At 47.9% G+C, this 70008-nt stretch overlaps 1 protein-coding gene, 20 non-coding genes and 1 pseudogene across 21 annotated transcripts in view; all 22 read right to left on the reverse strand.

The window, feature by feature from the left end:
- Positions 1-11449: 11449 nt before the first annotated feature.
- Positions 11450-12526, reverse strand: LOC119452824 (uncharacterized; annotated as a pseudogene).
- Positions 12527-17751: 5225 nt separating this feature from the next.
- On the reverse strand, positions 17752-17825 carry Trnan-guu (transfer RNA asparagine (anticodon GUU)). Its single transcript has one exon. It is a non-coding gene; the product is annotated as a tRNA-Asn (tRNA).
- Positions 17826-17914: 89 nt separating this feature from the next.
- Trnan-guu (transfer RNA asparagine (anticodon GUU)) lies at positions 17915-17988 on the reverse strand. Its single transcript has one exon. It is a non-coding gene; the product is annotated as a tRNA-Asn (tRNA).
- An 88-nt stretch (positions 17989-18076) lies between these two features.
- On the reverse strand, positions 18077-18150 carry Trnan-guu (transfer RNA asparagine (anticodon GUU)). Its single transcript has one exon. It is a non-coding gene; the product is annotated as a tRNA-Asn (tRNA).
- An 89-nt stretch (positions 18151-18239) lies between these two features.
- On the reverse strand, positions 18240-18313 carry Trnan-guu (transfer RNA asparagine (anticodon GUU)). The gene has a single exon. It is a non-coding gene; the product is annotated as a tRNA-Asn (tRNA).
- An 89-nt stretch (positions 18314-18402) lies between these two features.
- Trnan-guu (transfer RNA asparagine (anticodon GUU)) lies at positions 18403-18476 on the reverse strand. The gene has a single exon. It is a non-coding gene; the product is annotated as a tRNA-Asn (tRNA).
- An 89-nt stretch (positions 18477-18565) lies between these two features.
- Positions 18566-18639, reverse strand: Trnan-guu (transfer RNA asparagine (anticodon GUU)). The gene has a single exon. It is a non-coding gene; the product is annotated as a tRNA-Asn (tRNA).
- Positions 18640-18728: 89 nt separating this feature from the next.
- On the reverse strand, positions 18729-18802 carry Trnan-guu (transfer RNA asparagine (anticodon GUU)). The gene has a single exon. It is a non-coding gene; the product is annotated as a tRNA-Asn (tRNA).
- Positions 18803-18891: 89 nt separating this feature from the next.
- Trnan-guu (transfer RNA asparagine (anticodon GUU)) lies at positions 18892-18965 on the reverse strand. Its single transcript has one exon. It is a non-coding gene; the product is annotated as a tRNA-Asn (tRNA).
- An 88-nt stretch (positions 18966-19053) lies between these two features.
- Positions 19054-19127, reverse strand: Trnan-guu (transfer RNA asparagine (anticodon GUU)). Its single transcript has one exon. It is a non-coding gene; the product is annotated as a tRNA-Asn (tRNA).
- An 89-nt stretch (positions 19128-19216) lies between these two features.
- On the reverse strand, positions 19217-19290 carry Trnan-guu (transfer RNA asparagine (anticodon GUU)). The gene has a single exon. It is a non-coding gene; the product is annotated as a tRNA-Asn (tRNA).
- Positions 19291-19378: 88 nt separating this feature from the next.
- Trnan-guu (transfer RNA asparagine (anticodon GUU)) lies at positions 19379-19452 on the reverse strand. The gene has a single exon. It is a non-coding gene; the product is annotated as a tRNA-Asn (tRNA).
- A 4364-nt stretch (positions 19453-23816) lies between these two features.
- On the reverse strand, positions 23817-23889 carry Trnav-cac (transfer RNA valine (anticodon CAC)). Its single transcript has one exon. It is a non-coding gene; the product is annotated as a tRNA-Val (tRNA).
- Positions 23890-23968: 79 nt separating this feature from the next.
- On the reverse strand, positions 23969-24041 carry Trnav-cac (transfer RNA valine (anticodon CAC)). Its single transcript has one exon. It is a non-coding gene; the product is annotated as a tRNA-Val (tRNA).
- A 4943-nt stretch (positions 24042-28984) lies between these two features.
- Trnav-cac (transfer RNA valine (anticodon CAC)) lies at positions 28985-29057 on the reverse strand. Its single transcript has one exon. It is a non-coding gene; the product is annotated as a tRNA-Val (tRNA).
- Positions 29058-29135: 78 nt separating this feature from the next.
- Trnav-cac (transfer RNA valine (anticodon CAC)) lies at positions 29136-29208 on the reverse strand. The gene has a single exon. It is a non-coding gene; the product is annotated as a tRNA-Val (tRNA).
- Positions 29209-29287: 79 nt separating this feature from the next.
- Trnav-cac (transfer RNA valine (anticodon CAC)) lies at positions 29288-29360 on the reverse strand. The gene has a single exon. It is a non-coding gene; the product is annotated as a tRNA-Val (tRNA).
- A 4944-nt stretch (positions 29361-34304) lies between these two features.
- Positions 34305-34377, reverse strand: Trnav-cac (transfer RNA valine (anticodon CAC)). Its single transcript has one exon. It is a non-coding gene; the product is annotated as a tRNA-Val (tRNA).
- A 79-nt stretch (positions 34378-34456) lies between these two features.
- Trnav-cac (transfer RNA valine (anticodon CAC)) lies at positions 34457-34529 on the reverse strand. Its single transcript has one exon. It is a non-coding gene; the product is annotated as a tRNA-Val (tRNA).
- Positions 34530-34608: 79 nt separating this feature from the next.
- Positions 34609-34681, reverse strand: Trnav-cac (transfer RNA valine (anticodon CAC)). The gene has a single exon. It is a non-coding gene; the product is annotated as a tRNA-Val (tRNA).
- Positions 34682-34760: 79 nt separating this feature from the next.
- On the reverse strand, positions 34761-34833 carry Trnav-cac (transfer RNA valine (anticodon CAC)). The gene has a single exon. It is a non-coding gene; the product is annotated as a tRNA-Val (tRNA).
- Positions 34834-65637: 30804 nt separating this feature from the next.
- Positions 65638-70008, reverse strand: part of LOC125942742 (uncharacterized) — a 4780-nt gene continuing 409 nt past the window's right edge. The window contains exons 1-2 of the mRNA XM_049661007.1: positions 69866-70008; positions 65638-67465 (exon numbers count right to left, since the gene is read on the reverse strand). The exon at positions 69866-70008 is cut by the window's right edge and continues 409 nt beyond it. Of these exons, the coding sequence (XP_049516964.1) occupies positions 66325-67465; positions 69866-70008 (1284 nt within the window). The 3' untranslated portion in view covers positions 65638-66324. The remainder of the gene's footprint in view (positions 67466-69865) is intronic.

Below are 70008 nucleotides of genomic sequence, written 5' to 3' on the forward strand. Positions count from 1 at the left end.
CCATCTGGTCCAGGTGTGTTGCCATCACTAAGGTCATCAATCGCTTGCTGAACTTCCTTTATTGCGATGGGTCTTTCAAGATCGTTTTTAACGTCCTCATCCAGTTTGGGCATAAGTGCCAGAAACTCTTTTACAAACGGATCTTGCACTTCAACTTCGCTGCCCAACAAGCTTCGATACCGTTCAAGAAAAGCCATTTCAATAACCTTCTGGTCTGATGAAACCATGCCCTGATATCGTATTTCTTTAATCTCGTTTCTTGTGGCATACTTCTTTTCTTCAGTGAGCGCGCGTTTGGTGGGTGCTTCGCCCACCAAGAACCTTTCTGCACGTGGCCTTACCACGGCGCCTTTATATCTTTCCTCCGCAATGCATTCCATCTGTCTGTTCACTTCTTTAATTTCATTTCTAAACAATCCGGGTATCGTGCTATCTGCATTTAAAAGATAATCAAGTGTGACTTGCAGCTCGTTTTCTTTTTGTCTTTCTTTGTATCGTATGACGCTTGACTTCTCAATTGCACACCATTTTAACTTCACTTTTAAAATTCTCCCAAACCGCGCTAAAACTTTTTGTATCAATAATCATGGCCTCCTTTACACTTTTGACCCACCAGTTTAACAAACGTTTCGTCTTTCAAAAGGTTTTCATTTAATTTCCATAGATCCCAATTAAATGCACTTGTTTTTCTTTTATTTCCTATTTGGAACATTACAAGACTATGGTCACTGAAGCTAACATGTTTAACTATGTAGTTGCTGCACAATACCATAGTACTACCGGAAATATACGCACGGTCTAATCTAGCATGGCTTTGAAGCTGAAAGTGTGTAAACTGCACATGATTCCCACGAAGAACATCCCCAACGTCTACAAGGTCACAGTTTTCTGTTAAAGCGCGAAGCTGTAGGGCACTTTTATCACGAACGGGATTGTTATTAACCGTGTCTTCGGGCATGCATACGCAGGTAAAGTCACCTAGTAACACTACAATTCTATCACACTTTAAGAAAGTACCTACGTAATCAAAAAAGCATTTTCTGGCGGAGCAGGTATTAGGTGCGTATACACAAATAATTCGCCATTTTTTACCATGCAAAGAAAAATCACAAAGTGCTAATCTGCCGTCTTGTGAAGTTATGACACTTTCTTCAATAATACCAACGGACCTTTTTAAAAAGATGGCACATCACCCAGACTTCCCAACGGCATGACATACACAGACATTAATGTTTGCTTTATAAATTTCAACCATGCGGTCAGCCTGCTCCTCGCTCTCAATTTTTTATTCTTGTAACGCTAAGATGTCAACGTCATTTTCAATTAACAGCCGTTATAACTGGACTTGTCGCTTTCTTGCCGTCAACCCTCTTACGTTAAGCGTACCTATCCGAAACGCTGATGCCGATCTAGAAAACACTGAAAGCGATGATTCAAGCCGACCGCACTGCGATTGCTTCATAATTCCCGGTCTAAGACTTACAGTCTCTCGCCGCCCTACTCGCTTTTTGAGGCGAGGTCGAAGCGTCTTCCTTAGCGTCACACATTGGCGACACTTGCTGCTTGTCCGTCCGTTGTTCAGCATCTAAGTCGTATTCCGAACAGCATCCGCGCTAACGCGGAGGCACTGTCGGTGCCGCTGTTTTGTCTGGCGGCACGTTGGGTTTCACTTTAAACGAACTTCTTCTGACGACTGCCGTCTTCGGGAGTGGCTCACCAGCAGAGGCTTCGTCGCTGATGCCTACGTCTTCAGTTCCTTCACTCGGCCTCTTTGAGATCGCAGAAGTGCCGCTTTTCCCTCCGTCTTTGTCGGCTTCTTCCTTGTTAGGCTCCACCGCATAGGTATCCATCGCGGTCGCAGGAGCACTTGTGTTACCAAAGGCTTTGTCGTCTTCTGTTGGTTCTTATAGGTCGTTGACCTTACCATCCTCATTGTCTTTCATTTCTCCAGCGTTTTCAAACGACGGTTCCGTTGATGGCTGGCTGCCAGAACTCGATGGAACCCCGCCCCCACTGGTGGTTTTCTCCGCGTTGGCCTGGTCCATGAGGTGCTCGTTCACGGTGTCACTTCTGCCAGTCCCTGTTACCTTAGCGTAACTACGCACGCACTGGGTCTCGTCGTGGCCGCAACGACGACAGAGCCCGCAGCGTGGAACTCGGCACTCGCGCCGTATGTGACCGGTGCCGTGGCACCGGAGGCAGAGCGGCGGTCTGCCTGGCACGTGTACTAGTGCATGGTCTTCACCGACGCGGAGCTGATGTGGCAGGTCTTCCACAGTATAGCCAGCCTTCAGGCGCAGAGACAGTAGACGCGTGCGCGACCCTTTGTCATTGCAGCCTGCCACACGCCACTTATCCCTCGATATCTCACTAATGGTGCCGTAAGGCGCCAGGGCGGTTCTCACGTCTTCGTCCGGAGTGGTGTGCAGAAGCCAGTACAGCTTCATCCTGATGTCTTGGTTGCAAGGGTCTATCACGAAACACCGATGCTCCTTAACGCTGAAGGGTGGGGTTGACAAAATCTTCTGCTTGCCTTTTCCGTCCTTGAATGTTATCGCCCAGACGTGGTTCATTTGGTAGGCTCCGTGGGCCACAACTTCTGGCATGAGCTGCAGACGGCCTAAAGCATCTCGGAAGTGCTCGACTCGGTAGGGCCTTGCTTTTACATCAGCGTGCAAAAATAAAAACAGTAGTCACCCGCCAGGGTGGCTCAGTCAGCTAAGGCGTTGCGCTGCTGAGCACGAGGTCGCGGGATCGAATCCCGGCCCCGGCGGCCGCATTTCGATGGAGGCGAAACGCAAAAACGCCCGTGTGCTTGCGTTGTAGTGCACACAACAGGTGGTCAAACCCCAGGCGGTCAAAATTAATCCGGAGCCCTCCACTACGGCGTGCCTCATAATCAGAACTGAGTTTGGCACGTAAAACCCGAGAAAGAAGAAGAACAATCGTCGTTACGGTCGTACCTGAAGGCAACTGCGGTAAAATAATCTGATATTCCTGCGTTGTCATATCATTCAACCTACTTCCGCGACCCTTATGGGCCACTGTAACCGCCCCTGAGGAGGAAGACATTCCGCGTCCGCACCGAACGGTAGCCGGAAGTAGAATCTTGCGCCACGGAGGCGGCTGCTCTGCGCTGTCCCCACCACGCACACGCTACAGAAAATCTACCTCAATAAGTACAGCAAAAAAGCATCAAAAAAGGAGTAGCTTCAGCCCCGGGAGGGCTCGAACCTTTCGGTTAACAGCCGAACGCGCTAGCCGATTACGCCACGGGGGCTTTTCTTTTCTTTGTTGCCGTCTTCGACGTACAAAATGAAGGGTTACAAATGATAAAACGCGCCAGCCACACTTTGGCTAGCACAGTACTAAAATCTTTTCAGTAACACCAGTTCATCCAGTACAGACATCCATTGTGGTGGATCAGGTCACTGATCACTTTAACCACTGTTCTCTGGTAAGTTTTCGACAGTGGACAAAGAAGCTAAGAAGTTTTGCTATTCGATTGCCAGTGGGACATTGTGAAATAATGTTGATGGATAGCAGTACGGTTATGGTACACAATATGTATTAAAATATCATAAATAGAACTAGCTACTCTGGAACATGTAGTTACTAGAAGCCAACGCTTCACTTTTATTTTATTGATATGTCTTGTAGCTGTGCATTGAAGCGGAACTAAGGTTTCGTCTGCGCATAACAGAGTTGGAGAAAAAAGTGGTCAGTGCCCTGAAAGTTTTCTCGGAAAGCCAAGGACACGAGTGCACACTTTTGGACCTAATGAACGCTTACAGCGAAAGACCACATATGCTCGGATAAATGAGGTATGTGCATGAGTCAAACATGTTAAAATGTTCTACGGAACAAGTTGCAAAAAAGAATCTAATTTACAATAACTTGATGGGTACAGCAGAAAATTTAAAATGCTATATTTATAACAATGGTAAACTTACTTGGTAAGGTATCCATGTACACCAAACTTTTTCTGCAGGGCTGTTAGTGAAACAGTTCATTGGGTTTGTTCTTTCGCAATTGTCTCATCGTGTAGTGCTTCGCACCGTTGTACTTATAACACTTGCATTGTTTTTTTTCATGTTTTTACACTTGTATAGATGCCGCTGCCTTCAGGAGAGTTTGCTGTAACTGCTCCCCATGTATTCACCAGTATGGCGGAAACCTGTATTTTTGGTGGAAGTCACAAAGAAATTATCCAAGTCACTACTGGCGGTCTGAAGCGTGCCCTCATTCTCTGCCTTTTGGTCTACTACATTAAGAGCCTTCAGTACCCTTATGCTTTTTCCCAAACGTTTTTGCTAACTCAGAAGCTGGTGTTGCCATGTGAAGTTGTGCCTGCGGGAGCTACATGCAAGCGCTTGAACAGTTTTCTTGCATTGTTAAAGAAAAGGAGTATTGCTTAAAATGAGGTAACTTAAAGAAGTTATTTTTAGTCTAGTCCAATATAATCATTGTTGCTTGTCAACAACACTTGTGTCTTATCAGACTAAGTCAAGAAGTTAATATTCTTGTTTATGATTTGCTGAATAAAACATTATTCCATTTCATCCCTATGAACTCTTTTTTAAGCTGATTACATATTTGTATGCATATTCAGAAGACCCACTGTACATCCTTTTGAGCTGCAATATATGGTGAGGGAGAATTCTATAGTGCCATGCAATATTGCACTACTATTACAGCCAGCTTAGTAAAATACGTGAAGGGCTTTTTGAAACTAGAATCCCGACCGCTTAATTTATATACTTCCTTATACTTGTAAAATACATGACTTCTTTTTGCCAATCTTTCTTTAAACCTCGACGCCAACTTAAAAACTGCGAACTATGTATATATGTGCCCTTGGAATAAAAGAGACTACGTTGAAAATATAAGCATTGTTTATTTCCAACACCGTCGACTAAGGACCTCACTTCTTCAGAAAAATGTTGTTAAATGGTGCTATATATGCCTCATTTAACTACATTTTCCAGAAGACTGGTCCGCAGTCGAAGCTGTTAGAAATAAATAACGGTTCTGTTTTCAACACAGTACCTTGTACTATTTTATATATATATATATATATATATATATATATATATATTGTACAGGGTGCTGTGTTGAAAACAGAACCGTTATTTATATCTAACAGCTATATATATATATATATATATATATATATATATATATATATATAGTTAGCAGACGTGTAACCTATAAAGTGGTACATACACACCACGTAATCCTAAAGGTTACGTGCTGTCCTGTATGCTTATACTAAGGGTTTCAAATGTATAAGTTACATTTTAACCCTTAAAACATAAGTATACTAGAATTTAAAAATGTGCACCTATAATAGGGGTTACGGGGCTTAGAGTGTACTTTGTACGCGTCTCTCACGTAAACAACACTCTCAATGAGGTGTTCTCGCACCGGCATCACAACGATGTCTGCATGTTCAAATTGCATGCGAGTTTTCCACATCGCGTTGAGGCCCAGGACCATAATGAGGTCATACGGTACTTCCTCTAAGGTATCTACTGGCAAGAAGCGTATTCCATGCGGGTCCAGAGGTAACTGTTTCTTCAGCGTTTTCTGCAGAACGTCCCAGTGAAAGATCGGGTCCCAACAATCTAGGAAAACATGTTCTATTGTTTCTCGTTTTTTACATAAAAAGCAGTCGGTTGTCCAGGGAATAAAAATACCCTTGCTTTGAAGCCAGGTCTTAACGGGAAGTGTGTTTATGTAATTCGAAAAAGAAAGACTTAGTTAATGGCCGTACTGGCATTTTCTTGACTCTTTTTAGAACGTCCTGTCCGGGGTCTCCACGGTGTGGCGAACGGTACAAAGGTACAGGTAACATCGCGTCCACAAGATCTCTGTACAATTTTTTCTTTGTAACGGTGGACAGATACTGCTGCGAAAAACGCACATTCAACATCATATACGCTAGCACCACTTCACGCAGGTACCCAGTCAAGGTTCCCGGCATGTTCTAAGCTGACGAAAAAACAAATCCCGGAAGAAGTCTACCCAGTCCTACTTGTATTAGTGTCCGAAGAAAGAGATCATTTTGATCCTGCAGAAACACAAAGCATGACACAATTTGTCGCAAAAACAAGTGAACCAGACCAAGCCCACCTTTCTTGACCGGGAGAAACAAATTTGCTCGACTCGTCCTCTCCCAGGTTGAAGCCCAAATGAAAGTAGCGAAAATGCGGTGAATTTTTTTTACGCTTACCCGCGTGGCACACAACACATTCATAACATACCATATCTTAGAAACTAAAAAAAGGTTGCAAACAGTAGAATCCCCCAGCAGTATTACCACCTTGTGACAGTTTACATACGCTTCAAGGCGCTCAAAGAAGGATCGCCGGTCTATTTCACTATTTCACGTAGACACAAATTACACGGAAATCCTTTTCGCAAAAACAAAAATCAGTCACTAAATGGCGCCCAGTTTCACACGAAAACACTGACTGCACACAAATGCCAAAGTTTCTTCGAATAAATATAGCGCAACCACCTGATCCACCAACCGCGTGAGGAACGCACACGTCAAAGTGAGTACAAAAATTGGACACCATTCTGTCGGTAAGCTCTTGGCTCTGTATTTTCGTTTCTTGAATTCCCACAAGATGCAAGTCATTATCTAATAGTAAAAATTATGGGGTTTTACGTGCCAAAATCAGTTCTGATTATGAGACACGCCGTAGTGGGGACTCCGGAAATTTGCACCACCTGGGGTTCTTTAACGTGCACCTAAATCTAAGTACACGAGTGTTTTCGTATTTCGCCCCCATGGAAATGCGGCCGCCGTGGCCAGGATTCGATCCCGCGACCTCGTGCTCCGCAGCTCAACACCATAGCCACTGAGCAACCACGGCGAGTAATTATCTAATAGTAGACGACTTAGCTGACATTGCCGCCTTCTTGCGCTGAGCCATCGTACATTTAACGTGGCTACACGTAGCGCTCCTTCGATATTAGCTGCCATGACTACATGGTAGAATGCTGCCCATCAGTTACCCAAGGGCGCGTGTTCATAATGACGCGCCGATAACCGCGTCCAGTGCCACAAAAGGGAACACAACCCGACCTCTCGAAAGCAACACTCACATGCAACTTGGGCCCGTTCCTGACACGTATCTAAAAAGGATAGTGCTTAGGATGACGGCCATTGCACTCACCAACCCCCCAACCCGCCTAAGCTACAGAAAGTACAAAATTACGGAGGCGGTTTACCCGCCTGCCGTGGATCGTCCGTAATGTTCGGCCGCAGCTTCAGGGTTGGTCTCCTCATACCTGGCGTTTTGGGCGGTGGCTCGTCTCCGCCATTGCTGTCTTGTAGCGTAGCCAGGCTATTGGCCTGGTCGTGCGGTCGTTTCCCCGCCTGTAAGTTAGCGAGCCCGGTATGGGTGTCCATGCCCTCAGGTTCAGGGGGGGTGGAGGTGGCTCCCAGTTCAGGTAGGCTCTTTACTTCAGCGTTCGGCACAGCTGCAGTGTCCTCTGCCTTCTCTTGTTGAGTGGCGACGGCCTCATCGACGTGTTGCCCCTGTTTCTGAAGTCGTGCCTCCGTCTTTGCCGCCTCGCCAGCTGCTTCCTTAGCCGTGGACGATGTGTCTTCCATGTCCGCCTCGTCCATGAGCAGGGCGGAGTTGTCATCATTGCTCACGGGTCCGGTCACGCTAGCTAGCGTACGTCCGCTCACACTGACTCTCTTCGTGACCGAAGCGTCGGCACGCACGACACTGCGGAATGCGGCAGTCGCGACGAATATGGCCCGTTCCGCGGCAGCGCAGGCAGAGAGGGGTCCTGCCCGGCACAACCACGAGAGCCAGCTCGCCGGCGACGCTCACCTGATGTGGCAGGTCGACCAGCGTTACGCCCGGCTTCAACTTCAGCGTAACCAGTCTTGTTGTAGAGTTCTTATCAGCCACGCCATGAACACGCCACCGCTCGCGGGCGACGTCCGTGACCTTTCCGAACGGCGCGAAGGCAAGACGCACGTCCTCGTCGGGAACGGTGTGCAGCAGCCAATGCACTCTCAAGCGTACATCTTGTTTGGCAGGGTCAATGATGAGGCATCGGTTCTTCTTGACCTGCAGCTCACCAACGCTGACGATCTTCTTCATCGCTTCGTTGTCCTTGAAGGTCACGGCCCAAACATGGCTCATACGGTAGGCCCCGAGAGCCACCACTTCCGGCAAGAGCGATAACGGGGCGAGTGCATCGCGGAAATCTTCCACCCGGTATGGGCGGGCCCTGATGTCGCAATGTAAAAAAACGGTTTTCAAAACAAAACGCCCTGTTGGCAAACTCGGCAAAACAACTTGATACTCGTTGTCCGAGGTGGAAATCCTGTTACTGCGGCCACTCTGGGCCGCTGAAGCCGCTCCTACGGAGCCCGTCATCGTACATCCAAGGTATATGTAGACTGGTAGCGAAGCTTCCATAGAAGCCCATACGTTCAAAACATGGCGGTTCTTCAGCAGCTCATGGGGCTTAGTGCCATCTGTATGTGGAGGGAACACTTCCGGCGGAACAAAAAATAAAGCGGATGCGACGCAATGTCTGGTACAATAGTGACGTCATACTGTTGGCTAAAAATTGACCTCAAAATAGTTTTCGTAGGCCTGCCACAACCAAGAAATCGCGCCGATTGCCAACCGGTGCAAGTCCTTGGTGAGTCCGCACCTTGAGTCCGCTTCAAGTCAATGTCAGCTTTCCATCTCTAATGACTAAATTAATATAGACTCATGACTAGACAGTGGTGTTTAGGCATACTGCCATTGAATTCGCCGTGGTATTACTAAGAGATTTCATCCTTAGCCTCTCAGCAGCGTACCTAATATTTATAGCGCTGTTTATGTTTCGCAGATACGCAGGTGTCTTAAGGTGTACATTGCTTTTGTGGCTTGTGGGCTTGAATTCTAACAAGCAAAAATAACGCGTATTCATGCGCAAGATTATGACAACATTACATTTTTATTCACTGAAATTCATAACACAATTTTAATACAGTGTACAGTCAGCACCGACTGTGGCAATAAGTAGGAAAAGTTCGTCGACACTACGTACACCCGTGAGCAAAAGTATACCCACCAGGGGTTGCGCGAAAAAGCCGATCATTTCCTCTGCCTGTGAACGCAACTAGAAATTAAGGACTGCTGCCCAAACTTGGCATTGCGAACTTTTCCTTGTACCCATTAATTCTAGTTCATGCCTGATAATTTCAAAGAAATTCTGTTTTTTCGGCGACCCCGTGGTCCGTATACTTTTGCTCACGGGTGTACATCACGCGCTGATAAATTAGACTTGGCCATAACATATAGCAACATGCACAATGAACGTCTCAATAACAGCTGCTTTAAAACAAGAGAAAATGCCTCGAAAATTAACTTAACCGAAGTATACACACACCAGGGTCCATGTCTAAAAAAAATCGACCTTCCGCTTGTTCATCTGCTAGTAATATACCCTTTTAAAATTTTTGATCGGCAGGTATACAGGTTAGAACGAGTTCAGTTGACATCCAGTATGGACATTATTTCTGTTAGTATGGTGAATTTTACAGGGTTTCAAAACAAAGCAATATGTTTTCAACACCTTAAAAGCATTACTCAATATTCCGCCTTTGTTTCAGGATCGCAGGAAAAGAAGCACCCGAACGCGCTAGCACATATTTGCCTATCCATTGTTATGCATACAGTTTAATCTAAAGTGCATCTAAAGATGTTGTAATAGAAAATGACAAGAAGGCTGGTACACACCGATAATTAAGGCGGAAAAACAAGACTCCCAACGAAATAAGCAGCCGAGTGGTTGCTATTAGCAAGTTACGCCGTTTTTTGTCTTTATAAAAAAGAGGGCGACAGAATTGCCGACACTTCGTCAGTCGCCAATCAGTCAATCAATCATCAAATGAAACAGGTCCTGATGGGAATCTAAAATAAGGAGCGTGTACCAGAAAAAAAGACTATATTCTGCAGCCGGAGGTGTAGTTTCTGCACTCCCGTAGTAGTTTTGATATCCGCCGGATTCCATAGCAAAAATCCAAAAGTGCGTTGCAAGAAAGTTATCAAAACATCAAATGTACAATGACCCGAGTGAACTGGAAATCGTGTTTCACAATGCAGCATCCGGAGGTTTTACTCCTCACTTAGTCTGCCGATGCTAAGTGGCGGTCACGGCACTAGCACTATGACAACATCACGTCACGCCTTGCCACTAATCTATAAACTGAGGCTGAGTTGAAATTCTGCACTCCCGTAGTAGTTTTGATATCCGCCGGATTCCATAGCGAAAATCCAAAAGTGCGTTGCAAGAAAGTTATCAAAACATCAAATGTACAATGACCCGAGTGAACTGGAAATCGTGTTTCACAATGCAGCATCCGGAGGTTTTACTCCTCACTTAGTCTGCCGATGCTAAGTGGCGGTCACGGCACTAGCACTATGACAACATCACGTCACGCCTTGCCACTAATCTATAAACTGAGGCTGAGTTGAAATTCTGCACTCCCGTAGTAGTTTTGATATCCGCCGGATTCCATAGCGAAAATCCAAAAGTGCGTTGCAAGAAAGTTATCAAAACATCAAATGTACAATGACCCGAGTGAACTGGAAATCGTGTTTCACAATGCAGCATCCGGAGGTTTTACTCCTCACTTAGTCTGCCGATGCTAAGTGGCGATCACGGCACTAGCACTATGACAACATCACGTCACGCCTTGCCACTAATCTATAAACTGAGGCTGAGTTGAAATTCTGCACTCCCGTAGTAGTTTTGATATCCGCCGGATTCCATAGCGAAAATCCAAAAGTGCGTTGCAAGAAAGTTATCAAAACATCAAATGTACAATGACCCGAGTGAACTGGAAATCGTGTTTCATAATGTAGCAGCCGGAGGTTTTACTCCTCACTTAGTCTGCCGATGCTAAGTGGCGGTCACGGCACTAGCACTATGACAACATCACGTCACGCCTTGCCACTAATCTATAAACCGAGGCAGAGTTGAAATTTGTAACCTAAATAAAGACCATGGTAAAATGGGAAGGCAGGACAGAAACGAAGAGGAAGGAATTGCCATGTATCCCTCCTTTACCACTGGGGAACTCCACCTACACATTCTTTAAAATTTATTTTTCACAAGAGGAGATTGCTACTGGTGCATCTGCGAATCTTTATTGCAAGCAGTACCGCACGAAACAGTGCAAGCCTTACTGCGCCCAAATGCTACAAAAGAATGCTGCCTGGCGAGCTATAATTGCATGAGGCCACGAAGTCAGCGCTAAGAAGGGAAATCCAGGGTAAGAAAGAAGAAACAAGCTGTGTCGCTCTACTTCACCACCGTGAAGAGCCACCTCCACAAACCATAGGATATGGATGTCGACATTAAAGGAAGTTTTATCTTTTACAAAAAGCAGGGAATGTGTACACAGTTTACTGCTCATAATATAGTGCCAGATATGGCGTTCTCCCATTTTGCGCCTTCGAATTATGTACCAAACTTTTTTTTTCAAATAAGTTTGCCTACTTTGTGAGGAGACTCACCACCTTGCTCACTGCCTGGAATATACCCTGAAAAATCTCAACTGTTTAGCCTTTGCACTTGTTGCTTAGCTTGACGCTTCGTTTGTGCACATTGAAATTCAACATTTCTTTTTCGTGCAAACCAATGCAACCTGATTCGGGCAAAGGGACAAAACAAGGCATTATAAACGTCCTCTTCACAAACGGTGAGTGTCTTTTCAACCTTCTCATGAAGACGCGTACACAACGTATGCCCTACTCTCTCCATGGAGAAAAGGCTACCGATGGCTTCCTGAAAAACATTTTCGCAGCCTTCAACAAAAGACACGAATGGAGGAGAAGGAACTGAGAGACTTCCCAAGTCAGATTCCGCAGTACCTTTTACGCTCAAATATAGTAGCACTTGGTTGGCCTCACTAAATGACGCATATTCTACCTTCAGGCTACATTTCTGGGTTGTTCCGACGCACGAATGGGACAGCAAAAATTTCGCCGCTAACCAGCCGGCAAAATAAACTAGGTTATTTTGCTGTATGTCCGAAAGTTCGTCCGAGAAAGAATCATCTGTCATGCTAAGCGAGACTGTGCTTCCGATACCAAGAGCCGGAGACAGTGCCAAAATGCCAACAGGAAGAGTTGCCAAGACCGTTGTCATGTCCTCGGCGCAGTTAGAGTTTTCAGACAACTTGAATAGGTTATTGATCAAAAGATGCCTCAAAGCGGCCTGAAACTGACGAGCGTGTTGGTGTTCGCACCTGATTTGGACCTTATCGTCGAAAAGCTGTTTTCAAGTGCGTCCTGGTTTAATCGCCTGGCGAGAACTTAAGAAATCCATAATTCATTGCGAGATGATCATAGAGCATCAAAAGAGACCGCATGGTTAAACAAAAATCGCGTATACAAGGCGGCTGCCTCGGACAACCCACTACTCGCATGTTTTCAAATACTGCAATACATTCCGTCAGAAACTCTCTATGGACACAGCCATTGCACATCGCAGATGCATAAGGTGTCTTTGTCACTCTCTGTGAACTGTTAAGGCAGTCAAACAAACTATCTATCCTTTCTACAAATCGGGCCATACGAATCGCTTCAGCGGGCAGCTGCTGAAGACCAAGGTGTACATTGCAGCAGCACAGTGGTTGCTGAAAACTTGTGCAGCCAATTTTACCGACATCTTTGATGCAAAGGTTAGGGTAAAATGTCTGTCGTTCAGCCTTGGTATCCAACGAATCTCATGCGTGCGGTCCTTTTCATACGCCGGCCTAATGTAACTGCTCTTCACAAGGTGATCATCTATTCTGAAATCATACTTAAATAGCATGTTTCGGACACATTTAAGTAAGTGCAGAGCATCGAAAAGAAAAAAAAAGAGTCTCCTTCCGTCTATGGCTGTATGCGGCTCTTCGGTTTGCAAAAAGGGCTTGCAAAAAGGGACACGTTCTGGCTTCCCTGGTCACAGAGTACCGCTATATGGTTGCAAGCCAGCGTCCACAAGGGACTTGCAGCATTGCAAAAGCAGGTCTTTCAAAATGCTTGCGGGTGTTCCTCGATAGGCAAAAAAATAACCAAGAGGTTGTTTCCATGGCGTTCGGATACCTTTTGCCATGAAGACAAGAGCCTTGGTGCAGAGGTTATTGCCTTGAAAACCGTTATATTCTTCCAGACCTTCAAACCTGTCATGCGAGGGGTTGTATGAAAGTTCTTTTTTAATATGCATTTCATCGAAAACAATGCAACAGGCTCTGTCACTCATGGAAAAGGTAGCCACTCGTCTCTCTATAAGGTCGAAGATTTCCGGGAAAGACCCAACCCTTAGGGGCACACGCTGAAGCCATAACTACAAGGATCGCACTGTGGCAGCCCGAGAAGTCGCCTGCAATACCTATAACCCTCCGGACTATGAAAGTAGAGCCCTAAGGCAAAGGATTTGTTCTGGCTTGACCATCGGCGACCGAACCGGCTCACATTCTTCATCCTCAGCTGAGCCTCCAGGAGTGCAGCAACAGGTGGAGACACGTGTAAGCGGACGCTCCGGACGATTTCTTCAATCGTTAAGGCTTGACGCTTCCTCTGCAGTCTTCTTTGCAGCCTCCGGTTAAAATCCCGCTGTTTCCGCAGTTTTTTCTTGAGCTCCTTGGTTCTTCTTCGAGCCTCGGACTGACTGGTACAGGGCGCTGTGGGTGTGGAAAGATGTGGGTTTTTCAAAAAGTTTGCTTCATAGATATTCAATGTATATAAGAAACCGTTAAGGTGAGCATGTGATATTGGCTAATTTTTACATAGTTCTGAGCTTTGAGGCAAATACTTAAATCTATCCTAAAGAGACGATGCAAAACGCAAGGCACATGCTGTTTCTGATATGCTACTATGAACAATTGCTCTGTGCAAAAAGGAACAGCTGGCGGCAATTACAGTGGGCTTGTCTTACACCTCCGTAAAAAAAGAACCTTAGAATGTTATACTTCAGCTTTTCGTGCATACGAACGTCAATGCAGAGCAAACAGATAAGGTGAGTGACATGAAAAAAACACATTTTAATCACTGCATCAGAAGACAAATCGTGATGAATGTCAACGTCCGAGAGGGACGGAAGACGATTGTGAGACCTGCTTTATGTGATAGTTCTCTCTGCCAGATCACGCTTCTCTCCAGTAAGCACGCATGACCAGATTGTATTTAGCTTTTTACGAGGGCTATTTGTGTAACGCTAAGGAATGCAGATTACTGCAACCCGGCTGACTTTTACATCGTTGAATGAACTTGTGCGAATGTTTCTGCGTATTTGAGGAAAGGGGGCCCGCTTGACAAGTCATTCTTGGCGCGTAAGCAGACCTGTCTGCTGCACACTTCATGTTGTATGAATCAGCGCTGAGAGCAGTGAGACCAAATAAAAGGTATTGTTTGAAGATAGAGAAATATTTAACAACGCAGTGAAACATGACCTTATTTTAATGCCCGCCCTCTGTGGCGAGCACAAAAAGCATAACAGAAGTAGCTTTTCTGTTTTTACATCTTTAGCCTTACATAAATCTGCGAAAGAATTGTTTTTCTGGATGACTTTCAATTGCTTTCTTATCGTTAGCTACTCCATGTGCAGTGCTATACATTTTTTTGGCATGTTTGTAAATCTTTACCAGTATAATAATTAAGGGAGCTCAAGACAAACAGGCGACAGCAGGCAACCACAACAATCCTAACTGGGTGCTGTCATTCGTAAGAAAATTTCCACTTCAGTTATGGCTTTTGTTTTTACCTTACACTTTTGTAAAATTTAAAGGGCGCGTTGGCGCCCAATATGACTTTACACGATGTAAATATAATTACATTTGCGAAAAGCCTCAGCAGCTGTATAGTGACAGAGAATTTTCGAGAAGTCTGTGCAACCGACGGAACCTGGGGAGCCGCGTCACCACTGGCCTCTTGTGCAGGAACGGCCCCCTCCAACTGCATGTAATCCTCTTGTTCTGCGGAGGAGGGAGAAAATGTGGGGCATTTTAGCTTCTCCAACCTGGAGAGATAACAAAAGACAAAAGAAGTGACGAGAGTGGCGCAGAGACCACATTCCGCCAGGAGTTACCAGCGACTTCCTGCGGAGGTGCTGCGCCTCTAAGTGAAGAACAGATGTACGTGTGATCACAGTGGTCCCTTACTGTGCTCCACCCTGCAACTTTTTTTTTCGGGAACTTATTGTCGGGGAACAGTGGTGTCTTCGCTCCTTATATGTGTCCTTAACATAAAGAGGCAAGGTTACCCTCTACACGAGAGAACTCCTTCACCGAGGCGCTGCCTTCAGCAAGCCGGTAGGATGTTGGCTCAAGAACCGATGTCACCTGGGGAGCGGCGTTACCACTGCCCTCTTGTGCAGGAACAGCGTCCTCCAATTGCATGTAGCCACGGTGTGCTGCGAATGAGGGACATAATATGGTGCACTTCAGTGTGTCAAACACGCAGCAAAAAATGAAAGAAAAAAAAGGAAGAAAGAAGTGATGAAAGTGGCACAGAGAGCACATTGCGCCAGGAATTACGTGGGACTTCCTGCGGAGAGGCTGTACGTCCAAGTGGAGGACAGGCGTACTTGTGATCACAGTGGTCCCTTACTGTGCTCCACCCTGCAGTTTTTTTCGGGTACTAAGGGAACAGTCGTGTCTTAACTCCTTATATGTGTCCTTAACATAAATAGGCAAGGAATTACCTCCTACACTAGGTGATTTCTTCACGGTGGTTGGTTGGCAGCCTATTAGCGAGACATCATCTGAGATGAACGAGCTCACGTGGCCAGACAAGTTGGACTCTGCAAACGTAATATGGACAATTTATTTATGCCATATGCAACTACGTGTAAAGTTAAAATGAAAGTCACCTTCAATTTTGGAAGGCTGGAGATGATTCTGACCAACGTCACCACACCTGTCGTCATGGGTGTCAGATCCTTTGCCTGAAATAAAGGTCTAGTAAATATACGTTGATTTTATACCAAGGAATGCATTCGATCAATTCTGTCGATGTATTCCCCTTGTTCTATTAAAGATAAGCACTGTTTTACGAACGACTATAGTACAGGCATGCCTATTGTCGCGCGAAAGACGGCTTGGCGATTTGCTTAGCGATAACAGGAGATATTGTAGGCTCTGCGTCGTGACGAAGTAAACCGGGCCGCAGGAATGCTGATTCATGAAAGTGCAGCTAGCACACTACTCTCGACCGTTGTTGTCCCGGCGTCTTATCTAGCAGGCATGGGTTCCTACAAAATTTCACCCACGATTCACGCCTGCAAATTCAAAGTAGCATGTAGCATTATTTAGGCCAATGTCCTGGTGAATAAGGAAGAAAAAAAAGAGAACTAGATCAACGCAAAGCAGGGTGATGACAGCAAATGAAGAACACATGGCAGGAAAGATGTGGCTGTAGCACAAAGTGAAAGCATGAAGTACTACGTGTGAGGGACTAGTGCCGCGATTTTGTAGCGAGGCATTATTACTTATTCTACTCTAGTCTTATCATCCACCGCTCAGTCTGTTCCGGCTGATGCCGTTGATAACGCGGGCGGACCGTCGCTCCGACTATAGGGGCTTTGGCTCCGCCCACTGACAAAGCGCGATAAGCGCAAAAAGGCATTATTACATGAAAGGCATCGCTACAAAATAACGGCCTAGTTGTGCATCTAAGCACAGTAATAACAATTTGGAGCGTTGTATTTATATAGAGCTAAAGCGATACGAATTTTAATTGACTGAAGCACAATACTTACGCTATTTGAATAGGCGGTGAAGAACTGGGGAAGTTGACACCAAAAGTACCGAGCCAAAACGAAGGCCACAACGTAGCGCTAATTGTAAAGCAACAGAAGTTTCACAAAGATTTGTCAAAGCACCACGGCATCCCTCCACACAACCCTACAGGAAGGCATTAATAGTAATATAGTTTTGCCTCACCTTGTCGAATAGAGAGGAAACCGGTGTAGTGAAACGCCAGCCGTACGGTCGTTGCTGTTGCATCCTTGCACGGCACATCGTTTCCGCGGGTACCGAGGAAAACGTTCGGCGTGAACTGTTGGTCGCATCGTCCCGTAGGACGCCGTGCCCGTTGGACACAGTGTTCAGCACTTTCATCCACGATGAAACGCACCTCGCAACACCACGCTCAGCAAAAAGTAAATTCGCGCCACAATAATTCAGAGAACGCCTGCAGGAGCGAAACACCAAAGCATGCGAGGAGGCGTGTCGTAGCAGACGAACTTCACGAGCGCGCCTTTCCGTGCACTACAAGGGCTGCATGGTATGATTACGACATGCGCCCCTTCTTCAGAGGGCGCTGACAAACAGGTATAAAAAAAGCGCTGTCATAATTTCTTTACACATTGCGCCTAATGAGAATTGATTGGGACATAAATGTCGTTTGAATAGTATAAGAAATTGCTTCGCCCTTGACACAAAATTGTTTTTTATCAGTGTTTGTTCCCTCCTCCCCTAGTCGCGCTTCAATTACAACTCCCATAACTCCTTTTGTTGGTGTCGCTGGCAATAGGTTCTGAACCGCTTTTCGCCCGAAGCTTCGCGACCTAGGTGAATTGGCCTTGGTACGTCCGTCACGCTCGGTGGACGGAAGCAGAATCGATTGCGCCACGGAGGCGGCTGCTCTGCGCTCTCCCCACCACGCACACGCGACAGAAAATCTACCAGAATAAATACAGCAAAAAAGCATCAAAAAGGAGAAGCTTCGCCCCAGGGAGGGCTCGAACCTCCAACCTTTCGGTTAACAGCCGAACGCGCTAGCCGATTGCGCCACGGAGGCGGCTGCTCTGCGCTCTCCCCACCACGCACACGCGACAGAAAATCAACCAGAATAAATACAGCAAAAAAGGCATCAAAAAGGAGAAGCTTCGCCCCCGGGAGGGCTCGAACCTCCAACCTTTCGGTTAACAGCCGAACGCGCTAGCCGATTGCGCCACGGAGGCGGCTGCTCTGCGCTCTCCCCACCACGCACACGCGACAGAAAATCTACCAGAATAAATACAGCAAAAAAGCATCAAAAAGGAGAAGCTTCGCCCCCGGGAGGGCTCGAACCTCCAACCTTTCGGTTAACAGCCGAACGCGCTAGCCGATTGCGCCACGGAGGCGGATGCTCTGCGCTCTCCCCACCATGCACACGCTACAGAAAATCAACCAGAATAAATACAGCAAAAAAGGCATCAAAAAGGAGAAGCTTCGCCCCCGGGAGGGCTCGAACCTCCAACCTTTCGGTTAACAGCCGAAAGCGCTAGCCGATTGCGCCACGGAGGCGGATGCTCTGCGCTCTCCCCACCACGCACACGCTACAGAAAATCAACCAGAATAAATACAGCAAAAAAGGCATCAAAAAGGAGAAGCTTCGCCCCCGGGAGGGCTCGAACCTCCAACCTTTCGGTTAACAGCCGAACGCGCTAGCCGATTGCGCCACGGAGGCGGCTGCTCTGCGCTCTCCCCACCACGCACACGCTACAGAAAATCAACCAGAATAAATACAGCAAAAAAAGCATCAAAAAGGAGAAGCTTCGCCCCCGGGAGGGCTGGAACCTCCAACCTTACGGTTAACAGCCGAACGCGCTAGCCGATTGCGCCACGGAGGCGGCTGCTCTGCGCTCTCCCCACCACGCACACGCTACAGAAAATCAACCAGAATAAATACAGCAAAAAAAGCATCAAAAAGGAGAAGCTTCGCCCCCGGGAGGGCTCGAACCTCCAACCTTTGGGTTAACAGCCAAACGCGCTAGCCGATTGCGCCACGGAGGCGGCAGCACAGCGCTCTGCCCACCACGCACACGCTACAAAAAATCTAGCAGAATAAATACAGCAAAAAAAGCATCAAAATGGAGCAGCTTCGCCCCCGGGAGGGCTCGAACCTCCAACCTTTCAGTTAACAGCCGAACGCGCTAGCCGATTGCGCCACGGAGGCGGCTGCTCTGCGCTCCGCCCACCACGCACACGCTACAAAAAATCTACCAGAATAAATACAGCAAAAAAGCATCAAAATGGAGAAGCTCCGCCCCCGGGAGGGCTCGAACCTCCAACCTTTCGGTTAACAGCCGAACGCGCTAGCCGATTGCGTCACGGAGGCGGCTGCTCTGCGCTCTCCCCACCACGCACACGCTACAGAAAGTCAACCAGAATAAATACAGCAAAAAAAGCATCAAAAAGGAGAAGCTTCGCCCCCGGGAGGGCTCGAACCTCCAACCTTTCAGTTAACAGCCGAACGCGCTAGCCGATTGCGCCACGGAGGCGGCTGCTCTGCGCTCAGCCCACCACGCACACGCTACAAAAAATCTACCAGAATAAATACAGCAAAAAAGCGTCAAAATGGAGAAGCTTCGCCCCCGGGAGGGCTCGAACCTCCAACCTTTGGGTTAACAGCCAAACGCGCTAGCCGATTGCGCCACGGAGGCGGCTGCTCTGCGATCTCCCCACCACGCACACGCTATATACAGAAAATCTACCAGAGTAAATACAGCAAAAAAGCATTAAAAAGGAGAAGCTTCGCCCCCGTGAGGGCTCGAACCTCCAACCTTTCGGTAAACAGCCGAACGCGCTAGCCGATTGCGCCACGGAGGCTTTTTTTTTTTTGCTTTATTGCCTCCGCGGACATCGAAATACAAACCACAAAAGATAAAAGCACCTCAGCTACACTTGAGCTGACGCGTGCGGAGCTAAAATCTTTTCAGTTGCACCAAATCATCAAGCAGCGGTATCCACTCTGGTGGATCAGGCTGCGCCCTGAAACATTCACGAATATAAACAACACTCTCGATAAAGTTTTCACGTTTAGAACGTGTATTTATGTCGGCGTGTCGCACCTGCATTCGTGTTTTCCACAGACTGTGGAGGCCAAGGAGCATGATTAAGTCGTAGGGCACATCTTCGTTTTCAACTGGTAAGAACCGGATGCCGTAAGGGTTTAAGGGGAACTCTTTTTAATCGTTCTCTGAAGCACATCCCAGCACATCTTTCTAACTCCTTTAAGAATATCTAGCCCTGGGCGTCCACAGTGTGGTAACCGGTAAAAGGGTATCGGCAACATCACGTCAGCAAGCGCTTTGTACAGATTTTTCTTGTTAACATTGCATAGGTAGACCGGGGTAAATCGTACTTCCAACATCTTGCACGAAAGGACAACCTCGCGCAAGTAGCCTGTCACTGCTCCATACATGTTCTCACATGAGACTATTCTTCCAGGGAGCAGCCTCTGTAAGCGCACTTGCATAACAGTTCTTAGAAAGGGATCACTTTGATCACGTAGGAACATAAATCGCGAAACTACTTGCCGCAAAAATAAATGCACTAGGCCAAGGCCTCCGCTTTTACATGAAACAAAAAGGTTAGCTCGGCTGGTTCTTTCCCAAGTGGACGCCCAAATAAAAACAGCAAAAACATGATGCATTTTTTTTGAACAGCTGTCCGCGTCGCACACAGTATATTCATGACATACCACAGCTTCGAAATCAAAAAAATATTGCAGATAGAGGCACGGGGAAAACATTGACAGCTGCCTCCCTTGCCACGCGTCCGCTTTCTTTTTCACTCTCAAAGTTTCTTCTTTCCGGTACGAGCTGGGATCCCGATGACATTCCAGGGGCACTCCTAGATATCGCGTTAGCAAGGTAGACCATCGTAGCCGAGAAAAACAATCCGGTGCACCGTCCTATTCACCATGCCAAAAACCGGAGCTTTTTTCTCAATTAATTTTGCTACCAGTCTGAACACAAAATTTTTCCACCACACTCGTGACTTCACAGATGCTCTCTCTGTCTGCACAAAACACCACTATATCATCTGCATACGCGAGTACTTTCACATGCGATGACTGCAGCCTGTAACCCGGAATATTATCAGAGTTGATAATTGCCAGGCAGAGCGGCTCTAAATAAACTGCGAAAAGCAAGGGGCAAAGCGGGCATCCCTGCCTTACTGAAGAACGTACAGCGAGTCTGTCAGTGAGTTCGCCGTTAACTATAATACGGGTCGTACAGTTCTTGTAGGCCATCTTTACGCCTTCTACTATAACACAACCAAGGTTGCAGTGTTCCAGAATGGAAAACAGTATTTTGTGAGAGACACGGTCAAAGGCTTTTGCCAAGTCGAGCTGCATCATTGCTACCTGACTGCCAAGTGTATCAACACACTCTAATACGTTGCGTGCAACGTGTATATTTGTGGCGATGCTACGGCCTTTAATGCCACAGTTCTGGTGAGACCCAACCAATTTCGCGATCACAGACTGCAGTCGTTTTGCTAACACCTTCATAAAAACTTTGTAGTCGACGTTAGTGAGGCTAATCGGTCGATATGACCCCACCAACAGGCGTTTTCCGGGATCGTCAGTCTTCGGAATCAAAGCAATGTGGGAAGTAGAGAAAGACAGTGGAACCTGCTTGCGTTCGTAAGCCTCAGTCAACACATGGAGCATGTACTGTGCAACAGAATGCTTAAAGGTTTTAAAGAAAGCAGCACTTAGGCCGCCTGGACCCAGCGCTGCTACGGAGGCGGTTTCCCCGCCTGCCGTGCTTGTACCGGAAGGTTCGGCAGTGGCTTTAGCGTCGAGCGCCTGGCACCCGGTGCCTTCGTCGGAGGCTCGTCGCCTTCGCCTGCAGGCTGCTGTTTCACGCCGTCTTCTTCATGAGGACGCTTCCCGGCCGTCAAGCCCGCTGCTACCTGGCTGGTCTCCATGGCATCCATGCCTGGGGTCTCTACACTGCCTAGTGTTTCGACCATGGCTTTCCCCGCGTCCGTCACCTTGTCATCGCCGTCATGTTGCGGCTCACGCTGCGCCGGTACACTATCAGCCACTGAACTGGAAACCACCGCCTTCTGCTTCACCCGAGGCGTCAACGAAGGCGCAGTGTCACGCGTTGCTTTCCCAGCTGCCCGAGCTGCTTCCTCCGCGTCCGCTAAGTCCATCAGCATCTCGGACGAGTCTTCGCTTGTTCCTGGGCCTGCAATGCTCGCGTAAGTGCGAGCACACTGGTCTTCTTCGTGGCCGTAGCGTCGGCAGGCTCCGCAACGCGGGACTCGACACTCCCTGCGGATGTGGCCCGTACCTCGACACCGAAGGCACAGCGGGGGCCTGCCCGGTACAACGACTTGTGCTAATTCACCGCTAACCTTCAGCTGGTGGGGCAAGTCATCCAGATTCACGCCTGCTTTCAACTTTAGGGTGACGAGCCGGGTAGTTGAACCCTTCTCAGTCATGCTGTGCACCCGCCACCGCTCGCGGGCAACGTCCGTGACCTTTCCAAACGGCGCGAAGGCAAGACGCGCGTCCACGTCAGGAACGGTGTGCAGCAGCCAATGCACTTTCAAGCGCAACATCCGGGTTGGCGGGGTCAATAACGAGGCATCGGCCCTTTTTGACCTGCAGCTCACCAACGCTGACTATCTTCTTCACCGCTTCGTCGTCTTTGAAGGTCACGGCCCAAACGTGGCTCATACGGTAGACCCCAATAGCCACCACTTCCGGCAGGAGCGATAATGGGGCGAGCGCATCGCGGAAATCTTCCACCCGGTATGGGCAAGGTAGATATACCTGGTAGCGAAGCTTCCATAGAAGCCCATACGTTCAAAACATGGCGGTTCATCGGCGGTTCACGGGGCTTAGCGCCATCTGTATGAGGAGGGAACACTTCCGGCGGAAGAAAAATAATGTGACGTCATATCCGTTAAAAACCAAAGTGACGTCATTTTGTTCTCAAAGGCGCGAAATTTGTTTTCGGAGGCCTGCCACTACAGTTGTATATTCAAATGCCCCGCCATACGACTTGATGGGCATTGCGAGCTTTCAGCGCGGAAAGCGATGCAGGAAAAGGGCAGCCGTACGGGTGTCGAAATCGCATCCCTGCACAGAACATACTTTCTTTGGAGGTTGACGAACGCTTTGGGCGTAGAGTGCTCGTCCTTTCGTCGGACGCCAAGCCCGTCGGCCAGCGCTGTCGCACGAAAACAACTAAATTAAGCAATTATCTGGCGGTCGCAACTTACTGCTTTTGACTGAATAGGTTAAGAAACAACGAGACTACCCGCGTCACCAAATTCAGACAAACATCGGCAAGCAAAAAAACACAACATGTGAGGGGGGCGTATTGTAACAGGCTAACTTTACGAGCGCGCTTTCCTGCACAGTTCAAGAGCTGCATTGCATTGCAAGTGATAGCGGCTTCAACGCCCGTCGCTGTCGGTGGGCGCTGAGAAACGGCATTTATTGATAATGATCAAGTAAAACCGAATTGTCTCTTCTTTTCTCGCCATCCGTATATAGAACCGATTAGGAACTTTATTTGGTTGAATTATACTAACTGTGTCTCTTTTTATTTATAAGACGCTTTTTTCTTTACAAATGTTTGTTCCCTCCAAACATAGTCGCGCTTCAATCGCTGCTCCCATAGCCACCCTTGCTGATGTCGGTGACAATTCGTTCTGAACTGCTTTTCGCCCGAAGCTTCGCGACCGATGTGAATCGACCTTGGTATGGGCGGGCCCTGATATCACAATGTAAAAAAACGGTGTTCAAAACAAAACGCCCTGTTGGCAAACTCGGCAAAACAACTTGGTACTCGTCCGCAACGACACTCCTGTTACCGCGGCCGCTCTGGGCCGCTGAAGCCGCTCCTACGGGGCCCGTCATCGTACGTCCGTCACGCTCGGTGGCCGGAAGCAGAATGAGCACTACACCACGGGAACCGAGCACGGAGTAGGTTATTTCGCTCCCCCTTTTCTTCTGCGCGTATACGATCGAAATAAAAACAAAATTCAAAAGCTTCGTTCCCGCCCGGGATCGAACCGGGGACCTTGCGCGTGTGAGGTACGCGTGGTAACCACTACACCACGGGAACCGAGCACGGAGTAGGCTATTTCGTTCCCCCTTTACTTCTGCGCGTATACGATCGCAATAAAAACAAAATTGAAAAGCTTTGTTCCCGATCGGGATCGAACCGGGGACCTTGCGCGTGTGAGGCGCACATGATAACCACTACACCACGGCAACGTTTTTTTATTTGTTACCGGTAAGCAGCGGTACATAGCAATATCAACATAACTTACATATGTACACACACAGATGGCCTTCTCATCCGTTAAATATAAATAATAGGCACAAGCAGCCTGTCATATTGTAACAGGCTTTGTTCAGAATTCCTTAAGATTGGCCAAGGGTTCCATCCTGGCCATCCAAGGTGAAGGACACTCTTGTGTTGCAACCACAAGAAAACGTCTTATTTGTTCCCGGAAATACACACGGGCTGTTCTATGGGGATCACAATAGAAGCCTGCCATGCGGGAGCGCCATCTAAAGTAGAGGCCAGTCAGCATATTCTGATCAAAAGGTGTTCCGTCATCGTCATCTATCGGCAAAATTCTTATGCCATGTAGGTCAAGAGGAAATTCTTTCTTTATTGTGCGCTGTAAAACATCCCAGAAGTATACTCCCTCCCAGCACTGTAAGAAAACATGGTCTATGGTCTCAGGTTGTTTGCAAATGATACATTGTGAGCCCCATGGCATGTAAAAGCCTCTTCCTTCTAGAAACGTTGCAACTTAAAGTGTACCTGTGTGTAGTTTGATAAAGCAACTTTTCATACCTGGTGGTACCTGCATTCTTTTGACGCGTTTAAAAATATTCTGGCCTGGGCCTCGACTGTATATGGCTCTGTACAGAGGCGGGGGGAAAAGGCTGTCCATTATATCGTTGCGCAGCTTTTTCCTTGAGACCTTAAACAAATATTCTTTCGAATACCGTACAGCAAGGAAACGAACACTGAATACAATTTCCCTGTAGAAACCAAACACTGCCGCCGGCACACCTTGGGAGCATACTATCAACTCTGGCAACAAGTGCGCGAGTCTAACTCGAGAGACTGTTTGCAAAAAAGGATCATCGTTGTTCCGAAAGAAAAAACGTCCAACTAGTTGCCTAACAAACAGGTGGGCCAGCCCTAACCCTCCATCTTTCACCCGTCTGAACAAATTGTTGCGACATCATCTCTCCCATCCGGAACCCCACACAAACACGGCAAAAACTCTCTGGAATTTCTGCACATTGGCCCTGTTACAGAAAATGAATTGTATGACATACCATAGCTTAGCGACGAAAAACAAGTTGCATACTGTAGCCCTGGCAAATACTGAAAGATATTTGGCTTTCCACGCCTCGGCCTTCTCTTTAGCACTTTTAAGCTGGCCCTGCCAGTATTCGTCACTCTGTAAGCTTCGAGTGGTGCGCCTAAGTACCTTACTGGCGTTGTTGACCACTTGACATTCGCAAATATAGCAGGAGCCTCAGGCCATTCTCCATGCCAAACACCGAGGCACTTGCTCCAGTTTACTCTACTACCAGTGATTTCACCGAAGTTTTTTTACATTTATCGTCTGTAAAACGCTCTCCTTGTCTTTGCAACACACGGCTACGTCGTCAGCATAGCCCCAGGAGTTTGACTTCTGACGCTTGCATCGTAAACCCATGAATACATTTGTTCTCAATGACTGCCAAACACAAACTCTCTAGATAAATACAGGACAGAAGTGGGCTGACTGGGCAACCTTGACGCACGGAACGTTGAATGCTGATGGGGGGCCCCCCATTGACTTGTTAATTATAATCTTAGTAGTGCCGTTCCGGTACCCCATGGCTACCCCGTCAGTAATTATGGACCCGACATTTATATGCTTAAGAATGGCAAATAAAATACTATGAGCAACATAGTCAAAAGCTTTCTCGAAATCAAGTTGGAGAATCGCAACTCGCACCTTTAAGGCGTCACAACAATCTAGAATCGATCTCATTATGCGTACGTTCGTGTTAATGCTTCGTCCTTTGATTCAGCATGTTTGGTGCCGACCTACTATCGTTTGCATTACTGTTTGTAACCTGTCTGCGATTATCTTCATGAATATTTTGTAATCACTGTTGGTAAGTGATATTGGTCTGTACGACGTTACATATTTCAGTTTCGCCGGCTGGTCAGTCTTAGGGATAAGTACAGTGTGCGCTTGCCCGAAAGAATGTGGCAAAGCGTTTACTTCATACGCTTCGTTAAACACGTCAGCGAGTAGAGGCGATAGATCTGATTTAAACTGTTTATAAAAAGCGGCACAAAGGCCATCCGGACCGGGTGATTTCCCGGCTTTTAAATTTACAATAGCTTTTTCAACTTCATGAGCTGATATCGGTGCCTCGAGTCCGCTCTTCGTCTCGTCGCTGACTTGCGGCATACGTCCTAAAAACGCAGCTCTAAAGGCGTCTACGTCAACAGTTCTCGATGCAAAAAGTTGTTGGAAGTGCTCGAAAAACGCTTGTGCTATGTCCTCACTGTCGGTTATTTTATTACTATCTACTTCAATTTTGTCTATGTGATTGCGCCACGCATGCGTTTTCTCTAGACCAAGCGCGCGTTTAGTTGGCGTCTCATCTGCTGTCAATGCCTCTGCCCTCGCGCGTATAATCGCTCCTCGATGTCGCTCTTCATCGCATAGCTCCAATTTCGCTTTGGTGCCGCATAAATCGTCCTTGTGTGCGCCCGGCTGGCTGCACTCTAAGGCCGTTAATTTTTCTAACACTGCCCTTAGTTCTTTCTCTTTAGCTTTTTCTTCGTACTTTATTTTACAGGATCGGTCGATGGCGGTTAATTTAATTCGTTGTTTAAAATTTTCCCATCTTTCAGTGATTTGCACCACGTTGTTGTTTTCTACTTCCTTCAAATGTTCCTGTACATTGCTTAGAAAAAGCTCGTCCTTTAACAATTTGGAATTCATTTTCCACATTTCCCACGTGAAAGTGTTGCCTTTTCCTTTGCGTCCAACACATGTCTTGACCAAACAGTGGTCAGTGAATGAAACAGGTATGACATCGTAGCTGCGACATAAGGGTATAACATCTAGTGTCACGTATATCCTGTCTAGACGAGCGTGACTATGGCCTTGGAAGTGCGTGTATTGAACCTGGCGTGTTCCGACTAGGCAATCAGCCACGTCGTCCAAGTCGCACTCCGCTAATAGTTGAGTGAGCACATGACAGCTTTTATCATTTGTTCTCTTGCCTGTTCTATCTCGATCGCTGAGTACACAATTAAAATCTCCCATAATAATGACTTTTCTATTCGCGCATATGTGCGCCTTTAATGCGGAAAAAAACTTGCGTTCATCGCATATATTGGGTGCATATATACAGATCACCCGCCAAGAATCATCACCAACAGCAAAGTCGCAGTACACTAGTCTGCCTCAAGGGCACGAAAAATAATTTTCGATCAATAGCCCGGGCGGCTTCTTAATAAATAAAATAACACATGCTGACGCTCTTTGGCATGGCTCACTACCGCGTAATACGAAGACGTAAACCTTAGCACCATGCCCCGGGTCTCCTCCTCCCTTTCTACTTTTGTCTCCTGCACGGATAGAACATCGAGGTCTTGGTCCACCATCATCAACCGGTACACTTGGCTTTGTTTACGCTTAACGGCCAGACCTCTCACGTTTAGCGTGCCTAAGCTAAGCGTCGGGTTGGTTGCCATTGCTTATACAGGAAAGAGAGAAAGGCCCAGAGCACCGTGCTCACCGCAACGTCTAGCCAGCGGCTAGACGCCCCCGGGACCGTCCGGTGGTCTGGCATGGTCCGTAGTCGGTTGTGGCTTGTCGCCCTCCTTCCTGTCCCGAGGGATGTTTGGACAGGGCTTGAAGCTGCTCCTTCTTGTCATTGTCTTTGCAGGCGGCCCGTCGGCGTGGTTCTTAGCAGTTGCTTTCCCGTCGGTGGCGTCTAGCGGCCTTTTGAAGGGAGCGTTGCCGCTCACATCCATAGCATTGCTGTCTTGGGCCGAATCCCCACCTTCTGCGACGTACGTGGCATCATCGGATACAAGGCGGTTTTCGCTGCGTTTCTCCAGTTCTTCTGAAGAACGTGATGGCTCATCTTTCTTTTGGGGGGTAACAAGTACGTCTTTCGTACCTCCCTCTGTTTTTGTTGCCTTCGCATTGTTGGCGCTCTCCTGGTCACCCGCACCTTTGGCGGCGTCCTCGGCTTCAGCAGCGTCCATCCTCATCTCTGCGGTGATTTCGCTTGCTGGTAGCCCCACAGCTGTGGCGTACGTGCGTACGCACTGATCTTCAGAGTGGCCAAAGTTACGGCATCGCGAGCATCGCGGCACCTTGCACTCACGACGGACATGCCCGACACCCTTGCATCGTAGGCACTGCATTGGCCGTCCAGGCACCACGACAAGGGCCAGTTCACCTGCAACTCGGATTTGGTGCGGAAGGTCGTCTACTTTCATTCAGCTCTTCAGTTTGAGGAGAACGGTTCGAGACGTTGAATCCTTGTCTCCGACGCCTTTGACGCGCCATCGTTTTCGCGTCACTTCAATGACCTTGCCAAAGGCTGCCAGCGCTGTCTTTACATCGTCGTCTTCCACCCAGTACAGCAGCCAATGAAGGCGAAGGCGTACCTGTTGGTCTTGAGGGTCGACGACTACGCAGCGATGCCCTTTCACGTTCAGTTCTTTCAATGCCAGCAGTTTCTTCGCCGCCTCGTCGTTCCAGAAGGGGACCACCCAAACATGATTGATCTAATAGGCGCCAAGGGCCAAGACTTCCGGTAGCAATCCAGTCGGGACGAGCACGTCTCGGAAATCTTCGACCCTGTAGGGCCTTGTTCGCACGTCGCCGTGTAAAAACACGGTGTTCTTTACAACAAGTTCCTTGGGCAGAGGTGGCAAAATAAACTGATAGCTCGCTTCCTCGTTATCGATAAGCCTGTTACGGCGGCTGGTGGCCGCAAAAGCTGCTCGCTTCATCGGAGCCCATGATTCACACGTCCGCACAGCTCGGCTGCCGGAAGCAGAATCACACCACGGGATCCAAGCATGGAGTAGGTTATTTCACTCCCCCTTTTCTTCTGCGCTGCGCGTATAAGATCGCAATAAAAACATAATAGAAAAGCTTTGTTCCCGCCCGGGATCGAACCGGGGACCTTGCGCGTGTGAGGCGCACGTGATAACCACTACACCACGGGAACCGAGCACGGAGTAGTCTATTTCGCTCCCCTTTTTCTTCTGCGCGTATACGATCGCAATAAAAACAAATTGAAAAGCTTTGCTCCCGCCCGGGATCGAACTGGGGATCTTGCGCGTGTGAGGCGCACGTGATAACCACTACACCACGGGAACCGAGCACGGAGTGGGCTATTTCGCTCCCCCTTTTCTTCTGCGCGTATACGATCGCAATAAAAACGAAAATGAAAAGCTTTGTTCCCGCCCGGGATCGAACCGGGGACCTTGCGCGTGTGAGGCGCACGTGATAACCACTACACCACGCGAACCGACTTTTTTTATTGCCGGTCTTTGACAATGTACAGAGCACACACACTACAGAACAATATCACAAAAATTACTACAAGACATATTGAAAAACATGAAAGTCAACAGTCCTAAATGGACTGGCGTTGTCTAAAATTCTTTTAAAGCTGTCAGAGGCTCCAGCCTCGACAGCCATTCGGGTACACAATCTTGTGTTTTCTTTATTGCAATAAAGCGAGACATGCTCTCTCGAAAATAAATACGTGCAGGCCTAGCGTCTGGGTCGCAATGGTACCCAGCCATCCTTGCCCGCCATAAACAGTGGAGGCCCTGGAGCATTATTAAATCGTATGGAACTCCATCCTCATTGTTTATTGCTAGGTACCTTATCCCATGCGGACTCAATGGAAAATCCTTCTTGATTGTCCGTTTTAGGACGTCCCAGAAGTAGACGCCTTCCCAGCAATGCAAGAACACATGATCTGTGGTTTCAGGTTGCTTGCAGATCAAGCAATGTGAGCCCCATGGTACAAGGAAGCCACGTTCTTCCATGAATGTTTTCACTGACAGTGTTCCTGCGTGTAGCCTAAAAAAGAATGTTTTTACCCCCAGTAGGCACCTCCATTCTTTTCACCCGTTTAAGGACATCCTGGCCTGGTCCTCCACTGTATGCCGCTCTGTACAAAGGCACTGGGAATGCAGTATCGCATACATCTCTATATAACCTCTTTCTTTTCACGCCAGATAAATAATCGTAAGAAAAGCGCACAGAAAGAAAGCGCACACTATCAACAACTTCTTTTAGATAGCCGTGAATCGTTCCTGGCATAATATTAGTACTAACAATGAGTGCCGGCAAAGCGGCTCTTAACCTGAGCTGTAATACCGTACGCAAAAATGGATCACGCACATCTCGAAAAAACTAAAATCTATTGACAAGCTGTCGTACAAAAAGATGCGCCAACCCCAGCCCCCCTTCCTTCACCCGCCTGAACAGATTTGTTCGGCTACATCTTTCCCAGTTAGAGTCCCAGATAAAAACGGCGAACACTCTGTGCAACCTTTTCACGTTTACCCTTGAACAAAACAACGTCTGCATGACGTACCACAACTTCGTAATGAAAAACAAATTACATACAGTTGCCCTTGCGAAAATGGACAGGTTGATGCCTTTCCACCTGTCTGCTTTTTCTCTTGTTTCTTTTATTTGGTTCGTCCAGTATCCCTCGCTATGTTTGTAACAGTCCATGGGAACACCGAGATACTTGGTAGGGATTTTCACCCAGCTCACATTCGCAAAGTTGTCCGGGGCCGAAGACCACTCTCCGTGCCACAAACCGAGGGACTTACCCCAGTTCACTTTACTGCCCGTCACATCACAAAACTGCTTCACAACGCGTATCGTTTCTGTTACACTTTCTCTGTTTGTACAACACACGGCTATATCATCTGCATATGCCAGGAGCTTGACTTCTGTGGCTGCCAAGCTATAACCTCGTATTTGCTCGTTCTCAATTATTGCCAAACACATCGTTTCTATGTAAATTGCAAACAGAAGTGGACTGAGGGGGCAGCCTTGACGCACAGAACGCATGACGTTAATGGGGGCCCCCAATGATTTATTCACAATTAAGCGTGTTGTGTCGTTCTGATACGCCAACGCCACTCCCTCAGTGATGATGGCACCTACATTAACGTGATCCAGAATGGCAAACAAAATATCATGAGACACACAGTCAAACCCTTTCTCTAGGTCCAGCTGAAGCACTGCGACGCCGTCGTACGTTATGTCACAGCACTCGAGCACGCACCGCATCATGTGAATATTCGAAAAAATTGACCTCCCTTTGCTCCCACCCGTTTGGTGGTCTGCGACTATTTCTTTGATGACTATTTGCAGTCATGCTGGCAAAACCTTCATAAAAATCTTATAATCGACATTAGTTAGAGATATCGGCCTATAAGACGTCACTAGCCTAAGTTTCTCCGCTTGGTCACTCTTAGGTAACCGGATGGTATGCGCTTTACCAAAAGAAGGCGGCAAAGTTTTGTTCACATAGCCAGCGTTAAACAGGCCTGTTAGCAGGGGCGACAGTTCTTTCTTAAAAGCTTTATAAAAGCACACGCTGAGACTGTCAGGTCCGGGTGATTTACCATTGTTCAAATCATTTTTTGCTTTTTCGACTTCGTGTTCTCTTATATTCCCTTCTAATCGGTCCTTCGTGTCGTCACTCAATCGCGGCATGCGACCGAGAAAACCCTTCTTAAACTCATCTACATTGGCTTCTTGAAATGCAAACAGCGACTGGTAATAGTTTAAAAACGCTCGGCCTATGCTCTTATCGTCGACAAGTGTGCCGTTCCACAAGATCTTATCGACATGATTATGTCGACCATGAGCTTTTTCAAGTCCAAGTGCCCTTTTGGTGGGCGTCTCCCCCGCTACTAATGCGTTTGCTCTTGCGCGCACAATCGCGCCTTGATAGCGTTCTTTGTCCAACTGCTCAATATTTCTTTAATGGTTCGCATATCTTGCTTGTACTGCCCTGGCTCTTTGCATTCCAGCGCTATCAGCTCCTTAAGTATCTTTCGTAAGTCTCGTTCTTTCATCTCTCTCTCAAACTTTAAGCAGCTCGATCTTTCTATTGCTTTCATTTTTACCTTCTGTTTGAACCATTCCCATTTATCTGCTATGGTTTCAGTACGTTCATCGCATACTTCCATAACGGCCTCATGTATTGCCTCTACAAATGGCTCGTCTATTAGTAGTAAGGCATTCATTTTCCATAGGTCCCAGTTAAAAGATTCGCTCTTCTTCATACCTATGTTACACTTCACCAAGCAGTGATCTGAGAACGACACTGGTGCAACATAATAACTGTGGCACTTTGGAATCATGTCCTGTGACATGTACAAACGGTCTAACCGCGCATGACTACTCCCTTGAAATCGCGTATACATCACTTCCCACTCTCCCTCCAGACACTCACATACATCGTCTAGTTCATTTTCGCTAATCAGCTTAGACAATATCTGACTGCTTTTATCGCGGATACCACCATTATTGGATTGGTCCCGAGCACTCAAAACACAGTTGAAATCTCCCAACAAAAGCATGCACTTTTCACTGCTAATATACTGAACAAGATTCGAAAAAAATAATGCCCGTTCTTCTACACCATTTGGCGCATACATGCATATAACTCGAAATTTAACTTCACAAAAAACAACATCGCAAAATACAATCCTTCCGAATTGACATGAAAACACACTTTGTACTACAAGGTCTGGCAACTTCTTAACAAACAGGACACATCCGGCGGACGTCCCTACCGCGTGGCTCACGACCACATATCTAGTCGTGAAACGCCGCACCATGCTCCCAGTCTCCTCTTCCCCGTCTACCTTGGTCTCCTGGACAGCTAAAGCATCTATGTCGTGGTCAGTGACCTACCGTAGGACTTGAGTTCGCCTACGGCTAGCCGCCAAGCCTCGCACGTTTAGTGTGTCAACACTGAGAGAAGAGTCCCGCTGTACTGAGAGTACTGAGCCATGCTGTACTAAAGAATGAAGTAGGCCCAGAGCATGGTGCTTACCTTTCACGACTAGCCCTCGGCTAGCCATCTCCGGAACCTTCCGGCTTGCCGGCGTTGTTCGGGGGAGGCGCTTTGTCGCCAGGCGTTCTCTCCGGCGGGATGTTGGGCTTTGGCTTGAAGCCCATTTCCCTCCCAAGAGGCGTCTTTGTCGGCGGTCCCTCGTTGGAGCTCGTTGCACCCTCATCTCGGTCCTTTGTCTCGTCGTGGGTGCGCTTGACTGGAGTGGGAGTCGTAGTCCGCTCGTCGTCGTTGACGGCCTCATCCTGTTGCATTGCCTTCGTGTCGTCGATGGCTGCATCTCCACTAACGCCCCCCGTCGCCTGATCTTCTGTAGTCGCGACTTGTGCCGACGCACTCGGCATCGCAGCAGCCTCAGCCACCTTGCCGTCTGCGTTCCCGGCCAACGCAGCACCGCTCGTCGCCAGTGGCACCGGGTCTCCGGCTCCTTTGGCAGCGTCCTCCGCCTCCACCACGTCCATGACGTTCTCTGCCGCAACGTCAGTCGCAGCCGGGCACGTCACGGCGGCTTACGATTTCGCGCAGTCAGCGTCCTCGTGGCCGAAACGTCTGCACCGTGAACAGCGCGGGACTTTACATTCCCGGCGGACGTGTCCCGTGCCCTGGCAACGCAAGCACTGCATGGGCCGGCCGGGAACAACCACCAAGGCCAACTCTCCGCCGACGCGGACCTGATGAGGAAGGTCATCCACTTTGACGCCGCTCTTCAGCTTGAGCAGCACGGTCCTGGTGGTTGACGTCTTGTCCCCCATGCCTTGGACGCGCCACCTCTCCCGGCTTACCTCCTCCACCTTGCCGAAAGCCGCGAACGCAGTCCGGATGTCCTCATCTGCCACGCCGTACAGTAGCCAGTCAAGCTTAAGCTTCACCTGCTGGTCCTGTGGGTCGACGATAACGCACCGTCGTCCCTTCACCTGCAGTTCCTTGTGGGCTATCAGCCGTTTCGTGGTGGTTGCATCCATGAGGGTCACCGCCCAGACGTGGTTTATCTGGTACGCCCCTATGCACACCACCTCCGGTAGCAAGCCCGTCGGCAGCAGGGCGTCCCTAAAACCCTCGACCTTGTAGGGTCTGGCACGCTCATCCCCGTGCAAAAACACGGTGTTAATCGCCACTCGTCCTTTTGGCAATTCAGGCAGAATAAACGGGTATTCCTTATCGTCGTTAGTCCTGTTACCGCGGCCAAAAGTGACTGCTGTCGCTGCCCTTGAAGAAGCCATGATCCCACGAACCGTCACGCTCGGTGGCAGGAAGCAGAATGACACCACGGGAACCGAGCACGGAGAAGTCTATTTCGCTCCCCCTTTTCTTCTGCGCGTATACGATCGCAATAAAAACAAAATTGAAAATCTTCGTTCCCGCCCGGGATCGAACCGGGGACCTTGCGCGTGTGAGGCGCACGTGATAACCACTACACCACGGGAACCGAGCGCCGAGTAGTATATTTCGCTCCCCCTTTTCTTCTGCGCGTATACGATCGCAATAAAAACAAAATTGAAAAGCTTTGCTCCCTCCCGGGATTGAACCGGGGACCTTGCGCGTGTGAGGCGCACGTGATAACCACTACACCACGGGAACCGAGCACGGAGTGGGCTATTTCGCTCCCCCTTTTCTTCTGCGCGTATACGATCGCAATAAAAATAAAATTGAAAAGTTTTGTTCGCGCCCGGGATCGAACCGGGGATCTTGCGCGTGTGAGGCGCACGTGATCACCACTACACCACGGGAACCGAGCACGGTGTACGTTATTTCGCTCCCCCTTTTCTTCTGCGCGTATACGATCGCAATAAAAACAAAAATGAAAAGCTTTATTCCCGCCCGGGATCGAACCAGGGACCTTGCGCGAGTGAGGCGCACGTGATAACCACTACAACACAGGAACCCTTTCTTTTTTCTTTATTGCAGATTGTGACAAGCAAAACAACAAAAATACAAATGATAAAAACATCAGCCTACTTAGGCTGACGTAGGAGGGATTAAAATATTTTCATAACAGTCAATTCATCGAGGACAGAAATCCATTCGGGGGGTTCAGCTTGCGCCCGATACACTTCCCTAAGGGTCACAACACTTTCAATAAAGTTTTCGCGCGCCGAACGGACGTTAACATCTGCATGTCGCACTTTCATTCGTGTCTTCCAGAGACTGTGGAGGCCCAAAAGCATGATTAGATCTAATGGTACTTCCGCTTTATTTGCGATGGGCAAGAACCTGATGCCATATGGGTCTAGGGGAAAATCTTTTTTTACTGTTCGTTGGAGGACATCCCAATGGAAAAATGGGTCCCAGCAGTCAAGGAACACATGTTCTACTGTCTCAGGTTTTTTGCATAACAGGCAGTTAATGGTCCATGGGACGAAAATCCTCTTTTTATGCAGTCACGTCTTAACAGGGAGTGTGTTAGAGTGCAACTTAAAGAAAAAGGATTTCAACCTTTCGATTAACAGCCGAACGCGCTAGCCGATAGCACCACTTTTTTTCTTTATTACCGACTTGGCAAATACACAAAAACAACATGTCAAATAAATACGAGATTAAAATGACCAGTCGTTAAAAGACTGTAGCGTCATGTTAAAATGGCTTCAGCGAAACCAAACTGTCCAACACTTGAAGCCATTCCGGTGAGTCACTTTGCATTTTCAACACTTCCCGTGTGTAAACAACATTTTCAACAAAATAGTATCTGGCTGACCTCGCATGTACATCAGCATTGTGTACAGCCGTTCGAGTTCTCCATACGCTTTGCATACACAATAACATTAACATGTCCGCCGGCACACCGTCAGGTTCTGCGCATGGCAAGAACCTTATTCCAAAAGCACTAATCGGGAGCTCCTTTTTTAAAGTTCGCTGCAGAATGTCCCAAAGAAAGCGGGCATCGTGGCAGTCAAGAAGAATATGTTCAATTGTTTCTTCCTTATTGCATATAAGGCAATTGACGGACCATGGGACAAACAAACCCTCGCTCCTTAGCCATGGCTTAACCGGCAGTGTGTCAGTGTGGAGCTTGAAAAAGAAGGATTTTGTGTTAGCTCTTACAGGCATATTCCTTACTCTTTTGAGAACATCACGTTCAGGCCCTAAGTTGTACATAGAACGATACACTGGCATAGGTACAAAAACGTCAACGAGATCCTTATATATTTTTTTTCGTGACACTTCAAACAAGTACTCCCTAGAAAATCTCGCATTTAGAAGGCGAATCGCCGTGATAACTTCACGCAGATAGCCTTTTAGTGCCATCGGTTTGACTGCGTGCTACGATACAACAAAATCGGGCAAAGCGTCACGTAATCTCACTTGGATCACCGTGCGCTGAAACCCATCACTTTGGTCACGAAAGAAAACAAATATCGACACAAGCTGCTCGAAAAACAAATGAGTTAAACTGAGTCCGCCGTTGCGCAAAGAGTGAAACAAATTATATCTGCTCGTACGTTCCCATACAGAACCCCATATAAATTCCGCAAACACTCTGTGTATTTTTTGAACTGATGATCGGCTCATGCATAGCACCTGCAAGACGTAAAACACTTTAGCTACTAAAAACATATTACACACTTTGGCTCTGGCAAACATCGAAAAGTTGGGGCCTCCCTATTTGTTAGTTTGTTCTTTCATTCTGTCCCTCTCATTCTTCCAGTATTCTACTGGCTCTCGGTAGTTGCCGAGTGGAACCCCAAGATATGTGCCGGGTAACACACTCCACTACTTTCTGCAAAACAATTCTGGCGTATCTTGCCAGTTCCCGTGTCAAAAACCTAAACACTTTGGCCAACTTATGGCACTACCGGAAGCACTACAAAAATGATTGGGCTTCCTTCACTACTTCTGCAATGCTTTGCTTATCGCGACAGAACACTGCTATGTCGTCAGCGTAGGCCAACACTTTTACTTCTCTGCCAAAAAACGTGTACCCGCGAATACTATGGCTATGAAGTAACTTTAAACAGAAAGGTTCTAAATAAAGAGCGAAAAGCAAGGCCGAGATTGGACACCCTTGTTTTATGCTAGACAGTACTGGAATTCGTCTGCTGAGTCTGTTGCTGATAATTAGGTTTGTTGTACAACCATTGTTCCGACATACATGTATTCAAGAAGCAGAAACAGGATCTCGTGCGACACCCTGTCAAAAGCTTTGGCTAAATCCATTTGTAGCATGGCTACACGATCTTCCATCAAATCGCAGCATTAAAGTATGCTTCGCGCTATGTGTATATTTGTGAAAATAGTCCTACCTTTTATACTGCATGTCTGATGTGAACCTACTAGGGATTTCACTACACTCTGAAGACGTTGGGCGAGCACCTTCATGAATACTTTATAATCAATATTAGCTAAACTTATTGGTCGGTAGGCCTCTACTGATTGAAGCTTTATGGGGTCAGTAACTTTAGGTATAAGTACCACATGTGTCTGGCGGAAGGAAGGGGGCGTTCATTTTTGTTCATAACACTTGGTTATGACGCGGTACAGAGCCTGTGCTACTTCAACCTTAAAAATTTTATATATCGCTGCCCCAAGACCATCTGGTCCAGGCGATTTTCTTGCACTAAGGTCATCGATAGCCTTTTCAACTTCTGCTACATAAATAGGCCTTTCAAAGGCTTCCTTAAGTTCACCATCAAATCTCGGCATCAGAGGCAAATAATCGCTTTTAAACGCCCAGATATCGCTTGCCCTCTTGCTTAGCAGCGTGCTATAGTGGTCCACAAAAGCACGTTCTATCATTTCCTTGTCGTTTGTAAGCTGCCCTTGATAAACTATTTCTTTTATTTCCTTACTCAATGCGTGTCTCTTCTCGTCACTTAGCGCTCGCTTGGTGGGCGTTTCACCCAACCATACTCGTTCTGCGCGTGCACTCAAAACAGCGCCGCGATATCTCTCTTCATCCATAACTTCAAGCTTCGCTTTAAGTTCTTTGATATCGCATACAAATGTACGAGCCGCGCCGCTTTCCATGTTCAACAGGTATGCTAACGTGCACTGCATTTGCCGTTCCTCTTGCTTTTGTTTGTGCCACAACACGCATGCTCTCTCTAAAGCAATTATTTTCGCTTCGGTTTTAAACAGTTCCCAAGCTTCTACAATATATTCCGCATTTTCAAGGAGAACGTTTTCTAATTTCTCTTTTGTTCTTGAAGAAACACTTCATCCTGCAACAAATTGTCATTAAGTTTCCATAAGTGCCAATAAAATTTTTGCTCTCTGCATTTTGTGCCTATCGTAACCATTACCAAGCAGTGGTCACTGAAACTGATGCATTCAACACTGTAGCTGGAAAGGAGCGGAACTAAGTGAAAAGGGACATAGATGCGGTCTAGCCTCGAGTGGCAGTCTCCTTGAAAATGCGTATATTGCACATCACTGTCAGAACCAAGAACACTTGCAACACCCTCCAGCTCAACTTCACACAAAATTTCATGCCGAACAATTGCGCTTTTATCTTGACTGAGCAGCTTTTTCGATCTATCTATCAGCCGGCACACACACTTAAAGTCGCCAAACACTAGAACGTGCCTGTCACACACCAAGAAAGATCTCAGGTAAACGAAAAATTCTTCAAGTTCACAAGCATTATTAGGAGCATATACACACACCGCCCGCCAAAGCCGTCCAGAAAAAGAAAAATCACAAATAAGCATACGCCATCCATCACATGAAGTAACTTGCTGCTCTGTAATCCCTCTACTGTTTCTAATGAAAAGAAGGCAGCCACCAGAAGTACCATTCGCGTGGCAAACGCATAAGTTATAATTCGTTCTCAGAATTTCTGCCAATCGATCCGTTTTTTCCTCTGATGCAATTTTGTTTCTTGGACTGCCATCAAACCAATGTCTTTTTCTAGTAGCATGCGGCTAATCTGACATTGTCTTCGCCACTGTGACAGCCCTCTGACGTTTAATGTCGTCAAACGAAGCGGAGTGGTGATGTTAATTTCGTCTGCCATTGTGTTAGCTGCAATTAAGGTGGGCCCCTACTCATACTTTTCGAGGAAACATAACGGCTCTTGCATACGCTGATGCTTGGTGAACGTATAACTCTCTTTGAAGGCAACAACTGCAAAACCACGTCCTCGCAGAATCACTCCCGATCAAAGATCGGGGGCGGAAAGTTCTTTCTGTGGCACTACCTCCGCTAAGGCGGAGGCGGCGCATGTGAGGGCCGTCTGTCTTAGCCGATAGCACCACGGAGGCTTTTTAAATGCGAAGCATTCCTTGGCGAACATTTGCCACTTTGACAGTATGTATCTATCTAGCTGCCTACGTCTTGGTGCTCTCATGGTCGTTTCGTTAACTTGGTAGGTACCAAAATTGGCATAGTGTGACAACAGTGTATGACGAATATAAATGATAGGGCATGACATGAATGTCATGACATGCGTGTCATGTAGGTCATAAAGCAGCCACCTACAATGACAATGACCCCGCGAAAAAACATTACCACTCAAACACCACTGAAATTTGTTCGGACGTCGGCACTAAGTGAAGGAAACATTTAAGGATGGTGGCAGAAGTCATAGTCATGACCATGACTGAGCAAAAATGACAATGACTCCGCAAAAAAACATTACCACTCAAAAACACTGAAATGGGTTTGGACGTGCGTACTAAGTGAAGGAAACACTAAAGGATGGTGGTTGAAGTCATAGTCATGGGCATGGCTCAGGCATTCGCCTTAAGGTCTCCTAGGCGTTGCTAAAGGGACTCTTGAGAACTCATGACGTGAATGTCATGACATGCGTGTCATGTAGGTCATGAAAAAGCCGCCTACGTCTTGGTGCTCTCATGGTCGTTTCGTTAATTTGGTAGGCTCCCCGCACACTGCTTCGCATAATATCGATTCCCACAGGGCGTGGGATGTGCCACCTTTTTTTTTCTTTATTACCGGTTTGCCACTTGCAAACACAAAACTCATACAGACAAGGATGCAATTACAATAAAATACACGTGAGCGTTTTCATGGCTGGAGTGTGAAGTTAAAATGGCCTCAGAGAAGCCAGCTTATCAAGAACAGGTAACCAATCCGGTGGGTCACTCTGGATTTTGAGAACATCTTGTATGACCACACAGTTTTCAATGAAATTTTGCAGTGCCGATCGTGCGTTTATATCCGCATTCCTGACCGCCATGCTCGTTTTCTGTACACTGTGCAAGCACAACAGCATTAGCATGTCACATATAGCACGTCATCTGTATCTACACATGGCAAAAATCGAATACCAAAGGGTGGTACTGGCAACTCTTTCTTGGCTGTCTGCTGAAGAATGTCCCACAGGAAAACAGCATCGTGACAGTCCAGCAAGATGTGCTCTATCGTTTCGGTCTCCTGACATATCAAACAGTGCAATCCCCATGGAACAAAGATACCTTTACTTTCAAGCCACGGTTTTACAGGGAGCCTGCCTGTGTGCAGTTGGAAAAAGAAAGATTTTGATGACGCTCTTACTGGCATTTTCCGAACTCGTTTTAAAACGTCACGTTCTTGTCCTAGTTGATAGATGGAGCGGTGTAACGGTATTGGCAAAGATACATCAATTAGATCTTTGTATAATCGTTTACGCGCAACTGTGATCAGGTATTCTGAGGAAAATCGCGGCTTCAGTACTTGATATGCTGAGGCTATTTCGCGCCAAAAGCTACTCAGTGTTCCACGTGTCTCTGCGTTTGACGACAAAATATATTCCGGAATATGATTACACAGTCTTACATGCATAACAACACGCAAGCAACTATCGCTTTGGTCTCGCAAAAAGAAAAACCTTGAAACAATTTGTTTAAAAAATAAATTACACAGACCAAGTCCTCCGTTTCGCACGGAAAGGAACAAGTTTGACCGACTGGTAGGTTCCCATGTGGAATTTTATATATAGGTTGCAAACACTCTGTGTAATTTCTGGACACAAATTCTGCTCATACTGAACACTTGAAGTACATAAAACACTTTTGCAACAAAAAATACATTACAGACTGTTGCGCGTGAAAACATGGAAAAGTTATGCCCTCCGCATTTTTCAGACTGGTCCTTCAGCCTGTCTGTCACTCCGGCCCAGTTTTCTGTAGTATTTCTATAATTCGGAAGAGGCACCCCCAAGTAACTAGCAGGAATACTTGTCCATCGCATATTTCCACACGCCTCCGGCGCTTCCCCCCAATTTCCAGGCCAAATGCCAGGAGATTTATCCCAGCGAATGGCACTTCCGCGGTAGCACTGCAGAATGCTGTATCTTTCTTAGCAGCTTCTTTAATACTGTCCTTATCTCTGCAGAATATGGCTACGTCATCTGCATATTACAGTATCTTCACTTCACTGGTGTAATAGGAATAACCATGCATCCTTTCATTTCTTAGAAATTTTAAACATAACGGTTTCAAATAAAGTGCAAAAAGAATAGATGAGTACGTGCACCCTTGTTTTATACCTGAGAGCACTGGAATGTTTTCTCTTAAGGTGTTGTTGATTATAACGTTTACGCACACTCTTCATACACCATTTTGATACCTTCAGTGATGACACTACCTACATTACAATGTTCTAATACTAACTGTTATATGTCATGATTAACCCTGTCAAATGCTTTCTGAAGATCCAGCTGTATTAGCTATGTTATCGTGAGTCATGTCACAGCATTCTAGGATAGTTTTAGCGGTGTATATATTTGTGTAAATTGTCCTTCCTTTGATGCCACATATCTGGTGAGGTAGTACAAGGTGTGTGATAACGCTCTAAAATCTCTTGGCTAGCACCTTTGTAAACATTTTATAGTCTACATTCGTAACGCTTATTGGTCGATAGGCTTCAACAGCCATCAATGCCACAATTTTCTGGGATCATCTGATTTTGGAATGAGTACTACATGGCATTTCCTAAACGATAAAGGTGCCCTTTTTCGATCATAGCACTCATCTATCATGCGATGTAACGCTTGTACCAGTTCTTTCTTGAAATTTTTGTAAATGGCAGCCCCTTGTCCATCAGGCCCTGGTGTCTTGCCGGTGCAATTAGCTTATCAATGACCTGTTCTACTTCATGCAAAATAATTGACCGTTCAAGCGTTTCTCATTTCATCGTCCAGCCTTGGCATGAGCGATAGAAAATCATTTCGAAAAGCTACTGTATCATTTATTTTAAGGCTTAGCAGTATTTGATAACACTCAACAAATGCTTTCTCTATCAATTCATTGTCACGTGTCGCTTCGTTTTTAAATCTTATTTCCCTTATCTCTTTTTTTACTGTTTGCCTTTTTTTCTTCACCGAATGCCCACTTAGTAGGCGTTTCAGCTCGTGCTCTGGCCATCGCCCCGCAATATTCACTTTCATCAATCACTTCAAGTTTACTTTTCAGGTCACATATTTCCTTGCTAAAGTGTCCAGGGTTAGTACTCTCGACAGAAGTCATAAAATCTAACGTGCTTTTCAGTTTTTTCTATTGCTGTTTTTTATTGCTACGCAGCGCGCAAGCTCGTTCATTTGCAAAGGAAATGGCTGTACGCAAACTAAACACGGACACAGTAATAGACACGGACGAGCGAAAACTTTCAACTGACTTTATTTTTTTTTCCTACGTTGTCAATATATGCCCGCAATGACGTATGTACAACAGCGGTGATCACATGACACAATTCAAAGATTACAACATGCCGTGCAAGAACATCATCTCAGTTTCCTTTAAAGAAATTGATGTATCACTTATACAGCCCTCTCCTTTTGACGAAATATAAAAAAGCTTCCAACAGTTCACGGGCAGTGGTATCCCGGCTTTTGCCCAAAATCTTGATGCCTCGGAAATTCGGTTCACACATGCAATGCCGAACGTTTGCAGGCAAATGCGCATCCTCATTATTTTTAATCGACAGCTCATGTTCCCTTGCACGAACGTTGACGCACCAGCCAGTTTACCCTATACGTACATCTTTCCACATGATAGCAGAATTTCGTACACAACGCCAACCGCGCATTTTACGTATGGCGGCTCGTGCTTTTTGCCGCATCCTACAGGATTCTTCTTCTTATCAGAACATATCCTCGGGCAGAGCCCAGCGAGCCTGCGCGGGGCTGAACAAACAGCGCGTGTGTTGGATGCCGGATACCCTTGCGCGGTAGTTACGGCAGTTGCAGAGGCTCTTCTGCGAGAGTCAAAAGCAGCCCGCTCTGGTGCAGAACAAGGGCTGCAGTGCTGGAGCCGTCCTGAAGTGTTGAGCTACATACATCGCACCTCTCATAACTTGAAGAAGGTCGCGAGTATAGGCACGCTGTGCCGATTGCTTTTCAGCCCTGCGCGAGCTCACTGGGCTCTGCCCGAGGATATGTTCTGATAAAAATAACAATCCTGGAGGATGCGGCAAAAAGTCCGAGCCGCCCTACGTAAAATGCGCGGTTGGCGTTGTGTACGAAATTCCGCTATTATATGGAAAGACGTACGTAGGGCAAACTGGCAAGTGCGTCAACGTTCGTGCAAGGGAACATGAGCTGTCGATTAAAAATAATGAGGATGCGCATTTGCCTGCGAACGTTCGGCATTGCATGTGTGAACCGAATTTCCGAGGCATCAAGATTTTGGGCAAAAGCCGGGATACCACTGCCCGTGAACTGTTGGAAGCTTTTTATATTTCGGCAAAAGGAGATGGCTGTATAAGTGATACATCATTTTCTTTAAAGGAAACTGAGATGATGTTCTTGCGCGGCATGTTGTAATCTTTGAAGTGTGTCATGTGATCACCGCTGTTGTACATGCGTCATTGCGAGTATATATTGACAACGTAGGAAAAAAATAAAGTCAGTTGAAAGTTTGCGCTCGTCCGTGTCTATTACTGTGTCCGTGTATAGTTTGCGCATAACCATTTCCTTTGCAAGTGTGAACCAACTCGCCCTATAAAAAATTTTACTAAGCTCGTTCAATCACAACAATCTTTACTTCGTTTTTAAATTGTTCCCAAAACATTGTGAAAATAAAAGTTTCATCGAAAAATATTCCATCTATCTTTTTCTTCAATTTTTTAAGAAAAATTTCATCATCCAACAATTTATTGTTTAATTTCTACTAATTCCAACTGAATCTTGACACTTTTGTTTTGGTTCCTACTGTCACTGTCAAGAAGCAGTGATCACTAAATGTGACGTTCTTTACTCTGTACGTAGTAAGATTCAGTGTGATTTCTGCAGAAACATATATGCGATCAAGTCTAGCGTGACTTACACCTTGACAGTGCTTATACTGTACGTGCTCGTCGCCGTTAAAAATACAACCAACGTCGTCTAGTTCAAACTCGTTTGCAAGCGAGTTTAACAGTGACGCACTTTTATCGCGATAAGTCAATCTCTTTACTCGGTCCTGCGGTCTACACACACAGTTAAAGTCCCCAAATAATATTATGTTCTTTCGTACGTCAATCGAAAATCAATCGTCAATCGTACGTCAATCGTCAATCGTCGATCCGGAAATCGACGAGGGTGGAGGACATTCCCATCAACTACGTCGTAATACTGCAACACTACTGACTCGAAAGAAGAGAATATCCTTTACCACATCCAAAATTAAGCAAGGAAGAAGCCACCGCCCTCCGCAGACTACAAACAAATACATATGTCCATGGAATTATCATGCACTGGATGATTCCCACTAAATTCTCATACCTATGCCGATATTGTGATGTACCAGACACCCTACAACACATGGTGTTGGTGTGCCCACACCGCGAGAAAAACAGTCAAGACGATGCCTCAGAAACGATACAAGCCACCGAAGAAACGTGGGAGGCAATGTTAACGGCACAGAGCCTGGTGGATCAGCGAAGTCTGGTGGACCGGGCCCGGGCTGCGGCATTAGCCAACGGCTTTCTGGACTGAGAGAGCCGCCCACCTAGGGCGAAGAAAGAACACTTTCTCGCTGTTTCTAGCAATAAACGTTCATTCCCCCTCCTCTTTCGTACGTCATGCAGGTTCTAAGGTTTTCTATGTATTATTTGCATTCGTGAATTTTATTCGGCGCATAAACACATATTGCACGCCAGAGGAGGCCACAAAATCTAAAGTCGATGAATAGTAGTCTACCGTTATCACTATAGGTGGCATTTTGCATCACAATATCAGTGCATTTTCGAAGAAGTATCATGCAACACACGGAAGTACCTCTGGCGTGAGACACACACACATTATACCTATTCCTGAAAAGCTCGACCATTCTGTCTGTTGGGTCTTCGCTTCCTACACTGGCTTCCTGCACTGCCATTATGTCGATATCATTTTCTAACAAGAGCTGGCTTGTCTGGCACTGCCTTCTGCGGGATGCCAAACCCGTCAAATTTAACGTCCCTACACAAAAGGGAACTGTCAGATTAAGAGCCATGTTTAGATTACGCATACAGACAGAATGATACTCACGACTGGGCAGGCAATAAAGGCAAGAAACAGTACGCGGCACACTCTACATGTCCGATAAGGCAGGTCTTGCACTGAGTGCACGCTGTCTCGGCACAGTCCGTACCCCGCTAACGCGGGGACGGTGTCGAAGTCGTCCGCCTGTCAGGCGGTACGTTCGGCTTCGGTTTGAAGCCGGGTCGCCTTGTTATAGACGTCTTCGGTGAAGGCTCTCCGCTGCTCGATCGTTCCGGTGTATCTTCAGATCCGTCGGTGACCACGCGAGGCCTCTTTGCAGCTGCTTTGGCGGCTCCTATCATTTCGACATCCTCAATGTCCTTGGTCCCGTCTTTCGTGGTCGACTCCGACATGCGCGCTGATGGCGTGCCCTTGCGCCATGGAGGCGGCTGTTCTGCACTCTCACCACCATGCACGCACTACCGAAAATCTACCAGAATAAATCAGCAAAAAATAAATTAAAAAAGGAGCAGCTTTGCCTTCGGGAAGGCCCGAACCTCCAACCTTTCGGTTAACAGCCGAACGCGCTAGCCGATTGCGGTGCACGGAGGCGATTTTTCTTTTTGCCGGTCTTCGACGTTACACAGAACATACACTTAAAACACACGTGTCACAAATTCAAACATTTGGGAAACATGAAAGAAAAACAAAAAAGATGAGGCACAACAAAGTCATCTGTCCATCTTTCCCTATAGGGCAGGCGTTGTCGAACTAAAATTCCTTCATGGCTGTCATAGGTTCTAGCCTTGATAGCCAATGCGGTACAAACTCTTGCATTTTCTGTAGTTAAATATATCTTGACATACATTCTCTGAAATATATGCGCGCTTGCCTAGCATCGGGATCGCAATGGTAACCTGCCATACGAGCCCGCCATAAACAGTGGAGAGCATTGAACATAATAAAGTCATAGGGAACCCCGTCATCATCCTTAATTGCCAGATACCGGATCCCCATTGAGGGTGCACCGGTAACTCTTTCTTCATTGTTGGTTTCAAGACATCCCATAAGTAAACCCCCTCCCAGCAGTGCAAAAAATACATGTTGTATGATTTTGGGCTGCTTGCAGATCAAGCAGTGCCATACCCATGGTACGGTACAACCCCATTCTTCCATGAAAGTTTTTATGGTGATTATTCCAGTATGAAGCTTTAAAAAAACGTTTTTACATCTGGTGGCACCTGCATACGTTTTACCTGTTTCAGAACATCTTGCCCTGGCCCTCCACTGTATATGGCTTGGTATAATGGTACTGGAAAACGAAATCACAAACATATTTATACATTGTTTTCCTTTTCACTTGAGAAAGGTAATCATTCGAAAAATGAACAGAACGGAAGCGCATGCTATCGACCACTTCCTTGAAATAGCCACGAAGTGTTCCGGTCATGTTTTCCGTACTGACAGCATGTGCCGGCAATGCGTCGCTCAACCTGAGCTGCCACAGCGTGCGCAGAAAATGATCGCGCACATGGCGAAAAAAACAAAAATCGGTTAACCAGCTGCCGAACAAAAATATGCGCCAAGCCCACACCCCCGTCCTTCACTCTTCTGAACAAATTTGGTCGGCTACATCTTCCCCATGTTGAACCCCACATGAAAACTGCAAACACTCTGTGCAGCCTTTGCACGTTTGCTCTAAAACAATGCAACACTTGCATAACGTAATATAACTTATTGATAAACATATTACACAGTGTCGCTCTTCAAAAAATAGACAGATTTGTACCTTTTCATCTGTCTGCTTTTTCTTTCGTTTCTTTGGTCTGGCTCGTCCAGTGCTTCTCTCTGCTATTGCAGCTGCCACCGGGAACACCCAGATACCTTGTCGGAGTTTTCACCCAGCTGGCGTTAGCAAAGTTGTCCGGTGCAGAAGACCACTCCCCGTGCTACAGTCCGAGGGATTTTCCCCAATTTACTCTGCTATCTTTGACGTCACAGAAACGTTTCACTACATTTATAGTTTCGGTTACACTTGTTTTGTCTATACAACACACTGCAATGTCATCTGCATATGCCAGCAGCTTCACTTCTGTTGCTGCCAATCTAAAACCACGTATTTTCTCATTTTCAGTTATTACCACGCACATATAAACAGCAAATAAAAGTGGACTGAGCGGGCAGCCTTGGCGCACTGAACGCATGATGTTAATGGCGGCCCCAGATACTTATTGACAATTAATCTTGTTGTGTAATTCTCGTACGCCGAGGCTACGCCCTCAGTGATGATGGAACCGACAACATTATCCCAGATGGCCAACTAAATAACATGAGCGACACAATCCAACGCTTTCTCGAGATCGAGCTGAAGAACTGCAACACTGCTATAGGTGAAGTCACAGCACTCGAGAACACACCGCATCTTATGGATGTTCGAAAAAATAGATCGCCACTTGATTCCGCAAGTTCGTTGGTCTGTGATCAACGTTTGTTAGTGATATTGGCCTGTAGGATACACTAATTTGAATGAATGAATGAATAAACTTTTATTTGAAGCAGTGACTTGTCAGTCGACGTTGGAGAGTCCCTTATTCCAGGAACCCTCTGGCTTGGATCGCCCGCCGGGCCTGGGCGAGGAGTTCGCGCTGGTCGACCAGGTCCGGCTTGTAGATCGCAGCCTCCCACGTTTCAGTCAGGAGGTTTGGGCGTGCGTCTGCTGCTATTGGTTGTATCGCTGTGATGCTTGCTCGGGTGTTCTTGCATTGTATAGTAGGAGGTGCGCCAGGGTGTCTGGCACGTTGCAGTGTGGACAGGTGCAGCTGTATGGCGTCGGTTGGAAATGATGCAGTAAGCTTCCGTGGGTGAAGGTATTGCTATGGATTCGAAACAAAGGCACACTAATTTGAGTTTATCTATTTGATCGCTCTTTGGTATTACAATAGTGCGAGCTTTCCCAAAGGTACGTGTCAAAGATTTCTGTTTATTCGCTTCATTAAATACGTCAGTTAACAAAATAGCCAGTTCTCTTTTAAAAGCCTTATACATCGCAGAACTGAGTCCATCAGATCCGGGTGATTTGCCCAAGTTCAAATCGTCGATTGCCTTTTCGACTTCCCTGTCCGTTATTTTGCCTTCTAATAGTTCTTCGGCGTCATCTCCCAATCGCGGCATGCGATGAAGAAAATCCGCTTTAAAACCATCTACATTCGCTTCCTGAAGTGCAAAGAGTGACTGGTAGTACTCGAAGAAGGCGCTTCCTATGCTTTCGCTGTCGTCAACAACAGTGCCGTTCTTTAAAATTTTATCAACATGGTTTCGCCGTCCGTGCACGTTCTCTTGACCAAGCACCCTTTTAGTGGGCGTCTCCCCCGCCACTAGTTAATGGGCACGTGCTCGCACAATGGTACCTTGATATCGCTCCTTGTCAAGCTGTTCAAGGTTTTCTTTGACGTTTCGCACGCCGTCTTTCTACGCACCAGGCTATCTGCACTCAAGCGTTATCAGCTGCTTAAGTAGTTTTCTTAAACCCTTTTCTTTCATTTCCTTCTCATATTTTAGGCAGCTCGATCTGTCTAAGGTTTTCATTTTTACATTTTGTTTAAAGCATTTCCATTTTTCTGCTATTCTTTCCGATGTATCTTGGTGTATTTCATTAACTATATCGCGTACTGCCGTTACAAATGGCTCATCGTTAAGTAACATGGCATTCATTTTCCACGGCTCCCAATTAAAAGCATGGGCCCTCTTCTTTACACCTATGTGACATTTTACCAGGCAGTGGTTCGAAAAGGACACGGATACAACGCAATATCCGTGGCATCTCGGAATCATATCCAACGAAATGTACATGCAATCCAATCACGCATGGCTACTGCCCTGAAAACGTGTAAAAGTCACGTCACGCCCCCCTTCCAGACCCTCAAAGACATCGTCAAGTTCATTTTCACTGATTAGTTTTGATAGCACGTCACTACTTCTGTCACGCATAGCGGCATTGTTTGCTGTGTCTCTAGCACTTAGCACACAATTGAAGCCGCCTAACAACATAACGAGCTTATCAGAACGGACATACGTTTCAATGTTCGAAAAACAAATGACACGCTCATCCACTAAATTAGGAGCGTATACGCATATGACGCGTGACTCAACATCACACATGACAACATCACAAAAAAAAACAATCCTTCCAGACTCACAGGAAAATACACTTTGAATCTGTAGTCCAGGCGGCTTCTTCACAAAAAGGCAGCTCCCTCGACGTGACCATCTCATGGCTAACCACCGCAAAATGCCTAGTCGTTAAACGTCGCACCGTGCTCCCAGTCTCCTCCTCCCCGTCAACCTTAGTTTCCTGGATTGCTAGTACTTCTATGTCGTGATCAGTGACCAAGCATAGGACCTGACTTCGCCTACGACTAGCCGCCAACCCTCTCACGTTAAATGTGGCAATACTAAGACACGGAATTAGAGCCATCTTGAACTAAAGAAAAAGTAGGCCCGGAGCATGGTGCTTACTGTTCACGACTAGCCCTCGGCTAGCCGCCTCCGGGACCTTCCGGCTTTCCGGCGTTGTTCGTGGGCGGCGCTTTGTCTCCAGGCCTTCTCTCAGGCGGAACATTTGGCTTTGGCTTGAAGCACATCCGCCTCCCACGAGGCGTCTTCGTCGGCGGTCCCTCGCTGGTGCTGGTTGCACCCTCGTCCCGGTCCTCGGTCTCGTCGCGGGGGCGCTTGACTGATCCACCGAGAGTCGTTGCCCGATCGCCTTCGTTAACGGCCTCGTCCTGCTGCATAGCCGTCGCGTCGTCGTCGGCAGCGTCTTCATCAATGCCTTCCGTCACCTGGCCCTCTGCAGTCGGGACCTGCACCGGCAAACTCGGATTCTCAACAGTCTTAGCCAGCTTGCCGTCTGTGCCCACTGTCGACGTCCCACTGCTTTCCGATGTCGGCACCAGGTCACCGGTTCCTTTGGCAGCGTCTTCCGTCTCCACCACGTCCATGACGTGCTCTGCCGCAACGTCACTCACTGCTGGTCCTGTCACGGCGGTGTATGATTTCACACAGTCAGCATCGAGACGGCGGAAACGCCGACAACGGGAACAGCGGGGTACCTTGCACTCACGGCGGACGTGTCCCGCGCCTTGACAGCGCAAGCACTGCATGGGTCGACTGGGAACGACCACCAAAGTCAACTCTCCGCCGACGCGGACCTGATGAGGAAGGTCCTTCACCTTGACGCCGCTTTTCAGCTTGAGTAGCATGGTCCTGGTGGTTGACGTCTCGTTCCCTATGCCTTGGACGCGCCACCTCTCCCGGCTTACCTCGTCCACCTTGCCGAAAGCCGCGAACACCTTCCGAACGTCCTCGTCGGCAACGCCGTACAGCAGCCATTGAAGCCTAAGCTTCACATGCTGGTCCTGGGGGTCGACGATGACGCACCGTGTCTCCACCAGCAGCTCCTTGAGGGCCACCAGCCGTTTCATGGTGGTCGCATCCTTGAGGGTCACCGCCTGGACGTGGTTGATCTGGCACGCCCCTATGCATACCACGTCAAGCAGCAAGCCCCTCGACAGCAAGGCGTCTCTGAAGTCCTCGCACCTGTATGGTCTCGCACGTACATCCCCGTGTAAAAACACGATATTAATCGTCACTCGTCCTTTCGGCAGTTGTGGCAAAATTGATATTCCTTGTCTTCGTCGTTAGGCCTTTTTTCTTAATATTTTTTCTCAGAAGCATGGCCTACCAAGCCCCAGGGGAGAAACTGGTGCTCGTGATGCAATTCCCGTTTACCTGGGGGGTATAACAGCCGACATAGCCGTGGTAGGAGCGCAGAAAAGCCCCCTCCGTGGCACAGATTCTGCTTCCGGCCACCGAGCATGACGTATCGTAGGGTCATGGTCTCTTCCGGGGCAACGACAGCCCACGGAAGTACGCCTCAGAAAACGAAGCAAGGGAACACAAACAATTCCATCTTTCTGCAGCAAAATCTCTGAATGTTTTCGTTCTGTGGACGACATATACGCAAACACACAAACTGATCCAGCTGAAATAACTTTGATGCTTGTCGAAAACATAAATCGAAAACATTTCACCTAAGGGATTGCAATGCTTTCGCACTCCCTCATGTAAGCAGTCTTCAGTGGCCCTGCTGAATTTTTCCAGAATTCACGATGGGAAACCAGCGTTGTCTAGGAGGCACTACATCAGTTTGGGGGTCCAACTAAAATATGGTGACGCCATCCGGTAGGGAGGCCATGAAAACGGCACAATATGTTGAACGATAACAGACGCTCGCTTGTAGCAACGTTTGCTTTAGCGCAATGCGTCCAGCCAAGCTCTGTCCACGTCTATGCAAAACCAAGCGTGTTGCTAGGAGCCGATGCACTCCTGCGTCCTAACCAACTAGTGTTGTGCGGAATGGCGTTCCTGGAACTAGTTCTTTTTGGGAGCAACGGCGCGTCCGTTAACGGACGGTGGAACTGTAACGGTAACTCGTTACGTTTACGAAACAACGGCAGAGGGAACGGCGTTCATTCTGTAAACATTCTACGGCACTGAACAGACGCACGCACGTACGCAGCACATCATGCAGGGCAGATTGGCGATCGCGTGAGGCGCAAATAGCTACCGCTTGCCGGTCACGTGACTATGGCGCATTTTCTTTCCTGAGTTCTCCGCTATATTTTTTATGACTAGGCTACAAGAATGTCACGTGACGCTCCCTGCTACAGTTTTTTTTCCCTCCATGTCGGCCTGTCGGACACCAACATAGAGATGTAACTCTTGCGGAGTTCAAACAAGGGTCTTTACTAAATTGCGAATATGGATTCTGGACATTTTTTCCCACTCAAAACTGCAATTTTGAATCAGCATTCATTAAACGCCTATGTACTGTTCGTTTCGATGCGGGTTCTTGTTCAACAAATGTAATTATATCCTCCTAAGAACCATTGTACAATATATTGCACATTGACCCAACTTTTTTTTTTCAAAATTAACTCGGAAGTGATTACGCAAAATATTCACTCTGGGTATGATGTACGGTGCGTGTGTAACTGCAAAGAAGGGGTTTACTCATATTCTTGACATTCGCTTTCGAGAAACTTGAAAATAAATTGGTCGAGATGGCCGAAAGCAACCTCGAGGCGTGTTTCGACGTCACCGAGATTGCGTGAAAATACCGTACGCGGCAGCAACATGCAATGTATTACACGAAGTCCCATCTTCATCTCAGCATTTAAACAATGGCAGACAGACAGACAATGAACTTTTATTGAGGTCCTGAGGGACTAGCCGGTGGAGCGCCACTGGAGCCCCCGGCTCACCGCTGGCTGCTCCCATGTTGGAATCGGGAGGCCAAGCCTCTCCGCTCTTTCACGGGCCCTCTGGACGGCCGTGGACTGGAGCTTGAGTTCCGTACTAGAGATGACCTCGTCCCAGTCCTGTTCGCTGGTGAGTGACGTATCCCGTAACGCAGGACACTGCCAGAGCATATGAGCTAGAGTGCTAAACTCCTCCCTACAATCCGGGCACTGTGGGTCAATTTCTGTGTTAATCCTGCTTAGGAAACCTCGCGAAGGATATGACCTCGTCTGAAGCATCCTAAGCGTGATCGATTGAGATCTACATAGATTTGGGTGTGGAGGTGGGAAGCGCCTGCGTTCCTCTTTATAGTGGCAGACGATCTCATGGAAGGTTATTATGGGGTCGCTGTGGCCGAGTTCCTCCGGATCCACTGAAGCCCCGCCGTCGCGGTGCGCGAATTCTCGCGCACGGCGGTGAGCAATCTCATTGGGCTTCGGGCGGCCCGGCAGCACGTTGTCGCCCATGTGAGCGGGGAACCACATAATGTAATGCGCGGGGTCAGAATTAGTTCTGGAGTTGCTTTTCAGAAGCGCCTGCGCCTGTCTCGCAACCATTTCCGAAGCGATAGCCCTGACGGCCTCGCCTGAGTCAGTGTAGATATACGGCCTTTTAGAATCCTGCATCGCCAGCGCAACCGCCACCTGCTCTGCCACGTCAACCGTGACAGCACCTACCGAGACCGCAGATAGGAGCTCGCTCTTCTCGGTGACCACCGTGACTGCGAATTTACCGGAGCGCCCATATTGAGCTGCGTCCACAAAGGTTTCCATGCCGACAGTTTTCTTTGGGATCGCCCTGGAACGAGCTGCTCGCCTGCCCGCATTATGCTGTGGGTGAACATTTCTAGGGAAGAAACCAACGACGTAGGTCCCTCTAGGGTTCTCGTCCAGTTGAACCGCCTCACTGTGACTGTAACACGGCCGCAAGCCCGCCGCCTCCAAGAGGTGCCTTCCCGCGCTGGAGCCCGGAAGCCTCGTGATCTGCGCCGCTCGTTGCGCCTCTATTAGTTCGAGGGTGGTTTTATGAACACTGAGCTGCATTAGCCTATATCCGTGCTCGCTGTGACCGGAATACCCAGTACCTTCTTGACGCTTTTCCGCATCAACGTGTCAAGCTTGTCCCTTTCAGTCTTAGTCCACTGCAGGGCCGAGACCACATAGTTGATGTGCCTCATAAGAAAAGCGTGATGCGCCCTAAGTAGTTTGTCATCGCCTAGGCCTCCGTTCTTATTGGAGACTCTCATGTATAATCTGAGAATATTCTCGGTTTTGGCGGTCATATGCGCCATGGTTTTGGCATTAAAGCCCCTGGTATCGAGCAACAATCCTAGAACAATAATCGAAACCCCCTGGGGATCTTCTGGCTGTCCCCCGTGTACACATCTATGGGAATCTGCTCGAGCGCCCCGAACCTCCTACCTTGCCTGTCTGTATAACATGAGCTCTGACTTGGACGGGGAGAATCGGAGACCCGTGCTCTCCAGGAAGGACTCGGTCACGTCCAAGGCCTCCTGGAGCGCCTGTTGCACGGCCGCCTCCGAGCCTCCCGGGCACCAGATCGCAATGACGTCGGCGTACAGCTAGTGTCCCACATTTGGTACGGCGGCCAGCCGCTTCGAGAGCCTGTGCATTGCAATGTTAAACAGGAGGGGGGAGATCACCACCCCATGTGGCGTGCCTCTGTTTCCTAGCTCGAATGGTTCTGATTTGGTTTGCCCCACCTTGATGACCGCCGTCCTGCCCCTCAGGAAGGACTCCACAAACGCGAAAAATCTACCTCTTAAGTTCAATGCCGAAATCTCATTTAAGATGAAGTCGTGCGACACGGTGTCGAAGGCTTTGGACAAGTCTAGTGCAAGAATGCCCCTGACGTCTCCAGTCCTGTTGTCAACAAGCTGTCTTTAAAGCAGTAGCATGACGTCCTGCGAGGAAAGTGATGGTCTAAATCCTAACATATTGTACGGGAACAACCCCTCGTGCTCTATGTGTTTTGATATCTTGTTGTGCATAATGTGCTCGGCAACCTCACCTAAATATGACCTGAGCGAAATGGGCCGGAGGTTGTCCAGGCTTGAGGGCTCTCCAGGCTTAGGAATCAGTACCACTGTCGCCTGCTTCCACGAGTCCGGAACATTACCTTCCTCCCATACCTTGTTGATTTCCTTCGCAATGGTGCTAATGGACTGGTCGTCCAGGTTCCTCAAGACCCGGTTGATTATGCCATCCGGCCCAGGGGCCAACCTGTCATTGAGATTGTGGAGGACCTCCCTGATATCTGCCTCCCAAAACGGATCATCGAGCTTTCGGCCGTTTCCCCCACGTATTGAGGGTATTCGCGTAGTTCATCCTTCCCTAACGGAAGATACTTCCGTGCCAGATCTCGGAGAAGGGACGTATCGGAATGACCCCCCTCTTTTTGCTTATGCACTAGTCTGTCTACGCCGAGCCTCTGATTACCCTTGGTCTGTTTATCATCGAGCAGGTGCTTAAGAAGGTTCCATTTTCCCCCCGTGCGCATTCGCCCGTCTGCTGCCGAGCTGGCTTCGTTCCATTGTTGTCTGTTGAGCTTCAGACAGTGTGCCTCTATGCTGCGATTAAGCTCCGCGACATTCTTTGTCAGCCTGCGGTTTAGCCTTTGCGTTTTCCACCTCTCCAGCACAGAGCTCTTGGTCTCCAGGAGATGCGCCAGGCACGCGTACATCCTGGGGGTTTCGAGGTCCGCGGATATTTCCTTGGTGGCCCTTTCAACGTCTCTCTTGACCTGCGCGAGTAGATCCTCCAGTGCACCGTACTCCTACTCATCCTCGTCCCGTATCTTTCGGAAGAGATCCCATTCAACGTACTTTGATATCTTAAGCGGGGCCGCTCTGATCCTGATTGATAACGCTACAATGTGATGGTCGCTCCCTAGATTTTCCGGCAAGTTAGTCCAGGCTGCGCCAATGTTTATAACAAAGGCCAGATATGGCATCGTGTCACTCGAGACCGAGGTGCCTATCCTCGTCAGAAAGCGGGGGTCCGCCACTTGAGTCAACGCGCAGTCTTCTGCCGTGCTAAGTTCACTCTCTTCGCCGTTTGTCTATCATACCCCCAGGCCACGTGCTCGGGCATTGAAGTCCCCTGCCACTATCAGAGGGCGATCACCCGCTATGGCGACTGCCCTACCTAGGAGTCCGCGAAAACTCTGCCACGGATCTGTCGGAGGGCTGTACACCTTGAGGACGAATATGCTCTGTTTGAACCTGCCATTAGGGATTATCTGAACCAGCTGGGCCTCCAATGTAGTGCTGTCATCAGCTCTGCCTATTGTGATCTCGTGCTCCTGGAAGGAAATGGCCTTTTTAACCATCATGATTACCCCTCTCCTACGGTCTCCTCTCTTCGAGACAACGCGCTAACCCGAGAAGGTCGCCTCCTCACAAAGGGTCTCCTGTAGGAGCAGGACGTGCGGTTTGTCCGCTTGTGCTTTCACAAACTGCTGTAGCACGGCCTTAACTGCGCCTCTGGAAGCTGGTGCAGTTCCATTGCCATACAAATAATCTGTCCGTGTTGTCCGCCATTTTGTCTTTATTTAGTTAGCATCCCCTTGAGCGCGGTGCATTTCCCCGACGCTTCGGAATTCGGCTGTCCTTTCTTAAACTTACCGACCACTTTCAGTCTGCTTACGTCAACTACTTTAGCCTCCATTATCCCCATTCTGCGCTTGAGGGTAGCAATGGCTTCAGACTGTTTCTTTATGGTCTCGGATTGCTGCTCGATAACTCCGCACTGTGTCCTAATCGCCTCCGCTAATCGATCGAGGAGTTCCGCAAGTGATCCTTTCGTGGTGGTCGCGGCGGGCGTGGAAGTGGACGCGGGTGCCTCCTCCATCAGCTCTGCCACAGCCTCGGTCGACTCGAGAGGGGGCGCCTTACGCTTTGCCTGACCCAGCACTGGTTTTAGTGCGGGTGCGGGCGACGTGCTGTCATGACCGTTCTGTGCTTTGCGAATCAATTCGAGGTCGGCCCTCAACTTACCCATTTCCGCCTTGAGCTCCGCGTTCTCCTGCTTTAAAGCCGCAAGACGCGGATCCTCCATGTGCTCTGGTAGTGTACTACGCGTTACCTTCTTTCCCGTCGTCGTCGTCGCTGAGACCTTGTCCACCCAGGTAGGCCCCTCCTGGATGCGAACACTGGAGCGCGAGCGCCCCCTGGGACGGGAGCGCGCTCTGCTGCTGGACTGCTCCCTGTATCGGGAGCGCCCTCTCGTTGCTGACCGCCCCGGGAAGGGGCCACGTCTGCCACGCAGGCATCACCTGATCCTGCAGCCACTTGCGCCTCTCGGGCGCGCCGCCGGCGCCGCCGCCTCCGACGCACGATGTACGGCACCTGGAAGCGCTGGATTCACCTGCGGTCGGCCGTCGGGAGCGCACCTCCGCAGATGGCGCACTTTGGGTCAAACTGATGATTTTTTGGTGGGGGAAACCATGCCACAACCGCGGCATTTCCTTTCGTCCTCGCCGTTAGGGCAGACGTCTGCTCTATGGCCGAGCTCTCCACACGTGTAGCAAACGTCTACTTGCCTGCGATACAGGGTGCAAGGCAACATGACCGTCTCGCAGATCACGTGATTCGGCACCCTTTATCCTTCAAAAAGCACAACGATAGCGGGGGTCTTGATTCTTCGTACTTCCAATGCCTTGGGGTTTCGGTGGTTGACGATGAGCGCCTTTAGATCGGCGTCGCTGATCCCGGGGTCCAGCCCCCCGCACCACTCCGTTGCAGGTGTCATCCGATGCCGCCACGTATGCTGCCACGTCGAAGGGGTTCTCCTTCGTATGGATCCTCTGGATCCTGGCGTAGGCACGCGCATTCGCCTCATATGGCGTGGAAATAACTAGAATGTTCTGGATGCCATTGGGGGGCACACCGTGTCATCCCGCACTTGCTCCGGCGCCAGGGCCGCCACCATGGCCAGCGCCCGTGCGAGTTGTATCAAATCCGACTTTTTCAAGTCCAGCCCCCCTCGAGGTCGGACAATGATCTTGAATTGCTCCCTCGGTAGCCTGGGGAGCCTCGAGGCGTCCACGATACGCTTCAACGCGCTCCGTGGTGCGGCCGTGCGGCGGCCGCGTTTCTCGCCTTTTAGCTTCGCTTCGGGCCCTGGCATCTTCGACTCGCCAGGCCCGCTCTTCTTCTTCCGTTTGACCAGCGCTGCTACCCAGCCTGAGCACTCCGCGTCCTTCGGGGTAATATCCATGCCTTCAACAATCACCACGCTTGGATTGGAGACCATAGCTACGCGCCTCGCCGCGACTCGCCGAGCGTCTCGAGCGAGCGTCTCGCCGAGCGGCCACCGCTCCGCCGTTAGGTGAGCGCGTAATGTTTAGCGGTGCGCCAGCGTGGTCCACTAGAAAACAGCTTGGAGAAAAGTCACAAACGCACCCACCGGTGAAAGTTCGGTGTCCTCCGGTTCCTTGCGACAAACCGCCTCGAATGATGGAATTGTGTAACGTGGCAGACAAAAGAACCTGCCGAAAACATTTACCAAAGCGGGAGCCGATATTCAGCCGTCCGCACTGGTCGGCTTCTTCTTTTCTAAACAATAGAATACAGTTTTTACCACAGCTAACATGAGGAGATGATGTAGATATTCACTTTTCTTTCACGCACATGGAAACGGAGCTTTTGACATGTATCCATGGTATTCAGATTTCAAAGTTTTTTTTTTTCAAGTTCAAGACATAACAGTAAACAATAAAAACCACCTTGAAGAGCGATTATGTTCCGTTATTGTTTTCGGGTCTCAAGCGGATGAGGTGCATGTGAGTAACTTTCTGAAGCGCAGTATCCTGACTGCACATTTGAAGACCGAAGTAGAAAGTGCCATATGTGTTGCACTTATAAAAGACGAGCACTGAAGTTGCAGTTAGACATGTCTGGAGTATGTCCGGTGCTCCCTGAAAAAATTCGTCTAGGAGTGTTTCTTTGGATTCTTTTTATCTCCTGATAATCTACCACTGGCGATGTTCAACTTCGCATAATATACGTAGTTCGATGCGAGTTTTAAATTGCACACTTTATTTCGCCATCAAATGTAACGTTAATGTGACTACACGTTCCAATATTCGAAGTGTAACTGGAACGCGTTCCTTTCGCAATAAAGGAACTTGTAACGGGAACTCGTTCCAAGATTGGGAAGGAACGAGGAATGAGATTTGGTTCCTATTTTAGAGGAACGTGTACAACACTGGTCCTAGCACACCTGTGTCCGCTACTGAAAACTGTTACCTCCACTCTTTAAACTGTGCATTACGGCACCGCTTCAGTTTCAGCACTGGGTGCCCATTCTAGCAAATTATCGTTAAACAAAAACAGGGTTATTCGCTAACACCCATGAAAACTTCGCAAAAGCTGATCCTTATAGCGCGTGGGATCTGCGAGCTTTTCGTTCCGTGTGCAATAAAAAAAATGGTTTCTCGTTCATTAAGACAGTCTTTTTCCGGGCTGTCAGGCATCATGATGAAATAATCCTTGAAATTATTTTCTCATGGCCTTGAAACTCCTTGACAATCCTGGAATATTTTCCGAAAAAGCATCTACGAACCCTGTGCTTACCCCGTACTGTAGAACTATCCATCACTCAACCCTCCATCTCAACTCAATGAAGTGGGTGGTAGCGCCGCTCATCGACTGAAGTAGTGAGTGCGCTTCAACAACACTCCAGTGTGATTTCTGAACGAAAATATCATAGCGAAGCGCTCATAGCGATAACACAAGTGCGCTGGACTGAAGGTGCGTTTCTTTGGGGGAGACTAAACCGACAAATAAGTTAATTACCCATAAGTAAATTACCCTTCTAGAACGGTAAAAAAAAAGTATCACCCAAGTGTCGACGATAAAGAAGGCAAGGTGGATGTACATGGTGGTTCAAATGATTCCATGTATAAATGTTGATTATGTCTGTCTATTCTGTCTCTGTCTCTTTTTAACGTTAATTATTCCCTCATTTCGTACCTTATTCGTGTTGTATTTCACGCGCAATAACGTCGCTCTTGCCTTTAGCGTCGACACTCGACTCACTTTTTTTATTAAGAGGTCAGGTGGGCGAATTCCGGATATAGTGCAGTCTTTGTATGGTGGAATGTGGCAAATTTTCGACAATATTTGCGCTAATTACGCTCGTACCGTTAATTTCACCTAATCTGCGACTAATTCTCACTTCTGGTGGGCATCGACAAAGCCACCTTCGAGACACTATTGCTTCAAGCGAGCCCTGCTTGGTAGAAGCGAACTCACTCCGTTTCCCAAAAGTGTTCCGTATGGCAGCTTCACCTCAATATGCCTATATCTATATGGTGGTGCACCCTTTATAGGGGTATTGTGCAATGTGGATAATTTTAGTCTGTATGAGCGGTAATTATCCCATACCGTTAACTTTACCTACTCTGCGACTCATCCTCGCTTCTTGAATCGGTGAGACCTACATTTTGATACGTTTTGAGACTCGCTACGACGCTCTGGAGGTGCCAATGGGTCATTGTTTTCCTGGAAGTGGTTAGAAGATCATGAGATCACAGATACCTCGACCCGTGTTAAGTCAGCGAAGAGGACCTTGTCCTCAAAAACAACTCTTGCCGTGAGAGGGGGCTTGATAAGCCAGCAAGAGCTTGGTGGCATAATCCACCACCAGTGTTGTACGGAACGGCGTTCCAAGGAACGGCGTTGCTGGAACTAGTTCCTTTTGGGAGCAACGGAGTAACGCCACCATTTAATTAAGGGTCAGTGGAACTGTAACGGTAACTCGTTACGTTTATGAAGTAACGGCAGAGGGAACGGCGTTCCTTCTGTAAACGTTCCACGGCATTGAACAGACGCACGCACGTACGCAGCACGTCACGCAGGGCAGATGGGCGACCACGTGAGGCCCAAAGAACTACCGCTTACCTGTCACGTGACTGTGAGGCATTTTTTTTTTCGTGAGATCTCTGTTGTATGTTTTTAGTGCTAAGCTTCAAGATTGTCATGTGACGCTCCCTCCTGTAGTTTCTTTCCTCCATGCCGGCCTGCCACAAAGAAACCATGACGTCAGAATCGCAGCGCCACTCGAGGGACTTCGCGGTGGATGGAAAGTTTCCAGTCATCACGCCCTCACGGGCACTGAACCCTTCCAGCCGATGCACAGGATGAGCTGTCGTACTTGCTGGTACCAGTTGACTACCCGCTGTCGCAGATGAAGAACTTCGAGGGATTAAACCAACTTTTCCTCAAGTACAACACGGCAGTACCCTCAAGGGTTTCGGTGGAACGGCTCTTCAACATTGGCAACTAAGTGCTAACGAAAATATTACCAGCCCTTCCTCAGTCGAGAAAATAGGGGTAAGCGAAGCTTGTGGCAAGACGACGCTATCGCAGGTGTGTGCGCATATCCAATGCGGGTATGCGCCAAGCGTGATTTTATTATCGTTAATCGTGACGTAACTGACGAGAATGTCATGTTATTGATGTCATGGCGTATCAGTCATGTTAGTTATACATTCGTACCCTTCCATGCCAATTTTGGTATATGCCAAGCGAAGGAGACGCGAGTTCTCGACACGTTTTCGATAGGGTTTTAGCCTGGCACCACTACCACCACCATCGCCAACATTTGTGAGGCAATACAAGCTTCGCTTGAAAAACGGGTTCGTCTGTCAGGCACCAACATCGATATGCAACTCTTGCTGGGTTCAAACAAGGGACCTAACTAAGTTGCGAATATGTATTCTGGAAATGTTTTTCCCGCTCCTACTGCAATATTCAATTAGCATTCATTAAACGCCTATGTATTGCTTCTTTCCATGTGGTTTCTTCTGCAAGAAATTTAGTTATATTGGTGCATGTGAGTAACTTTCTGTTTGCACATCTGAAGCGTAGTATCCTGACTGCGCATTTGAAGACCGAAGTGGAACGTGCCATAAGCGTTGCACTTGTAATAGACGTGCACCAAAGTTGCAGTTAGACATGCCTGGAGTATGTGCGGTGCTCCCTGAACAAATTCGTCTAGAAGCGTTTCTTGGATTATTTTTATCTCCAGATAATCTGCGGTCGGCGATGTTCAAATTCTTATAATATACGTAGTTCAATGCGAGTTTTAAATTGCTCACTTTATTTCGCCTCAGCATTATCCGAAACGATTTTTCAATTTAAAAGATCAAATGTAACATTAATATAACGACACCTTCCAATGTTCGAAGTGTAACTGGAACGCTTTCCTTTCGCATTAAAGGAACTTGTAACGGGAACTCATTTCAATATTGGGAAGGAACGAGGAACGAGCTTTCGTTCCTGTTTTAGAGGAACGTGTACAACACTGCCCACCACCCTGCTTCAAAGGCGACGCTCATAGCATCCATCCATCCGAGACCATAAACAAAATACCAGTGGCGACGCCGCCTTGAAGTTCCTGCACCAGCTCGCCGTAACGTTATGGATTTTGACGCCGTCTGCTCGGGCCTGTTGCCTTAGATAGGCTCAGTTGTATACTACAAGAGCCAAAGAATAAACTTAGCAATTCTCGAGAACAATTACGAGCCACTGCGGCCCAAATACGAAAAAAGAAAATGGCGGAGCATCCATGCTTTGGAGATTGGCGACGGTAATGCGATTAGCAATCTTTCTTATGATAGGCGTGTAATGCATTTGGTGAGGGATATGTTTTATTTGGCATGATAATTTTTACGATGATTATTCTATCGTCATGCCATAAACCCAAGCCATCCGTGAATAACCTTATGGGCATATCAGTAGTCACGCGGAGTGGCAGTCAAGCGGCCGCGCTCGATGCGAAGATGTCGCGAATGGTGCGCTATCGCTTTATTATACTTAAGGCTGCATACGCGTTGTGACACCTTGGCACATCCTTTCTGGGGGATCTTCCCAGAGTGGGCACATACCAATATCATTTTTCATACCATTCATATCATACCAATAGCATGCACATGTTTGCGTGGGCTCGCGTTTATGCGTGCGTGCGTCTCAGTGTGTTTTCGTGAGATCATGTGGTTGTGCGCGTGTTTGTGTCTGCTTGTGTGTGTCTGCTTGTGTGTGTGTGTGTGTGTGTGTGTGTGTGTGTGTGTGGTGTGTGTGTGTGTGTGTGTGTGTGTGTGTGTGTGTGTGTGTGTGTGTGTGTGTGTGTGTGTGTGTGTGTGTGTGTGTGTGTGTGTGTGTGTGTGTGTGTGTGTGTGTGTGTGTGTGTGTGTGTGTGTGTGTGTGTGTGTGTGTGTGTGTGTGTGTGTGTGTGTGTGTGTGTGTGTGTGTGTGTGTGTGTGGTGTGTGTGTGTGTGTGTGTGTGTGTGTGTGTGTGTGTGTGTGTGTGTGTGTGTGTGTGTGTGTGTGTGTGTGTGTGTGTGTGTGTGTGTGTGTGTGTGTGTGTGTGTGTGTGTGTGTGTGTGTGTGTGTGTGTGTGTGTGTGTGGTGTGTGTGTGTGTGTGTGTGTGTGTGTGTGTGTGTGTGTGTGTGTGTGTGTGTGTGTGTGTGTGTGTGTGTGTGTGTGTGTGTGTGTGTGTGTGTGTGTGTGTGTGTGTGTGTGTGTGTGTGTGTGTGTGTGTGTGTGTGTGTGTGTGTGTGTGTGTGTGTGTGTGTGTGTGTGTGTGTGGTGTGTGTGTGTGTGTGTGTGTGTGTGTGTGTGTGTGTGTGTGTGTGTGTGTGTGTGTGTGTGTGTGTGTGTGTGTGTGTGTGTGTGGTGTGTGTGTGTGTGTGTGTGTGTGTGTGTGTGTGTGTGTGTGTGTGTGTGTGTGTGTGTGTGTGTGTGTGTGTGTGTGTGTGTGTGTGTGTGTGTGTGTGTGTGTGTGTGTGTGTGTGTGTGTGTGTGTGTGTGTGTGTGTGTGTGCGCGCGTGTTTGTAAGTGCTGTGAGGTCTGAAACGTTCTCTTGGGGCAAAATAACGACAACACACTAGTGTAACGAATCAAAGGGGCATTTATTGCGCCTTTTACACACCAATGCCACCTAGCCGAAATACAACCAATGTGACATGCCGATGGGCGCTGACGAATCGAGGAAGTCCGACTAACTGCAGCACGATATCGCGGCATTATGGTCGCCCGATGCCGGATACCAACGCCTAATCATTCGCGGGTACAGTTAGGCGAACGGTGACGCGTCCGAACGATCGTACTCGTCCATTCCGGTGCCCTGCTCCATAGTCTTTCGCGAGATGGTCCCGCGAAACGTGCTGACGGGCGCGCGACACGTCTGCGTACGCCACCGACCCCAAGCAAAAAAGGTAGCTCGTTCGCTTTTCCAAGGTATCCACGCCGTCAGGTGGCGCAAGCATAGGAACACTCGCGCCATCCCTCATACTACTCTGCAGCTACACGGACCACCGGTGGCGCACAGCTGCACGGGGAAGCCGGATTAGAAGAGATGCAATAGCCATGCGGGGAAAACATGAGACGCCAGAAAGGTAAGCGTCCCCAAATCTCCCCAACCTTAAATCACTGCATACTGCGGTGAAACGTGCTACAAGGTCGTAACATCTACGCGTACTGTGCGAACAAAAGGAAGCACATGCCGCGGTGCAGGCGGAGAACCATGGGGAGAAAAATTCAGTGGCTATGTAGCGGTAAATGCTAGAGAAATGCGTGAGCATTACGTCGCACCTCTCAGGTCCCAGATCCAGGATTTTTAAAGCGCGGTCACGACATTGCAAAGTGTTGTTCAAGACTCACTCAACACACATCCCGACTCTGAGGGGAGTGAAGTGCGACTGCCGTGTGCGTGCGTGCGCACACACACACATGCACGCACGCACACGCTCTCACATATACCGTATACAGGGTGATCATTCTGAAGTTTTATAGAATTTTTAAAAATCGCCTGTGGCTGATAGCGTAATTCGCGTCCTCCAGTTGGGTTTTTCGAAGAGGTGGGCATTACTAGCGCGAGAACTCGAAACACAGGCTCAAATAACTAAATATCACTAATTAACTTCTTAATTACCTTACGACACATTGAAATTTACGAATTGCAGCCGGTGAGCTTGCAAGACATGCGGCGGTACCCACTTGAAATGAATTTCCAGGATTCCATCAGTTTCGAGATAATATTCACGAAAGTGTGGAATGAAATACATGGGCGTTCCAATTACTTTTGTGCTACAATGCATAAATGAGCGTTTCGTTGCCAAAGTAACTGGAAGAACAGTGCATTTTTACGGCAAACTAGATGGCTCATACCTCCCATCTATGCAAGTGCGGCTATTACCTGGTCTTCCCCGAAGTGAGGAAACAATGCTGCGTCCCTTATGCCTGGGCGTTGCATTCACCATGCATATTCATTTTTGATTGGAATGGCCGATAGCGCCGAGTGCAATGCCTGCGGTGTCGAGGAGACTATGGAACACCTCCTGTCCTCCATAGAACACCTCCATCCTTTGAAAAGGAAAGACATGGCCACCACACAGCTCTAAGTTAGTTGGACAAAAGACTAATCACCTTCAACAAGATCTTAGGCCCATGACCGCGCATGTTGCCGCTACAAAGAGCCTCAAAAGCGCTGCTGAAGTTTACGAAGGCTGCGGAACTGAGTATCTGTCTTTGATATAGAGCAGAGCACTATTACCGCGTCGGCGATAACAGTGGACACTCCCTTCTCTTAATCTTTGCCTCCCCTTTCTCCTTCCCCCAGTGCAGTGTAGCTAACTGTGCTCAGTCCAAGTTAACCTCTCTGCCTGTCATTTATCCTTTCTTTCTCGCTATGAGCATTAATGCGAGTTTTGTAAAACTTGACAAGAATGTAGCATGTAAATAATTACGTAGCCTCCAAGGAGTTTTGTGTTCTGCATGAAAAGTAGCAGTGACCCCATGTCTTCAAGATGAACAGTCTCCTAAGCACACTGGTGGGAGAACTCAATGTGTTTATTTCGAAAATTTAAAAATCTGCGACATTGTCAACGCTAAAATAAGTGGTGTTACGCTTAAACAAAGGAACAATAAAATCAGCAGATTACGCACACACATGACGTTAACGCGACTTAAAGCACTTCTCCTGTAGTAGAAGGAAAGAATACTGAGGCTTCTTTCTCACTGAAAAAACAGCGGGCTACTAGAAGTTGCGACAACAACACTGGACATGCACTCCTAAACACGCCAAGGACAACTAAATGATCAGTTATGAGTATAATAGCAGAGTATATCACCGAACTCTTTGTCTTACTACACGCAAAATTTGTTATGATACAACGTCCTGGGAATTGCTTCAAACGGCTCGCACTTACAGCAGCATTGTTTGAATCATGTTCGTCGCCTCGGCCTCGTCTACAGGCACGAGCTCCCGGACTTTGCCAATCAATGCAGGACTGTTGTAGACAGACGAAAAGGCTTCCACACAGCGAGTCATATTCACGTCTCTAACCACGAAATGCGCTGCGCATGTGACGAATCCCATGTTACGACCGAGAACTTGTTCGATAATGGCTCTTTCGGCTTCCGTTCCACCGTACGTAGAATTCGAACATGCAAATGCAACATGGTTTCGTTGCGTTCGATATCATCAGCGAGGAAACGAATGAACATATCGTTCTCAGAACTATCCCAAGATGAGAATTCGAGCTCGCACAACGTCTCACTGAGTAACACCGCTGTGACCAGAAAAAACAAGTTGACCTCGCCTAAACGAAGCTTGCTCACTCGCAGGGCTGGTAATGTGGTGCTGGCGAATAGCGCCTCCTGAAAGAACCTATGGGCCTGGTCGTCTGCAAGAGGGCAACCGCTCAGGTCTGGTTTGTCGCAACCTGTCCAATTCAAGCTCCCTCAGTGTGGAATATCCGTTCAAGTATTTGTACAATAACCACATCGTGGAGATATCGCCGATAGCTTCCTGCGAGAGGAAAAGCCGTAGCGTAGTCACGTGGTACCAGGAACACACGAGGCGGACAGTTTCGTGGAACCTGGCCGCGCTTGACTCGTTAAGCGAACTGACTGCGACGTGACACACTTCTTCCCGAAAGTTCCAGAGAACACAGATGGCCGCTGAGTCGACCAAGTATTCGTCTTTTATACGGACTCGACCGATCATTCCGGTGTCCCGGATGGCTCGGCAGATTTCTGGTAGTTCAGCTAGCGCTACGTCGCTGATTGAGATGGTTTTTAGCGACTCAATCACAGCGGTGGCGCCGAAGAGAGCCCTGCAGTCGTCTGGCGTCAAGCCCGCGAGGCTAAGTGAGAGGAACGAGAGTTGGACCTGTGCGACATCGTCGAACGCATGAAGCGAGGCATAGGCCTGTTTTGAAGAGGCAGGACTCAGTTGGTTGCAGTCTATTCCAGCGTATTGACACAGCGTCGACGCGTCAGGTCTCCATCTGCAGCCGCAGATATCGAGGTGTTGCAGCGCCCCACCTTTCCGAGCCACGAGTTGAGAGAGCAGGTACACGCAGTCGTCGTCCAATAGAAAACCGGAAAGCCTGAGCTTCAAGAGAGTGCCGCGTGCCACTAGCGGTGTCACTATGTTCCTTAGCTCGCTGCGCGTCGTTTCCGGATTCGAATGCACCCCCTCTATCGTCAGAGTGCTCAACGGAATGCTAGTGGCGAGGTAATGGGAGAACTCGGTGACCTCATTCGGGAGCTGAGACCGTGTAATGCTGCTGTGCACGGACAGGTCTGCGACTGTGTGGTTTCGCCGAAGAGCAGCCAGTAGGCGCCTCGCAATATCTTCGTCAAAGATGAGTCCGGAAATTGAGAGAGTGGACAGACTCGTCGTTTCCAGCAGATAGCGAAGAGCGTCCACTAGGCAAGGGGGTACAGCACCGATGACCGATACGACCAGCTTTTGCAAGTGCGGCAACGTAGTGATCGCTGCAAGCATGTCTTCCTGGATGAACCTGGGAAAGACTAGCAATGCGAATGTAATCATCTTCGAACGAAACCAATCAACCTATGAGACAATCGTAACTAAGCACGAAGTGCTAGCATAGAATTGCAGAGGCACATGTCACATCCTGCAGCAAAAAAATGCAGCATTGTAGGAAACTGGATCAGTTGCAGACACTTGACGACAGACAGCGCAGACGCAACCGACGAAAAGAAACGCAGGAGCAACGCCTTCTGTCTAGTAGATTTTTCTATTCGACGCCTCTGTTTCCGCCATGACAGTGATTGCACCTAAGAGAAGCGTTTAAGCTCTTCGTAAAGTTACTTTTATTGCGATAGGAATTATGCAAACGCTCGAGCCGCGTTTTCGCCGTCATCACCGTGCTGCCACAGCACACGAGGAGGTCTTCAGAGACGCGAACGACGCACAATAAGTTTTGCTGCAGAAACGACCTAGACATGTGAACGACATATAACTCTAATCTCAGCTCAAGTGGCTCTGCAGGCGAGACCGATCCTTCTGCATGACGCTGCTGGCAAGTGTGTCGTGCACAAAAACACAAGAGACTTTTAATAAACCTTACATGAGCACTAGTGTTCCGGCTGATCAGTAGCGTGCATACCACATTGTGGCGCACATACTGACCTCAGCGTAACGGATGGCAAAGCTCAAGCTAAACATGCCCAATCCTTTCATTGGGGCTCCGACAAACGCCAATGCCGTATCGTCGTTCTCGCTTCGTGTACCATCGAGGTGCACGTGGGACGCCTGCAACGCCACTGGCGGCACTGCTCATCAGACTTGCGTTGTCAGGCACCTGGTAGCTGCGAGGGCACTGTTTCTGCCGCGCAGGAGCAGATTTCACGCGTGCTGAGTCGCGCGAACATGTCGTTCCAGCGCATTCGATGGTTGAAACACCATCTGAGGAACTCGAGTGCGACGCTAAACCTTGCTTTCCTTTTCTGTGCTTCGCCCTTGGGGCGAAACGACCGATTTGGTTGATCGAACTCAATTACACGTTCGCACTTATGCCAGAATGCGTCTAATCCGACACAGGCATTCAGAAAGGCAAAAGCGTTCGAAGCTCAGAGCTTAAGTTTCCACACTTCGGTCGAGAGCGCTCGAGGTTGTCGGAGCCCTCGGCTGCAAAGCGATAGAAAGGATAATAAGAAAACGGCTGCGAGGGTTCAAGATGCCGGGCTCAATACTGCGTTTCCCGGGTGTTCGTGTGGCTCAGACAGGCCGACAAAGCAGCGATTTTGATTTATTCGCATTGCAGCGCACCGGTTTAGCACCTTATACAGAAATGTGGACGACTGCACATATACACCGAATACACGGGGCGATCGTTTTTAAGTTTTCCGGAATTTTTAAAAATCGCTTGTTGCAAATAACTTAATTCAAGTCCTTGAGCTGGATTACTCAGAGAGGCGGACATTATTTGCACGAGAAATCGGAACACATATTCCACCAATTCAAAACATTCACGAATTACCTCCTTAATTACGTTACGGTCCATGTTGCAATTTACGAATTGTACCCGGTGAGCTTGCAAGGCGTATCCACTTGGAATTAATTTACAGAATGACACTAGTTTGGAGGTAGGCGCCACCAAACTCGCTCTAAGATGTATTTTTATTACACTTTTTTAAACGTTTTTTTTATGCGCTGAAGCAGAAAAGTAGCTGTAACGCCCATGTATTTCGTTCCACACTTTGGGAAATAACTGGAAACCAGTGTCATTCCGAAAATTTCGAGTGGATACGCCTTGCAAGCTCACCGGCTACAATACATAAATTGCAATATGTGCCGTAAACTAATTAAGAAGTTCATTGGTAATTCGTTCATTAGTTGAATATTTGTTTAGATTTCTCGTGCTAGTAATGTCCGCCTCTTCGAATAATCCAACTCAAGGACAACAATTATGCTATCTGCCATTGGCGATATTTAAACATTCAGGAAAACTTAAAAATGATCACCCCGTAGACCTCACACGCGTTATGCTACGGTTCACGTGAAATGCTTGTCATCTGCCAGTGTTTAAGTTTTATGATTGTCGTATGGTTGGAATTAATTTCATCATGCTTAACCGACAACGCCACGAGAAGGCACCCAGAATAAGAATTACACACTCCCTGTGGCCCTTCTATGCGTGCCTAGACCCATCCCCTCCAAAGCACAGCAAGAAATTCTAATACATCATTCCGAAGCGCTCCAGAAGTACTACCGAATTCTTGCGTAAGGCAGTAACTTCACAGTATGTGCCGAAATTTGATCACTGCCGGAGCGCGCTTCTCATTGGAAATGCTGTTTGAATGACGTGCTTCTAGACGGTGTTACGCTTCCGGCTAGGTCAGTAAGAACAAGTGAAAGTGAAAGTCATGGAACGCATCAGTTCGAGTATTCCTACCTGTAGTTGCAGAAAAGGCTGCCGAGCCTCAGTGCCTGCAGGCTCGTATTTTGCCGAAGCGCCGAGACGACATGCTTTCGGCACTCTCCGAGCCCACTTCCTTCTACCAGAGCTTCGTCGAGGTCAACGCTCACAACGCACCG

This window comes from Dermacentor silvarum, chromosome 1, assembly GCF_013339745.2.
Source record: "Dermacentor silvarum isolate Dsil-2018 chromosome 1, BIME_Dsil_1.4, whole genome shotgun sequence".
In the NCBI taxonomy this organism is placed as follows: Eukaryota; Metazoa; Arthropoda; class Arachnida; order Ixodida; family Ixodidae; genus Dermacentor; species Dermacentor silvarum.